The sequence below is a fragment of the Bos javanicus genome, chromosome 12 (genome assembly GCF_032452875.1).
Source record: "Bos javanicus breed banteng chromosome 12, ARS-OSU_banteng_1.0, whole genome shotgun sequence".
Taxonomy (NCBI): Eukaryota; Metazoa; Chordata; class Mammalia; order Artiodactyla; family Bovidae; genus Bos; species Bos javanicus.
The window spans coordinates 80,937,099-81,009,187 of NC_083879.1; positions in this window are offsets into that span (position 1 = coordinate 80,937,099).

Sequence of the window (72,089 nt, forward strand, 5' to 3'; positions counted from 1 at the left end):
GCTTTATTTTAAAACTATAATGTTTACTGAAGACTAATAAAGAATAGCATTATACATAATAAAGCATTTAAAATGAAATATATACATATATTACATACATAGGTATGTATATATGCATGCACGCAAATATATGCACATGTATACTCCAAACATAAAATAGAAATCTAAAAACATGAAAGAAACATACTTAGAACTTTAGAATAATGTTTATCTCTAAGCAGAGAGAGGAAGAATTTGCTAAGGAATGGATAAAGGCATTTTAGCTGTTTATTGTGATGTTTCACTTAAAAAAAAAAGATATATTAAGAACAAATTAAAAAAAAGAAAGTTGGTGAGTCACATTGCAGAATTCTGAAAATAATTTAGGAACGTATGTCAATAGAATGAAATCAGTTTATTATGGCAGACATACGCCACTTTTATTCATTATACATGGCATGGATGAGAATAAAGCTTAGAGGTGAAAATATCTTAATTATTCTTCCTTCAATGCCCTATATTCTTGCTCAATATTGATATTCTTGCCCAATATCAATCTCTGCCTAAGGAGAATTATGTGCTACCTGAACATACATCTGTTATTCTAGGTAATGGGATAATTCTGAAGAAAACACATCAAAGAATGACTTTAACATAAGAGAATGCTTGTTTTTTCAGTGGACCTGCCTTTCTTTAAAGGATGGAATGTTTGCTATATTTTCTCTATCTACATTTTGCTCTTCTCCTGGCAAAGAAACAACAACATATTTACTCTTATCCTGGCAAAGAGTTGAAAGTTACTTCTTTTACAAATTAGTGCACTACAAAAATCAAAAAATAAATCCAAAATTTTTAGTGTAAGGTTTTACTCTGAATATAAGGGTTTTGTGGAGCAAAAAGAAAAGATTCAAGAGCTCTCATCCACTGATGCTCACCTAGGTGAAGAGAGAAAGGGCAGAGAGACGCATTAAATCATATCCATCTCTTTCTCTAATAAACACGCCTGATGTGAATTTAGGTTCTTTCGTTTTCAAGGCGGCCGGTCACAAGTAGTCAAAATTAAGTATCAGAGAATTGTGTAGGGCATTTTCAATGAAAATCTGCAGCTGTGGGTCTTGCGTTCTCCTGGCAGTTTGCCTAAACCTAAGTTTGGAGACTGGTGCATGACACGTCATCCCCTACCCTTTCTTGACTGGAGCCTAAATCAGGAATGCTTTCTTTATAATAGCCAGAGGTGGTTATCAAGAAGGATGGCGGCGGTGTCTGCTGTCTGGGTTGGAAAGCTATAGATTAATGTGTTGTTTTAAAGTATGTAATGTGCCCATAGGCTGTAGCAATAAGGAAATAAATCATTTGGGGTGAAGAGGGGCGGGATTCAGGAATGCTGGTGTGGGGGAAACATGGTATGCAGGTTGCCAAGGAAACGAGAGTTCTGATTAGTCAGTAAAGTATAATAACCTGTCCCGCATAAATCTTCAGCATCTCAGAAGGGAGCTTTCAAGTGGGAAACAAAGCTGAATCACTAGTTCTCCTCAACCCTCAAGCTTCAGATCTAAATTAAGTTGTTTATGACACTCGAGAACTTCCTTCAAGTTATCATGATAGCATGCATCTTGCCCCCATAAGGCCAACCAAGTATGCAGATGGTTTGAAGTTTGAATTTGGAGTACAGTGAAAGAGCCCACCACTGAGCGCGAAATCAATGTAAAAAATGAAATTTTTAAAACAAAGTAAAACCATACTCCCATCAAATTAGTTTAGAAAAATACATGGTACTTTCAACTGTCAGAGTAGTTTTCAAATATGAACTTTTATAAGACATCAGGTTATGATTGGAGATTAAATGGCAGAAACATTGTGAGCAAGTTTGGTAAAACTATGATGTGCGTTGCAATAAATTTTGTTTCACTTGCTTTCAGTAAATAGATATAATTTATAGAAATATATTATTGATATCATGGGTATTTTCTAAGAAACCTGCTTAAAGAAGAAAAGAGGTCACTGAGATCTTTCAGTTAAACACACACACACACACACACACACACACACACATTGAGCATTTAGATGTAAAATTGAGAAAAACATGCAAAGCACTACTTTTAAAACCAGAAGCCAAGTTCTAGAAAGCATTGTCCGTAACATGATGGATCATGGCGTGGGGTAAAAACCTAGGAGGGTTTTCTCCAGTATAATCTCAACGGTGATCCTCAGTGTTCTGTCACAGAAGTTACACTTGCAAGCACTTCTTCCAATGAGCGTGGCTGTCAAGTTTCAGTGCTAATTTTTGGCGTGGTGTGGAGCTGCGTGACTCCACTCTGTGAAAGAGAGAAGATGGGCTTGTCTTATCTGCAACTAGGTTTGAACATGTCTTTCTCTGACATGTTTTTAGGAATGACTTTGTTGAAGCTCCCAGAAGGAGCCTTGGGGTAAATATCCTGTGTTATTGCTACTACCCATCTGGTGCTAAGGAAACGAGTCTGGATGTGATGAGGACATTTCTCCCCTTGAGATCAAACCAGGAATGAATTTATGACAGCTTGTGAAGCGAGCCAATACCTGCAGGAAATACAGGGTGATAAAAGAAAGCGAGAGAGGCGAGAGATGGATGTGCAGATTGGCTCAAGGTCAATCATGAAATCATACAAGATAATGAGGAGAAGTGAATGATACTCTGAGGTGTTCAAACCCAGGGGCCTAAACGAAAGGAGATTCAGGATTCAGGTACCACTTTCTTCTGTTCAGAGCATCCTCCGTTTTAGGAGATAAACTCAAGTAATAAGTTGCTGTCTGGGACTGGCGAATGCTGAACCGCAGAGCAGATGATGAGGATGGCTACATTCTAGGCTCCATGGCAATACTTTCATTTTTTTTCCCCTCAGTCTTTTGATTATTGTGGACTTGTGGAATCACTCACAATTTGTTTGGTATTTGGGAAATCAAATTCCCTTCTCTTACCTCTTGCTCCCTCCAGAATTAGTTTTTTGATCGCAAGCCTGTTCTGAAGGACCTTTCTTGGCATCCATTTCTTATTTAAAAAGGCAAGACATAGCTAGAATTGTTTTCAGTGGTGTATAGTAAAGACAATTAATTACCAAAAAACATTCAATGTCATTTCACTAAGAACTCAACAGCTTTTTTTCTATCTTGAGGCAGGATGTTTTCATGGTATGTGATTCCAGCCTATTCGTTCAATATTTTATATTTTCCTGAAATGTACATCTCTGTTAAATGTCTTGGAGAGCTTGGGAAATAATAAATTTACTTTAAATATTATCAGATGTATGAAAAATCAGATATAAATTAATTGGGAAAAGTTAATTTTAGTTCTAATTTGAAATATCACATGGTGTTCCTTTGAGCTAAAAGCAAACAAAGAATAAAGTGTCTGTGCAAAGAAAAGCAGAGAACTAGACTTCTTCTCAGTATCTATTCTCCCTCAGGATATAAATAGTTTCTGATCAATGTATGTTCATAAAAGCAAAGATCATGCATTCTATTTCTAGTTTTAAAAGTCATCAGAATTCAGAGCATAATATTGGGCTCCTAGAAGACATTTACTTAGGGAAAAAAATTAATCTATCTTGACTTTTGGTATCTGTTAAAATTGATACTAAAGCTAATTATGAAATGTGATGTTTTTCTAATATATTATAAACATTCAGATATAGCTGAATAGAAACTTCACCTAAATTGTGTACCAGCTTGCACAGTATTAATGCCTTCCCAGGTGGCTCAGTGGATAAAGAATCTGCCTGCAATGCAGGAGACTCAGGAGGCGTGAGTTTGATCCCTGGATTGGGAAGATCCCCTGGAGAAGGAAATTGTAACCATCCTCAGTATTCTTTCCTGGAGAATCCCATGGACAAAGGAGCCTGGTGGGCTACAGTACATGGGTCCCAAACAGTCGGGCACGACTGCCTAATGTGTTCACGCTTGCACAGTTTTAGCCTCAGCTTTAATATTAACAAATATAATGGGAGCTCCTTCAACCTTGTTTTCAAAGTCAGGATCTCTGTCATGACTGAATCAATGGACATGAGTCTGTGTAATCTCTGGGAGATAGTGAAGGACAGGGAAGCCTGGCGTGCTGTGGTCTATGGGACTGTAAAGAGTTGGATACAACTTAGCGACTGAACAAGGACAACAATCTCTGTGGTATCTGGAGGATGAACTCACAAACTGAGGGATCATACCGTGACAAGGGTGATATGGGCCCAGAACGCAGTACCCCAAATGTTGCACTTTTGTATTCTCATGTCTGCTATCTTGTCTCTTTTGTCCATATGGTTTTATACCTTTTTCTTTTTTGCTTTACAAGCCTTTTTACATTTCAGTGAGATGTAATGGCTGAGCAGAATTGAAATGTGTGTTTCATCTACCATGCTTCTTTCAAAACCCCTGCTTTTTGTAATGAAAATAATACACTTTTATTATGATTGCATCATTTATATCCTACCCAATCTGTTCTTTGCTCTTCTCTTTTGCTTATGATTATATAAAATATTTTGAGATGTGATGCTAATTTCTTTCCTTTTCATCATTGCTGCTAAGTCACTTCAGTCGTGTCCGACTCTGTGGGACCCCAGAGACGGCAGCCCACCAGGCTCCGCCATCCCTGGGATTCTCCAGGCAAGAACACTGGAGTGGGTTGCCATTTCCTTCTCCAATGCATGAAGTGAAAAGTGAAAGTGAAGTCGCTCAGTAGTGTCCCACTCTTAGCGACCCCTTGGGCTGAAGCCCACCAGACTTCTCCGTCCATGGGATTTTCCAGGAAAGAGTACTTTTCATCATTAATTTTTTTTATTTTCTTTATTGTTTTAGGACAGATTTGGCAGTTATATCAATATAATATTTCATAGCTCTTCAAAGGTATAATTCAAGTTTAGCTGAAATGTATTTTGGTATACCATGTAAGGTCAAAGTCTAATTTATTTTTTTAAGTAACTTGACCTGAAAGAGAATCACTTGCTTAATGTTCTACTGTAAATTATCAATGATGCTTCTATTATTAAATATTATATTTATATGTAATAAGGTCTGATTTTGACCTATTATCCTGATGATATATCATTCTAGGAGACCTTGCTATATTTTATGCTATAAAATACCAAATAAGAACTATTTTCTGTAAGGTTCATCTTCTTTATGAGAGGTACAAGTATCCAGAGCCTAATTTTTCATTTCTATTTGTTTTTAAAATTTTATCTATCACTTTGTGTCTTTGAGAGGGAGGTGGGAGGGGCATCAGGATGGGGAACACGTGTACACCCGTGGCAGATGCATGTTGATGTATGGCAAAACCAATACAATATTGTAAAGTAAAAAAAATTAATTAATTAGTTAAGAAAATAATAAAATAAAAGCAAAAAAAAGAGAAAAAAGAAAATTTGTTTAAATATTTTTTCAATTTCATATTAAAATTTTGCTGAAACTTTTCATTTATAGGGATTCCCTGGTGGCTCAGGTGGTAAAGAGTCTGCCTGCAATGCAGGAGACCCGGGTTCGAATTCTGGGTCGGGAAGATCCCCTGGAGAAGGGAATGGCAGCCCACTCCAGTATTCTTGCCTGGAGAAGCCCATGGAAGGAGGAGCCTGGTGGTCTACAGTCCTTAAGGTCGAATAGAGTGGGACACAACTCAGCAACTTCATTTTCATTTAAACATGAAAAAGAAATTGAGTAAGAACATCTTTGAAGACTGAGTTTCATTTCCATTCTCCCTATAGAAAGTGAATTACAAATACGTTATATAAAGAAGCAAAGAGTATGCAAACAAATTGAAAAAAAAATGTATACACGTGTTACTCAGTAAACTAATATATTATGCTAAAATTATTTGTGTGCAAATATTTTTATTTTTCCCATCACAGAAAAATAAATCTCTCTTTTCCATTTATTTTTTTTTTATTCTGAATTTCTCCTTGTTTTGAACTTTTTTGACACAGCACCTCTGCTCTTTCCTTTTCAGAGACATCACCTCATGTTCATAATAATTACATCGGCACTTTGGTTTTATAACCAGAGCATGAGGCTCAAGATCCTATGTTCCATTATTTTCCAAAATCCTGATACTCTAGGAAAATTCTTAGTAATTATGATTTTTTTCCAAAATGCTTAATAGTAAGTTTTTAAGAAATTATCTTGTTAAAAGAGGATGTTTTTGTATGGAGAGAAAAAACCATCAAATATTTAGAGTTTCTCAGTTAGACACTCAGATCTTCTTTACCATCTGTGATCAGCCTAATTCCTTTTGCTCTCTGAATGTGAGTCTACTGTAGTAAGGATCAAAGGAGATCAACTATGCAATAAAAAGAGAGAGAGAGAAAATAAAAAAGTAGACTAGGTAGTGTAACACATTAAGAGAATGTAAGCTTATTTTAGATTTTTAATAGTTTTCATAATTACATCAGAAACAAAAGAACATAAATTCCGATATTGAATACAATATGGGGTCAACCTGTAAAAGCTCATGAAAGTTGATGGAAAAACATTGTCAGGTATGGCAGGAATGGTGGCACTTTATTCTGTGTATTTTCTCAGTCACACAAATGTCTCTGCTTCTTCCTAGAGCAGACCATGAATTATGCTTCACTGTATGCAGGTCACATGGAAAAACTCTCAAGTGATCTCATGAGGTAACATCAGCGCCCCCTTTTTAAAATGAAGAAACTGAGGTGTTGAAATGTTAACTAGGTTTTGCCAATTTCTAGTTTTACAGAAGTGAAATAATATAGAAATCCAGGCATCTTTCCTTGGAGCCCACACTCCTAAGCACTGTTACCCAGCTTCCTCTTTGGCAATAAATGAAAGTGAAATGAGAATTGTGGATAAAATGAAGGAATACTATTGCATTCATTCAAGTACAACCTTGCAGGATGATGTTGGTCGGAATGAAAAAAAAAATAATAATTCACCTGAGGCACACTGCAAGGTTTAAATAATGCATTTTATTAGAGGGATGGAGAAAAAGATAAAAATAAATTCAAGTATTGAGATTGCCTGACTATAAAGATAGCAGTCATTGTCCCTGAGATCAGGGGCTTGGAATAAAAGCTCATGGATTTGACTTGTGCCCATGTTCATTGGCACTTGTAGTGAAAATTCAGACAAAGTTGGAGCTGATAAAAAGGTCAGACCTTGAGATAAAATCTCAAAGCCCTCTTGGTAAAGTTGGACAGCATTTCCTGTCCTGCTATTCCCTGTTTCTGTCTAAGGGGAGCTTCTTCAGTTTGGTTTACATGACTGAAGGCAGTGTGTCGTTGGACCTAGCCTTAAGAAATAGAAAGAAACAGTCATCTTAATGACCTTTAGTAACTGGCCCCAACTGAAGACCTTTGCATCAATGTATGTGTGCTTTATTGAGTATATAACTGATTAGCTGTGCATGTGTTTATCTGAGGGTGGCTCAACAGTAAAGAATCCACCTGCAATGTGGAAGACCTGGGTTTGATCCCTGGGTTGGAAACATCCTCTGGAGAAGGGACTAGCTACCCACTCCAGTATTCTGGCCTGGAGAATTCCATGGACAGAAGAGCCTGGCAGGCTACAGTCCATAGGACTGCAAACAGTCGGACATGACAGAGCGACTTTCACTTCATTGGTAGCTCAACAGCTAAAGACTCCCTGCAATGCAGGAGACCCCAGTTTGACTCCTGGGTGGGGAAGATTCCCTGGAGAAGGGATAGGATACCCACTCCAGTATTTATGGACTTCCCTGGTGGCTCAGACAGAAAAAGAATATGCCTGCAATTTGGGAGACCTGGGTTAGATCCCTGGGTCTGGAAGATCCACTGGAGGAGGCGTGAGAATTCCCATGGACAGAGGAGACTGGCGGGCTATAGTCCATGGGGTCGCAACGAGTCAGACATGACTAAGTCACTAAGTACAGAACAGCATAGCTGTTTGAAGAGGGAATGTTCTAAGAGTTTAATATCTGAGTAAACACCCATAGTAACTCATTTATACTTAGTTATGTTCTTGTCAACATGTTAGATCATTTTTGTACTGTGAGATTTTTAATTTAGAAGATATTTTAGGTTCTCTATTCTCTGGGGAAAGTACAAATATAGCATATTTGAAGGATGATCTTTAGCAAGCATGAGGTTATCATAGCAGTTACTGATGAGTCTTAGAATTTTAACTACTTTGTCCATTTGTATGAGTTGGGGAGTGAACACAGATTTCTGGATCCCACCCCTTAATAAAATGCCAGGAGTACTAGAGGGAGCATAGAGGGTAATTCTCATGCACCTTAGTTATCCTCTGCAATTCATGACCTTTGCTCAAAATAGCAAAATGGAAGAGAAATAAACTAAAAATGAAATGTGTGTATCTGTCAGATTGGAAAAATATAAAACCAGATGAAAAACATGTGGAAATGAAAAGACTAACAAACAAATCAACTATATTTATGTACGAGAATGCTCTGCAAAAATTAGGTGCCATGGACTAAATCTGTATATAACGACATGGAATCTCTATCCATCTGCCTGGAATCTATCTTGGCTGAGATGTACGTGCCACCTGGAAGTACCCTGCTGTGCTGGGCTGTGTGTGCCCCCTCAGTTGTGTCTGACCCTTTGTGGACTCAAAGAGTGGTAGACTCTTAGAGTCCACCAGGATTCTCCCTCCATGGACATTTCCAGGCAAGAATACTGGAGCCTGTTGCCATTTCCTGCTCCAGGGGATCTTCCCAACCCAGGGATCGAACCAGCATCTCTTGCATCTCCTGCATTGGCCGGCAGACTCTTTACCACTGAGCCATCTGGGAAGCCTCGGATTAACGTGAATAAACCTCAAAAACAAAATGCTGGCTGAAAGAAATAAGATTGGATTTATGCATAACACCAAGGATAGAAAAATGAACAGTCAAGAAATGTTTGGAAAAATATGCAAACTTTTAAAAAGGGGAATTTGTATTGAAAGGACTTATTTTAGATATATTAGGGAGTGTTTCTATGAGAGAGAAGACATAGACGAAAGTGGGAAATCAAGCAGAACAAGAGAGGATCTAGGTCTAGACTAGAAGCAATGACACACTATATCCCATGAACTGCATAGTGGAGGCCACTCAATGTTGCACCCTGAGGTCCTTGAAGAAATTGTCCTCTTCATTTGAGAAACATGAAAACCCTCTTTATTTGACACTGTTCTTTAGTTTACAAACCATTTCATATCCTTTATTTTATGTAAATTAATCAAAGGAAAATAGATTCAGATACCTAGGCTGAGTTTAAAAGAATGGTATGTAAATAGTTTGGTTCTCCTTAGACCACATTTCTGAAGGATTCTCACTTGGCCAGTAAAACACTTCTTGGGGAAATTTATTTATAATAAGTAGTCCCATGATGCAAACGCTTCAGAAGCCACAGATAATCATGAGAAGGGAGGTAACTTGTTCCTTCTCTGTTATAGTCTAGCTGGCTTTTCTTCTGCAAGTATACAGAGAGACAGGGATGCAGAGAAGGTTACCCAGCCTTTACTGAAATCCTCAAGTGTCCATCCCAAGGAGAGAAAAAAGTACAAATTTTATAGCCTTTATTTTCATCCTGGCTGGTGGGCAGCTGAAGTTGGCACTGTAGGCTTTCCTGGGCAGCTCTTACAGAAGTACCTTGAGATGACAGAGCTGTGCTGCCCGGTGAGGCGAGGGATGGGTGCCTTTGTTAACCTAGCCCTTCATGTCTTGTGAGACATGAATGAAAGCTGGGGACTATTTGAAGATCCAGGGAACACACACCTTAATCCACAATTAGAGACACAAGAGTTTCCTTTCTGTCCACCTTCTGCTTGTTCTTAATTATGGTATAAAAGATCCTGACTTTTAATTCCAGAGGTTTCCTTGAGACACTAAGACTTAAAATGATCCTTAGCTCTTTCTGGAATGTGGTACTTAATGACTAAGCAACATTTAAGGATCTGTGATGGAAAATTGTACTAGGTACTTATCTGTAGCTTCACTGATGTTGTTCTGTCCTCTTACAGGTAAATAAATAGACTGTTTATGGAGAGCATCTAGCTACTTTGCCTAAGCTCCACCCTTCAGGATGTGATTACAACAGCAATATGACTTATCTTAAAAGTAATGTAAGCATGGGGCTTTTCTTTTAGTCTAGAGCAAACAAAATTCAGGTAGGGTGGGTGGATAGGACATGAGTTTCCTTCCTAAACTAAGGACTTTGCTTTCTTGCACCTTCAAAGGGGAACGAATCCTGTTCCCAAGTCTTCTCACTCAGATCTTCTTGCCTCTCCCTCTTCATTCTACCCTCTCTTTTCCTCTTCCATCCCATTGAGCTCAACCGGCTCCATTATTTTCCCAAAGTGAAGTCTCTCATTCTTGTCCAACTCTTTGCCACCCCATGGACTACAGCCTACCAGGTTCCTCTGTCCATGGGATTTTCCAGGCAAGAGTACTGGAGTGGGTTGCCATTGCTTTCTCCAGAGGATCTTCTCAACCCAGGGATCGAACCCAGGTATTCCACATTGTAGGCAGAAGCTTTACCATCTGAGCCACCAGGGAAGTCCTTTTCTCAAAGGAAGTGGTTAAGTTCCAAGGAATCTTCAGTTGACCACTTTTTAATGTGTCTAGGAAGTCCTGGGGAAAATTGCCAATCAAGGTAAACATTTTATACTCTTTCATGACCCAGATAATCACAATGGTGTGATCACTCACCTAGAGCCAGACATCCTGGAATGTGAAGTCAAGTGGGCCTTAGAAAGCATCACTACGAACAAATCTAGTGGAGGTGATGGAATTACAGTTGAGCTATTTCAAATCCTGAAAGATGATGCTGTGAAAGTGCTGCACTCAATATGCCAGCAAATTTGGAAAACTCAGCAGTGGCCACAGGACTGGAAAAGGTCAGTTTTCATTCCAATCCCAAAGAAAGGCAATGCCAAAGAATGCTCAAATTACTGCACAATTGCACTCATCTCACATGCTAGTAAAGTAATGCTCAAAATTCTCCAAGCCAGGCTTCAGCAATACGTGAACCGTGAACTTCCTGATGTTCAAGCTGGTTTTAGAAAAGGCAGAGGAACCAGAGATCAAATTGCCAAATCCGTTGGATCATAGAAAAAGCAAGAGAGTTCCAGAAAAACATCTATTTCTGCTTTATTGACTATGCCAAAGCCTTTGACTGTGTGGATCACAGTAAACTGTGGAAAATTCTGAAAGAGATGGGAATAGCAGACCACCCATCTGCCTCTTGAGAAATCTGTATGCAGGTCAGGAAGCATAGAACTGGACATGGAACAACAGACTGGTTCCAAATAGAAAAAGGAGTACGTCAAGGCTGTATATTGTCACCCTGCTTATTTAACTTAAATGCAGAGTACATCATGAGAAAAGCTGGACTGGAAGAAACACAAGCTGGAATCAAGATTGCCTGGACAAATATCAATAACCTCAGATATGCAGATGACACCACCCTTATGGCAGAAAGTGAAGAGGAACTAAAAAGCCTCTTGATGAAAGTGAAAGTGGAGAGTGAAAAAGTGGGCTTAAAGCTCAACATTCAGAAAACAAAGATCATGGCATCCAGTCCCATCACTTCATGGGAAATAGATGGGGAAACAGTGGAAACAGTGTCAGACTTTATTTTTTGGGGCTCTGAAATCACTGCAGATGGTGTTTGCAGCCATGAAACTAAAAGACGCTTACTGCTTGGAAGGAACGTTATGACCAACCTAGATAGCATATTGAAAAGCAGAGACATTACTTTGCCAACAAAGGTCCGTCTAGTCAAGGCTATGGTTTTTCCAGTGGTCATGTATGGATGTGAAAGTTGCACTGTGAAGAAGGCTGAGCACTGAAGAATTGATGGTTTTGAACTGTGCTGTTGGAGAAGACTCTTGGGAGTGCCTTGGACTGCAGGGAGATCCAACCAGTCCATTCTGAAGGAGATCAGCCCTGGGATTTCTTCGGAAGGAATGATGCTAAAGCTGAAACTCCAGTACTTTGGCCACCTCATGCGAAGAGTTGACTCATTGGAAAAGACTCTGATGCTGGGAGGGATTGGGGGCAGGAGGAGAAGGGGACGACAGAGGATGAGATGGCTGGATGGCATCACTGACTCGATGAACGTGAGTCTGGGTGAACTCCAGGAGTTGGTGATGGACAGGGAGGCCTGGCGTGCTGCGATTCATGGGGATGCAAAGAGTCGGACACGACTGAGTGACTGAACTGAACTGAACTGAAACTATCTAAACTCAAGGAGAGCACACATGGTGGCTCATCACGATGAATCATGATGAAGCTCCTCCTTGTCCACCTCATCACCCCAATCTTATTTGCCTAAAGCTCACATGACTCTTATTTGCATTCCTCAATATCATTTTTTTGTGAGCTTAAAATCCAAGTCGTTTTATTCTTAGAGATTAGTTTCTTTCTACGTGTCTTGAGCTTATAATGAATCTTTCCTCCATGGTCAGTTGTCTCCCAATAAAGCATGTCAAGCCCAAACATCCTCTCCTAGTTTCTTCTGTCTCCTTGGTTTCTGGAGTGATTGTGTGATGTCATTTCACAGAGGCTCTTTGGATTGCTACAGATTTGGATTTGAAGAGACAGAAACCTTTTATTTCCATTTATTATTATTTTTTTTCACATCATCTAGAGCTTATGGCAACCCACTCCAGTGTTCTTGCCTGGAGAATCCCAGGGACAGGGGAGCCTGATGGGCTTCCATCCGTGGGGTCGTACAGAGTCAGACACGACTGAAGCGACTTTGCAGTAGCAGAGCTTCTTTTGGGCTTCCCTTACGGCTCAGCTGGTAAAGAATCCACCTGCAGTGTGGGATACCTGGGTTTGATCCCTGGGTTGGAAAGATCTCCTGGAAAAGGAACAGCTACCCACTCCAGTATTCCGGCCTGGAGAATTCCATGGACTACAGTCGGATCCAAAAGGGTTGGACGCAACTGAGCAACTTCACTCTCACTTCACAGAGCTTGTTTACCAAGTGGCTCCAATATTTCAAGCGCTATACCATGTGTTTGAGATTCAAGATGTCTAGAGCGCATGATTCAGGTATCTAATGAATTCCTGTAGTGTTTGATCCACATTTCATCTAACTTTGCTATTAAAGTTACATATTTTGATTACCAAAGTTCATTTTTATGCATGTTTACCAATGGGCAATTCATCATAATTTTTCTTCTGTAAGAAATCCGGATGTAGTATTTCTAAACACAAAGTCAATATATACATTGATTCTCTCAAAACTGCTTCCCAGATGAAAACAAGTATCTAATTGGCTAAAAGGGCAACTGACTAGAGAAGACAGAAGTATCAGGAAGATGGATCAGGAATTACAGTTAATGCTTCCTTCTCTGCTTTGTGGTTTTTCTATGTGAACTGGAGTTACCATCTTGCCAACTCCAAGTGCAAATTAATTTAGATGACAATTGACATTTAGGTTTGGAGAGGGAGAGGGAAAAATAATCAACGGTATGTGAACACTGAAACTATAAATAGTAACAAGTGGAAGTCCCAAACCTCAAATGCTTTGAAGCATGTTGTAAATTCTGCAAAAACATATGCAAAAGTATAACGGGCAAAATTATCATGGAAGGTTATTGTACAGGCTTTAAGCCACAGGGACTATGATGGGATTTTTTGTTGTTGTTATTACACCAACATGTCGATGTAATTCCTGGCATAGGAAAATATGCAAATGTTAAAGAAAGAAGAAAAAACATGCTTATTTTATTAGGCTTAATTATAAGGGAGAACAAAAAGCACTTGGAACTTTTTTTCTTTTTTTAATGAATTCATCTCATTCACCACAACCAAAAGCCCAGAACTCGCTTCTAGCTTAAAAATGCATTTTTCCCCCTAAGATCAGGGCACTGATTTGATGAATGTTCTCCAGTTAATCACCCATATAGGACTTCTTGAATGTTACTATGACATTGAGTGCTGTCTGTGTAACTTAATGTTATAAAACCTGGAAGGCATATTTATAGCCCAATCCAGATGGACCCAAACAAAGTACAATTATTCCTTCAAAAGTCGACCTTTGCATACAGATTAAAATGGATTGCTTCCAAGATTCAAATAGAGAAATGAACTCACTTCCCCAATCGTCGTGCGTTCATTATGGCCCTATTGGACTGGTTTTGGACTGTGCTAATTAGTGACATGTCTGTGTTAAAAGTTGGACTCGCAGTCTGCTTTGCAAAGTGGCAGCAGGAAGAGTTGTTATGAAACTAATTACAGCTATCAGAGATGCTGCTATTTTAAATAGATTGTGAATTAAGTGGCTTCACAGAAGCAAATGAAAATGATTTTACTATTGACAATGAACATTCCCATACAAGGACAGGAATATCTGTGTGCTGGGCCATTTCTACATTAAAAGCTAGGCTAGTCTCTTGGAAAATTGAAGAGGAAACTCTGATTTTGATTCCCACTGGAAGCTGGAATATAGAGAGGGATTTTATGAATGATTTTTCTCTTTTAAAATTTTAAAATTAAATATATATATATATATATATAAGCAAGCAAATTCACAATTATTAAACTCTGCTGTGCTGTTCTTAGTCACTCAGTCACTTCTGACTCTTTGTGACCCCATGGACTATACCCTGCCAGGCTCCTCTGTCCATGGGGATTCGCAGGCAAGAATACTGGAGTGAGTTGCCATGCCCTCCTCCAGGGGATATTCCCAACCCAGGGATTAAACCCAGGTCTCCGGCATTACAGGTGGATTCTTTTCTGTCTGAGCCACCAGGGAAGTCCATATATGTGTATGTATATATATATATATATATATATATATATATATGTATATATAAATAAAATATCTTAATCTTAAGGACTCCCTTGTCCTTATTTGGGGGTATTTACAGAATATATATTACAGACTAGAGTGGTGGTTATAGTCAACTGAAGGTGGGGATTGGGCAAAGAGAAGAAATCTTCTCTTTCTTTCTTCTAAAGATGAGCTCAGTCAAGACAAAGGGAAGGGAAAGAAATAGAAATGTGAGTGGAACCATTGACTGAAGCTGTCTGCCCTGACCAGGCAAGATTGTAACGAGTTACATGTGTCATCTTATTAACACAACAGGAAGTCCTGTTGAGGAACATAAAGCTAACACATTACCACCAACTGCAAGACTTTCAGAAAAGCTGAAAGGAGAGAGGAGGGCCAGCCCATAGGCCCTGTCAACCTCCCAGCATCTTTCTTGCTGGACTCTATTTTGGCTGAGCCATGTGTGCAGCACCAGGAAGGACCCTGAGTCAGAGTGACCGGCCAGAGACCATCTGGAAACTAACCATATCCCCATCAGTCCTCAGACTGCGACCCATGTGTCTGAGCAGTTCTCCTGGGTTCCCTTACCCTGTTTCTCTCTGCTTGGGTGCCACTTCTCAATAAAGTCTTTTTTTTTTTTTTTTTGCTTTGTCAGCATGTGTGCCTCCTCAGACAGCTCAAGTCCAAGTGTTAGACTGTTGTAGCCATGCTTTCCAGGAAATAAACTCACTCAGAAGGACAATGCAGATAGTGGAGTGCAGTTCATCACACCAGCGGGCCCAAGGCAGAGTCTCCTCTTAGCCAAGGACCCCGACCAGTTTTTGTAAAAACCTTATATACCCTAAGTGTACATGCCCAAACCCACCTCCCCAGATTCCCTGAAACTAGTCTGAACAAAGGAAAAGAAAGATACAATCAAAGTTAACCCATGATTAATATGCCTTAAGCCTAGGTAGTTAACAGTGGACAATTATCAATAGGCCTGTGGTCATACCCCAATAAGCATAATAGAATTTATGATTCTATTTGGTTTCACAGATAATTAGAGTATTCTTTTAGGTGATGGAGAGTCTAGGTACAAGCCCTGGGGCTCTTCCATCTGGGGGGGCTGGGTGGGGCCTGGTTTTCCAGTTGGTATGTCGTTTCCATAGATACTGGGCATATAGCTCAAAGTCCACAGTCTGGCCCAAGACGGAGTCCTGCTTTCAAGATGGAGCCTGTTCCGTCTGTTTCCTCCTTCAAGACAAGAACACACTTTCTGGCCCTCGAACAGGTCCTCCTTTGTGCAACAGAAAGACTTCAGTGTCGTTTTACTGGTTTCCTTGGTTGGCCAGACCTGCTGTTCTAACATCTCATCCTACGGTCTTCTGGAGCGCTGGGGTTGTTCTAACATACCCAGCAGAGGAGATGCTCATGCTCATGGCATTACTCTACGCTTACATCCTAAATGAATTCCACAAATATTTCTTGAGTTCTTGCTGTCAGAGGAAATCAGAAGTTTCTGGATGTGTGGAGGTAATTAAGAAGACCACATTTTCATAGGGCTCAGGAGCTGGAATTTAAAATATTGCATCCTTGTGGGGGTGGGGGGAATGAAACAACTGGTTATGTTTTAAGGGTGGCTACCATAGCTTTTTAAACATTGCCTTGCTGTGACTAATACACAAGCTAACTATTACAACAGTGCTTCTCATACTTTAATATGTACTTAAATTATTTCATACTGGGGGCTTCCCAGGTGGCTCAGTGGTAAAGAAGCCACCTGCCAAACAGAAGACAAAGCTTTGATCCTTGGATCCAGAAGATCTCCTGGAGAAAGAAAGGGCATCTCTCTCCAGTATTCTTGCCTGGGAAATCCCATGGACAGAGGAGCCTGGTGGACTATTATCCACGGGTTTGCAAAGAGTCAGACAGGACTTAGTTACTAAACAACAACAACAAGGTTAAAATACAATTATGAGTTAAGAAGTAGGTCTGGGATAGGACTTGGGATTCTAAATATTTCTAGCAATCTTCTGCTAGTCTGTGAAAGGTACTCGAGGAGTGAAACCAAGCAGGACCCCATGGGGCTCCTGCTCACAAAAGCCTGTGTCCCCTTCCCTGATTTCTGAAGGGCAGGTTCAAATGATCGCTAATCAGGGAAGGGAGAGATTGCAGAGACAAGGGAGGAGCAGTCAAGAAATACTAGTTTGCAGCCTTGAGGCAGAGTCCTGGTTCCCCCTCAAGAGAGACACAGAACACTATCCTTGAGTTCTTCCAAACTAACACTCTCACCAAAGGGAGGAATTGATGAAGCACTTCTTCTTCCAGAGAAGGTCACAGTTCACCCATCGTCACTGGAGGCCAGGGGATCTCTGGGTTGAAGGAATCCTTCTGATTATGAGCCTTACCAGCAACTGCATTCCCTTGACTATAAAACTCCTTAAGACCCCAGGTTGGAACACACCAGTTTTGAGGGCATTAATTCTCTTTGGACCCCTTTGTCTGGCAAAGCAATAAAGCAATCCTTTTCTATTTCACCCGAAACTCTTGTCTTTAATTTACTGTCAGGATATAGAGGCTGGATTCAAATTCAGTAGCACGTGCTTAGCAAACGCTGTGAATCATCTTTCTGAGATACCTTGAATGGTACCTGGGAACCTCAACGGAGGCTGAATGCTAGTTCCAGGACATCTATCACGCTCACTAAAGGAAGAGAATTCTGACAATGTGTTATTTCCAGATGTCTTATTTCTTCTTTAAAAAAACAATGAGATACAATAAGCATAATTGTACAGAAAGGCTAAGTGACATGCATATCATCAGAGGGTAAACCGACCGAAGTTTCAGGATTTGGCCCGATAACTAGAATGACCTTGAGATTTAATCGCAAGTCTTGACTTTCACCCTTTTAGGGGCTGTTAACTGAAGTGTGGATAAGTGAACCGACTCCCCCATCTCAGTGATGAATGTCCTTGAGGTCAGCTGAACATCCATCTGCCCCTGCAAGTCAGACATGTTTCCTTGTCTCTAAAGTAACTTGATGCGGATGCTTGTAAATCAGCGTATTGGCATTTGGCCTCATTTAGTGTGAGAAGAACTTAGAGGACTGCCTGATTCTGGTTTATTTTAACTTTCAATTTTCTTAATCCTCTCCCTTCCCCCTCCCCCATCTTCTTTCTGGGAACTCAGAGTTTGGCCTCCCAGAGTAGAGCCATTCTGAGGAATTCACGCCCACCCTTTTAGCATATGCATGAATCCCAGAAAATCTCAAGATTTGATTCTGTCCACAACGGAATGAGCATTAATTACATCAGTTACAGATCTGCCCCCTGCTGTTCAGGGAGTCCAAAGTCCAAGTTCTTGGGTGCGTTGAGCCATTAAAGGATTTTACAATATAGAACAAAAGGCATGGAAACTCAATTGCTAGAATAATTTAAGAGCTCTTCACACCACTTCAGCTAAATACCCCCATCCTCCACTGATAAGCTCTAGGGCAGTTAATTAAAACCTTCACCTTTGCAATCTTGGAGAGTATTGAACCCAGATGATTTCTTTCCCAAATGAATTAATTTTAAGGGACAGGGAAAAGAAGGAAACAGAAGTCATATTATTGCCCATTAAAAAAAAAAATCAGACATGCATTTTTTTAAGCCAAAAAGAAAATTTCAGAATAGATTTTTAATTTATAAGTGCAGAGCATACTCGTTAAGGGAAAAAAAAAAAAAAGATATCAGTGTTAAATTTTGAATGCTTACCCTCAATCCACCTGTAAAGTATATAACTTCCCCAAAACTTTTAGTCAGTAACAGCTTCTTTATTATTAGACCTTTTTATGGGTTTGAAATGTATTCTATATGCTTAGTGATCCTAAGTCAAACGTCTCTGATTGCCACTTTATGTAACTATGTGAAGTCTGAACCACCAGTAAATCAAAATTCAATCCCTTTTTATACAGGTCTGGACACTTCCATATTTCAACTTAGTTCACATCAATCACCTTTTTCAACATCTTGCCTCTCTATAATTTCTAATACATTTAGCCTTCAACCATATCCTGGCTCTTATTCCTAAAACTGACCCTCCCAACTCAGTTTCTTATCTCTGTTTTCATATTTGTGATTGTTTTATAAAGTGCCTAGTTTGCAAAGTTTCATTTAAAAAAATAAATAATAAAACCTCCTAGATGCAATATCAGAGCTATTTGTTTTCAGAATATCGCGTATTTTCCAATGTTTTCTTTGTTTTGTTTTCCTAGCACTCCTGTAAAACCAAGATATTATAATATGCAATTTACATTAAGCCATTCACACAGAGATGTTAAGAGATATGGCAAAGTTAATGCAAATCTGGATTTAAGCTCACAGAATTTATTAAATTTACATTTAGGAATGTACAATCTGTCACACAGGATACTAAGCCATTAAAATAAGACCCAGACTGCGTTTTGCAAAGAGCAGTCAACATTATCGCTTGGGAAGAACAGTGGAGCAAGATGAGCAACAAAAGGTGGATTGTAAACCATTCTGCTGAGAACCTGAGCATGCACTGGCAAGTGGAGAAGGCAGTTTGGAAAGTTTTGGGTAAGCACTGGAGTATTTGGAAATTAACTTATCAGTGCTTGCAAGCAAGGAGCCTCATTGCAGAGAAGAGCTTGAAGGCATCTACCCACACAATTCCCATTGTCATCCCTAAAACAAACACCTCAGAATCCCTTCAGTCTATTCAGCTCACACTGGGTGTGAGTGCAGTATGGGGTTCACCTATGAAACCAGACTTTTCACCTTTAATTATTAGAATCGGCATAAATTTCAAGATGCTAGTATGAAATCACTTATCCCGTAACATCCATACAAACTTCTCAGACGTGCACCTGTCAGAATTTACTTTGATGATACTGATAAAAGAGACAAAAGAATTTCTTGTGTTTCTTCTCTCAGACCTCGTGCAATATTAGCAGCTGTACACACTAAGGTAGTCATCTCTTGGAGGAGTGTTTTGTGTGCATGTGTTTCTTTCAGCCTCTGGCTGAAGTTTTGAGCATTTGAGACTAATGGTTCCTCTTTTTTCAAAGGACTCTGCTTTTTGAGGATTCGATTTTTTAATGGGCATGACAGAACCTCACCCCTAAAGTACTTTAAAAGACTAAAGGTAGGTCAATTCATACAGCAGTTTTATATTAGGACTTGAATTGTGGGGAAAGATAAAGTTGATACTTTTCTTATTGTCCCTACTCAGGGTGTAATCAACCAACTGACCCCAGGACTCACATCCCTGAGAAAGAAAGCGGGAATTGGCATACATTTTTAAAGTCATCCTATTCATTCCTCTTCTTGTTGTTATTATTATTTCATCTTTTGGCCACATCTTACTGCATGTGTGGAGAAGGCAATGGCATCCCACTCCAGTATGCCTGTGGGATCCTAGTTGCTGACTAGGGTTCAAGCCCATGCTCCCTGCATTGGAAGCATAGAGTCTTAACCACTGGACCATCAGGGAAGTCCCCTATTCATTTTTTAACTCAGTCATACGCTTATGTATACATGTGTCCTGTTATTCATTAATATACGGCTAGTTATTTTAATATTCATATTCTCTCATCACCTTCCATGTTCCAAGTACATGCAGAGTGAGGCACGTTTGACTAAGGTATTACTGCAAAGAACTACAGCCACCAGGAGGGGACATTCCGAGGGCCCAGAACATGGCCTTGCACAGCAGATGGGATTTTAACCGAATCCTGAGGCGTACCTGAGAAAGTGACAGGTAGGCAAGAGGGAGAAAGCATTGAAAGGCACCAGCACAGTTATAAATATGACGTTGTTGCTGTTCAGCCACTACGTTGTGTCTGACTCTTTGCGACCCCATGGGCTGCAACACGTCAGACTCCTCTGTCCTTCATTATTTCCCGAAGTTTGCTCAAATTTGTGTCCACTGAGTCAATGATGCTATCTGAACATCCCACCCTCTCCTGTCCCCTTCTGGTTTTGCCTTCCATCTTTCCGAGCATCAGGGTCTTTTCCAATGAGTCAAATATGATTATAAACATGATTAAACTACAAGTCCCAGTTTGAGAACTTGGAGATTACGTCTTGCGTCACTTTGGGAAGAAGTGCAGTGGGTCCAGGAGCTGGAAGTGGTGTCAGGAGAAATGGGGATCCTGGGAAGATCAACGTGAGTACCTCTTCATTATCTGCTTATTTCCCGCATTCACTTTCAATGCCTCGTTACCCCTGCTTTCTAGATAAGTGGGAAGTATAGGTGGTAGCTGACAAGAATGTTTGGCAGGGAGTGGGCAGCTCAGCTGCTCTGGGAAAGTTTGGGAGGTATCAGTGTGTGAGTGTTTATGTTCATATCACACTTAGGGCTTCAAAGACCTCTGTAAGTACAACTGAGGGCAGTAGTCATGTATAACCTAAGTGGTTCCGCATGAATGGACACTTCTCTGTATGGTGTCTTTCCCTTTGACTTTTTTTTTTTCTTTCTTCTTTTACTTAAAAAAAAAAAAGTTATTTATTTTCAATTGAAAGATAATTGCTTCACAATAGTGTGTTGGTTTCTGCCATACATCAGCATGAATCAGCCAGAGGTATTCATATGTCCCTTCCCTCTTAGACCTCCCTTCCACCTCCTAGCCCAACCCATCCCGGTAGGTTGTTACAGAGCCCCAGTTTGAGTTCCTGAGTCACACAGCTAATCCCCATTGGCTATCTATGTTACACATGGGAGTATATATGTTTCCAAGTTACCCTCTCCATTCGTTTCACCCTCTTTCCTCCCTGCCTACCACCCTGAAGGTGCCCAATCTTGTTCCTCTGACTTTAGGTCCTTCAAGCAAAATCCCTGAGCATGCTTCCTTTCACTGAAATTTCTACCAGGGTAGTTGGATCCACTGGATTTCCATTGGTATTGTTTTGTAATTTTATGACCATTTGCCCATATTTATTTTATCCTGAATAATGCATGGGAGCAACATTTCTAAAAACTTCATGTAGTCTGTTATATGATAAACTGGTGGTAAGATGTAGAAGCTGTCATTTAAAAATTTAAAAAATTTTGAAAGGGACAAAAAGTTCATTGGGTGCTCTGCTTAACACATCTTATCACATTAACTCATCTTTCATCGTTCTGGAGTGTTTCTAAACTCTGTGTAAATGCCGTACTTACTATATAGTATCACTATGCTATGCTATGCTACGTCACTTCAGTCCTGTCCAATTCTGTGTGACCCCATAGACGGCAGCCCACCAGGCTCCCCGTCCCTGGGATTCTCCAGGCAAGAACACTGGACGGGTTGCCATTTCCTTCTCCAGTGCGTGAAAGTGAAAAGTGAAAGTGAAGTTGCTCAGTCATGTCCGACTCTTCTCGACCCCATGGACTGCAGCCCACCAGGTTCCTCCGTCCATGGGATTTTCCAGGCAAGAGTACTGGAGTGGGGTGCCATTGCCTTCTCCGATAGTATCAGTATATCTGTATGCAAACAATGCTGATGCTGTTAAGACCATAGCCCGCTAGGCTCCTCTGTCCACAGGATTCTTCAGGCAAGAATACTGGAGTGGGTTGCCATTTCCTTCTCCAGGGGATCTTCCCGACCCAGGGATAGAACCTGCATCTCTTATGCCTCCTGCATTGGCAGGCAGGTTCTTTACCACTAGTGCCCCTGGGGAACCCTTATGTAAACAATGCCCATCTATAAAAACAGAAATATTGTGAAGTGGAGATTCAATTTATTTTTGTTTATGAACTTTAACCTATTTATACATTCATTTCAGTGATCCCGATGGCTATATAATTATGTGGTTTTCTCAATTTGCCTTTAGTTCTAATACCTTACAGGTTTCCTTATTAATTAATCAGTTCAATGAAATATTTGATATGGTTTTACTATATACTTGTAAAGATTTTATCCTGAAAATATGGTTTTGGTGGGGGGGAGGGCACACTGCATAGAGAGCTTTCAGGATCTTAATTCCCTGATGGGGATAGAACCTGGGCCCTCAGCAGTGACCATTCTGAGTCCTAAGCCCTGAACCACCAGGGAATTTTGTAAAAATATTCTTTAAATAAGGTGAGGAACACTGCTTCTGGACACATAATCATCTGCCACAGTTCACCAGGTAGACAATCCATTTTTTAAAAACTCTGTTCCTCTCTAATATTTCAATGGACTAACGGCCAGAAAAGGATTAAATGAGAAGGGTATTTTCCCCCTGTTTTCAATAAGTAATATGAAAACATATGGATTATTAATATATAAATACAAAATTATGTATTGTAATTGAAAGACCTATTAGCCAACATACACCCCACTCAGTGACATAATTAGTCATCTCAGTCCCTATCAAGCTGTGTTTCCATGTTTCTTTTCTGCACTTTCTTGTGTTTTTGAAGACAGTTGTTTTCAGCAAACTGGGGTAATGTCTCTGAGTGATAGTGGTGTTTTAATTGCAAACTTTTCAGAATAAATGAATTGACATGATTTTAGCAGATGCATTTCTGTCTTTAAAATAACTAGGGGTTTCCCTGGTGGCCCAGTGGCCAAGACTCTACACTCCCAGTGCAGCGGGCTGAGGTTCAATCCCTGGTTAGAGAACTAAGATTATGCATGCCACATCACGCAGGCAGAACAAAAGAAAATCAAACAAAAAATATTTTTAATTTATAACTACGTGTTTAGAGAAAAGAGGGAAGGAGGGAAGAGGAGAGGGAAGGGAAGAAGAAGGAGAAAGAATAACACCCAGTGGCCCAGTTAGTATATTTAATATATTTCTCTTCTGCTGGGGCTGTGGTAAACAAGACAAGATGAAATGCTAGAGGTATATGAAATGATAATTAAGAAAATGCTGTCTTAGATTTTCTTCAGCCTTTACATAGCTAGCATCTGAGCAACTTTTACCTTTCTCTTACTCATGAAAGAGAAACTATTTGTCATCAAGGTTTTTCCATTGTCTCTTCACTGCAACCACACCACTTCGCTGGACCATGCCCAAAATTCTGAGTCTTTTTGAGATTAGAGATCAAAACATTTTATTACTGAACCATGACCGTTTCTTGGCTTGAGGCAGCACTGGCTTCTACAACATCATTTTCCATCTAGATGAAAATAATTAAAATTTAACCCTCCAGCATCCGTTTCAAGACTGTAAAATAGTTTGACATGCACGCATGTTCAGTCATTTCTGACACTTCTGTGACCCTTTGGATTGTCCCTTGCCAGATTCCTCTGTCCATGGGATTTTCCAGTCTGGAATCCTGGAGTGGGTTGCCATTTCCATCTCCTGGGGATCTTCCTGACCTAGGGATTGAACTTGTGTCTCCTGTATTGGCAGGCAGATTCTTTATCCCTGAGCCACCTGGGCTCTCACCAATACACGTTTTTGTGATTTAGTTTTCTAGAATGGATTTCCTTAGCCTGATTATTTTCATGAGTCATTCTTACCCTTGTACCTCCTAAAGCATCTTCACTCACATTTGCTGCTGTAAAATTTACATAATTTTAGGATGTACTCTTCCTTATAAATAAGATTTTTTAAACATGTGAAACAGTTTTTAGCTCCTGAAGAAAAATAAAATAATGTCCCAAAGGTGACGATCCATTTGGGAGACACAAATACCAGACCAACAACCCAGATTCTACTGTGTTATTTATAAGTATCAGGTTAAACACATGGACAAATTTGATCAATATTTATGTATGAACTTAAGGGTTACAGCAAGTGAAATTTTAAGAAGTTTTTTACTATGAGGAGGAGTTAAAATTAAAATTTTTCAGTGAAAATGCCTAGTAGTTTTTTATTGCTTACTATACCCATTTATAACAAAAAGTATCAGAAAATCTAAAACATTGCTTTATACTTTGGTTTTCAGATATTTTAATCTTTTTTTCTCATTAACGATATTAACAATGCACTGCAGAAAGTCTGGAAAACATGAAAATACTTAGACTATTAAGATCACAAATAATCCAACTCTCTGGTTAAGATTATCATTAACATTGTGGCGTATGCTCTACAAGGATGTCTTGTGCTGCTGCTGCTGCTGCTGCTGCTAAGTCACTTCAGTCATGTCCGACTCTGTGCGACCCCATAGACGGCAGCCCACCAGACTCCGCCATCCCTGGGATTCTTCGGAAAATAACACTGGGGTGGGTTGCCATTACCTTCTACAATGGATGAAAGTGAAAAGTGAAAGGGAAGTCACTCAGTCGTGTCCGACTCTTAGCGACCCCATGGACTGCAGCCCACCAGGCTCCTCTGTCCATGGGATTTTCCAGGCAAGAGTACTGGAGTGGGGTGCCATTGCCTTCTGCAACAAGGATATCTTGTATACATATGTAAATTTTATATTTTTAACCTGCTTTTAATGTTACTGATGTTTCATAACCTTGCTTTCATAGAAATAAATCTGTGAAGGGTAATGTTTAATGGCTGCATAGACATCAGAGAGGTAATTTCATAGGTAATACCACTCATTATAAATGTGCACTTTCCTTAATAATTAATTATTACAAATAATATTTTACTGACATTCATGTCTGTCTATGCAGATATCGTCTGTGAAGGGAGTCTATCTGTTTTGTCATTATTTGACATCACAAAAGGGCTTCCCAGGTGGTGCTAGTCTTAAAGAGACTTGGGTTGGATCCCTGGTCTGGAAGATCCCCTGGAGGAGGGCATGGCAACTGCCTCCAGTATTCTTGCCCAGAGAATCTCACGGGCAGAGGAACCTAGTGAGCTATAGTCCACAGAGTTGCAAAGAGTTGGATATGACTGAAGAAATTTAGCATGTTTGCATACTACATCACAAATAGAATTGTTTCAGCAAAGTTATTAGTATGTTCCACTTTAAGTATTCTGGGCAATTGAAAAACAAAGATATTCATACTTTAAAATCTTTTGGTCCATAATGTCTAATTATCCTGCAAAATTATTGAAATGCTTCATGTACTCACCAACAGAGTAACAGGAGGCAAAGCACTGAAAAATAATTTCTCTTGGCTAACAATATTTATTAAGCACTCATTAGGAGAAGTCTAATCCCACTTGAAATATTTTCAAAATTATTTTCTGAAGAATATTTCAGAATATTAAGAAGAATATTTCTTCTTATTGTTACTAGGTAAAAGTATTCGTCATTCAAAATGGATAATGTCAAGGATAGATTTAAAATTTTCTCTTTCAAAAGTATGGAAATAATTTTTATGCTAAATTTTTAACCTATGTCTATCTCAAGTTACATTTGACCCGGGAACTATTTAAACATAATTAGAAGTTATGTTTAGCAATTACAAGAGGCAGAAGAGGAGGAGGAAGAACAACAAAAATCTTTTTGAATTCCCACCTCTGAGAAGTAAGGTGCTTTCCTTGTCATACTCCTCTCAACTGTTTCCATTTCTGCAAAAAAGGTACTCATTTATGGAAATAGAAATTGCTTATTCAGGGAAAATTGCAATTAAATGTCTAGCAAGTTAAGTAAACACATGCAGACTTAAGGATTATCAAGGATCATCTTGATAAGCAGCAGCTGATAACAGAGTGAGTAAGGCATCAGTGCTGCTCTGCTTCACAAACACTGGGAACCCACAGACGCTGTTGCCTACAAGTTGTCATGTGAGATAATAATAAACATCGTGAAAAAATACTGCCATGAGGCTAAGACTGGAAGACTTGACTCTTATAGTCATGTCCATTGTATTTATATTTCTATTTTAGGATGTTCTTCTTTGTGCTTGTGTGTGAGGGTGTATATCATTAATTAATATTAATTAATGATTACTTAATTAAGGACTATTAATAACAACGCCACGGATATTGTACGTGGACCCTCTGGGTTTGAGGGTTTCACCATCAAAAGATTCTACCTCCTATCCAGTGAGTTTTAATATCACCTCTTAATGACACTTAACCACAAAAGCAATCATAAATTGTAACTGTTTGCATGTAAAATAGTGCTGGGAACATTTTTAAGTAATAGAACTCCTAGAGAGAAGTGGGTTATTGACAACATTTCTATTAGCATTTGGAAAATACCCAAATTACTAAACCAGACAGTAGCCATAGATGAGCAGATATGGACAGAAGAGCATCTCTTTTCCTTTTCCTCAATATCACTGTTGATTGTCGTCTGTATAACTGTTTCCACCCCATCAAAGGTGGGGGTGGGGTACACGATAAGGTTGTGTTCATGACCTTTTAATTAAAGTATCAGACACTGGAAATGGAAATGGCAACCCCATCCGGTACTCTTGCCAAGAGAATTCTATGAACAGAGGAGCCGGGCAGGCTGCAGTCCATGGAATCATAGAGTTGGATGCGACTGAGCGACTTTAAATTTTACTTTCAGACATTGAGACTTTCTAACCACCTTTTTTTTTCTTTTTTTTTGGTCTCCTGAAACATGTAAGTAGAAATTTCTTTTCTGGAGTTTCTAGATATGGCTAGCTCTAAAAGAGAAAAGGGAGTCGAATAATCCACATAAAAAAAGAAAAATCAAGAAAAATAGCCATTGCTGAACTTGAAAAAAATGAATCTGCTGACGTGTGACAAAAAAGAAGTGGAAAACCCTATGACCCTGGCAACAACTGCTTAAATTCTTTCCCCCATGTTTCTCCAAGATTCACAGATTTTTAGCTTTTGAAAAGAGTTAAGGCAATTTGCTAAAACAAATAATTAGTGAATACCTGCTGCTGCTGCTGCTGCTAAGTCACGTCAGTCGTGTCCAACTCTGTGGGACCCCATAGCCGGCAGCCCACCAGACTCCCCCGTCCCTGGGATTCTCCAGGCAAGAACACTGGAGTGGGGTGCCATTTCTTTCTCCAATGCATGGAAGCGAAAAGTGAAAGTGAAGTCGCTCAGTCGTGTCCGACCCTCAGCGATCCCATGGACTGCAGCCTTCCAGGCTCCTCTGTCCATGGGATTTACACTACAGAAGATAAATGTTGAGTGAACAGTATCAGATGTCCTTCAATATTCTCAGCAGTGGGGTTCCATCTGTATTTCTGTGTACTCAGAAACCAGGTGAGGGACACTAAGTGCTCATTGAATTTGTAGTTAAGGTGCTGGGAAAATAATCAGGATCTGCATAGCCTGTCTTCTGGGGCAACACTTGTTAACCAAACACACTGCCTTTAAGAATGTAATATTGGATCCAAACAGCATGAAAAGAAACAAATGAATGGGTAATTCATTGCAACATTTTCTCTATAGCTTTTCTTAGAATTGCCTTAATATACATCCCAGTTCAGTTTCACTGAACTAACAAGAGGCACTCTGGGTGCCCTGGTTTTCCAATACTTCTGTCCAAAAATACCAAAATTGTAATGATAAAGTGCAAAATAAATGCAATAGACGCAGTGAAAAATGACTGAGACTCAGATCCCAAGTCATAATTTACTCAAAGGGACCTGCTGATGTCATAAGCGGGCAAAGTAAAGCCTGAGTTACATTTAGCAGGATTTTAAGAGTCAACTATCACAATTCATCCAGCCTGCAGGTATCAATTGTCTTTTCTGCATCTATCCATCTTGAAAATTGGTAACTAAGGAGAAAAAAATTGCTAGGTAACAACAACAACGAGGCACTACAAAACAGACTATTCTTTTGAAGGTTCTTCTCCTTTGTGAGTGATAAGCAAGAAGTGCTGCACTGTGTTCTTCTAAACGAAAATCAAAGCTATATAAGAACAATTTAAAAAGGATCAAGGAAAGTACTTAAGAAAAACATATGCTGGTTTTGGAATCAATTCACATACCATGTGTGTTTTTTATCAGATAGTTTTCTTGACATGATAAGAAGTTTTATCTTTCATTGTTATTTCTCTAAACTGAAGAAATGTTATTAAATATTGGAGGATTTTTTTTTTCCCCTAGGCTCTTGTACCATGGCGTGTACAACACAGAAGAATCACCAATTAAGTGGGCTCCGTGTTTCAGACCAGAATGTAGACTCCTGCTAGGAATTCCATCAGTGAGAAAGTTCCTCTGCTCTGGACCTCTGCCCACTCCTAGTTTCAACCTACCCCTAGCCATCACCTCACTACCATATTTGCTTATTTTGCTGTTGTTTAATCTTTTGGCCATGCCAAGAGGCATGCAGGATCTTAGTTCCCCCACCAGGGATCGAACTCACAGCCCCTTCTGTGGAAGCACAGAGGCTTAACCACTGGACCACCACCAAAGTCCCTCCTTTGTTTTTCTACATTTATTGTCTTCGGGCTTCCCTGGTGCGTTTGGAATTTAAGAAGCTGTCTCTGTGCCTCTGCCCCTTCTGCTCCACGCCCCCACCCCACCTCCACCAGCCACCCCCTCACCCCTCCAGCCACCACCCCCCACCCCTGCACCCCCACCAGACACACAATTCCATCTCAGAAACAGAGCAGAATTGACCATTGCAAGCTAAGTTGTTCTAAGGGAAGCAAGATCTCTGGGGTATTTCCCCTTACAAGATCATGAGTTACCTTTCTCTCTCTTAGCCATTAGTACTGACAGTGGCATTAACAGCAAAACCCCTCCTGTCAAGAATGTAATTTCTAGCTCATTCCCTTATTTTGTTTCCTAATCCATAAGCCATCCAAGATAAGGCTTTCCAAATATCAGATCAGATCAGTCGCTCAGTCATGTCCGACTCTTTCTGACCCCATGAATCGCAGCACGCCAGGCCTCCCTGTCCATCACCAACTCCCAGAGTTCACCCAGACTCACGTTCATCGAGTCAGTGATGCCTTCCAGCCATCTCATCCTCTGTCGTCCCCTTCTCCTCTTGCCCCCAATCCCTCCCAGCATCAGAGTCTTTTCCAATGAGTCAACCCTTCGCGTGAGCTGGCCAAAGTACTGGAGTTGCAGCTTTAGCATCATTCCTTCCAAAGAAATCCCAGGGCTGATCTCCTTCAGAATGGACTGGTTGGATCTCCTTGCAGTCCAAGGGACTCTCAAGAGTCTTCTCCAACACCACAGTTCAAAAGCATCAATTCTTTGGCGCTCAGCCTTCTTCACAGTCCAACTCTCACATTCATACATGACCACAGGAAAAACCATAGCCTTGACTAGACAGACCTTTGTTGGCAAAGTAATGTCTGCTTTTGAATATACTATCTAGGTTGGTCATAACTTTCCTTCCAAGGAGTAAGTGTCTTTTAATTTGATGGCTGCAGTCACCATCTGTAGTGATTTTGGAGCCCAGAAAAATAAAGTCTGACACTGTTTCCCCATCTATTTCCCATGAAGTGATGGGACCGGATGCCATGATCTTCGTTTTCTGAATGTTGAGCTTTAAGCCAACTTTTTCCCTCTCCACTTTCACTTTCATCAAGAGGCTTTTTAGTTACTCTTCAGTTTCTGCCATAAAGCTGGTGTCATCTGCATATCTGACATGATTGATATTTCTCCCAGCAATCTTGATTCCAGCTTGTGCTTCTTCCAATCCAGTGTTTCTCATGATGTACTCTGCATATAAATTAAATAAGCAGGGTGACAGTATACAGCCTTGACGAACTCCTTTTCCTATTTGGAACCAGTCTGTTGTTCCATGTCCAGTTCTAACTGTTGCTTCCTGACCTGCATACAAATTTCTCAGGAGGCAGATCAGGTGGTCTGGTATTCCCATCTCTTTCAGAATTTTCCACAGTTTACTGTGATCCACACAGTCCAAAGGCTTTGGCATAGTCAATAAAGCAGAAATAGATGCTTTTCTGGAACTCTCTTGCTTTTTCCATGATCCAGCGGATGTTGCCAATTTGATCTCTGGCTCCTCTGCCTTTTCTAAAACCATCTTGAACATCAGGAAGTTCATGGTTCATGGATTGCTGAAGCCTGGCTTGGAGAATTTTGAGCATTACTTTACTAGTGTGTGAGATGAGTGCAATTGTGCGGTAGTTTGAGCATTCTTTGGCATTGCCTTTCTTTGGGATTGGAATGAAAACTGACCTTTTCCAGTCCTGTGGCCACTGCTGAGTTTCCCAAATTTGCTGGCATATTGAGTGCAGCACTTTCATAGCATCATTTTTCAGGATTTGGATTGGCTTAACTGGAATTCCATCACCTCCACTAGCTTTGTTCATAGTGATGCTTTCTAAGGCCCACTTGACTTCACAATCGAGGATGTCTGGCTCTAGGTCAGTGATCACACCATTGTAATTATCTGGGTCATGAAGATCTTTTTTGTACAGTTCTTCTGTGTATTCTTGACATCTCTTCTTAATATCTTCTGCTTCTGTTAGGTCTATACCATTTCTGTCCTTTATCGAGCCCATCTTTGCATGAAATGTTCCTTTGGTATCTCTGATTTTCTTGAAGAGATCCCTAGTCTTTCCCATTCTGTTGTTTTCCTCTATTTCTTTGCATTGATCACTGAAGAAGGCTTTCTTATCTCTTCTTGCTATTCTTTGGAACTCTGCATTCAGATGTTTATATCTTTCCTTTTCTCCTTTGCTTTTCGCTTCTCTTCTTTTCACAGCTATTTGTAAGGCCTCCCCAGACAGCCATTTTGCTTTTTTGCATTTCTTTTCCATGGGAATGGTCTTGATCCCTGTCTCCTGTACAATGTCATGAACCTCATTCCATATTTCATCAGGCACTCTGTCTATCAGATCTAGGCCCTTAAATCTATTTCTCACTTCTACTGTATAATCATAAGGGATTTGATTTAGGTCATACCTGAATGGCCTAGTGGTTTTCCCTACTTTCTTCAATTTAAGTCTGGATTTGGTAATAAGGAGTTCATGGTCTGGGCCACAGTCAGCTCCTGGTCTTGTTTTTGCTGACTGTATAGAGCTTCTCCATCTTTGGTGCAAAGAATATAATCAATCTGATTTCGGTGTTGACCATCTGGTGATGTCCATGTATAGAGTCTTCTCTTGTGTTGTTGGAAGAGGGTGTTTGTTATGACCAGTGCCTTTTCTTGGCAAAACTCTATTAGTCTTTGCCCTGCTTCATTCCTTATTCCAAGGCCAAATTTGCCTGTTACTCCAGGTGTTTCTTGACTTCCTACTTTTGCATTCCAGTCCCCTATAATGAAAAGGACATCTTTTTTGGGTGTTAGTTCTAAAAGGTCTTGTAGGTCTTCCTAGAACTGTTCAACTTCAGCTTCTTCAGCGTTGCTGGTTGGGGCATAGACTTGGATTACTGTGGTATTGAATGGTTTGCCTTGGAAACGAACAGAGATCATTCTGTCATTTTTGAGACTGCATCCAAGTACTGCATTTCGGACTCTTCTGTTGACCATGACGGCCACTCCATTTCTTCTGAGGGATTCCTGCCCGCAGTAGTAGATAGAATGGTCATCTGAATTAAATTCACCCATTCCAGTCCATTTCAGTTCGCTGATTCCTAGAATGTCAACATTCACTCTTGCCATCTCTTGTTTGACCACTTCCAATTTAAAACCTCAAATAGTTTTTCTTGTTGCCGAACAAATGTGGAGGTCTTTCCACTCCAGTATTTTCACAAAAAGGATGCCCCGTGGCAACTATGCTTCACCCATTGCCTTGTTTTCTTTCTGTTCATTCTGTGCGTCTCCGTACATTCTAGAAAGAATTCAACAAATTATAGCATTTCCCTTAGCATAAGCCAAGACTCTCAGTGTTAGAGTCTTCCTGGTTTTTTTCTTATTTTTTTCTATTTTTTATTTATTTACCTGGTTGTGTGGGGTCTTAGTTGAGGTACATAGAATCTTTGATCTTCACTGCAGTGTGCAGAATTTTTTAGTTGTGGCCTGTGGGATCTAGTTCCCTGACCAGGAATTGAACCCAGGCCCCCTGCATTGGGAATGCAAAATCTTAGTAACTGGACTACCAGGGAAGTCCCTGGGTTCTTGATAATAATGAAAGTTTCTCTATACACATTCAGACTACTGAATTATGTTCACTAGTGAGTGTCTTAGAAGCAACATTTTAAATGAATACCCAAATTTCATCCTTTGGAATGATATATTTGAGACAAAATAATGAGTATATCAAGATCCATGGTTTACTGTTGCTAACACAGTAGATCTTAAAAGTCCTTACCACAAGAAAAAAAAAAAAACTTGTAACCATAGGGGGTGATAGATGTCAACTGAATTTACTGGGGTAATAATTTCATGATATATACACATTACAAATCATTACGTGTACAGCTAAAACTAATACAGCATTATATGTCAATTATATCTTTTTTTCTAAGTGCCTATACCCACAGTTATTTCTGATGGACATGACCAATAGCTATTTCACAGGACAAACGGTTCAGATCAAAGACCAGAAATCAAAGTTGAGCCATTACAGGCCAGTCAATGCAGAAAGCAAATGTTTGCTGTGTCAGCATAACCATCCTTCCAGGAGGGGAATTTTTTTAGAATTGGAGATGTCCTAGATGACTTTTTCTTTAAACCCAGTTGAAATCATAGTTTAAAAAGAAAAGAAGTCCTTGGCTGTACTGACTTTTTTTTCTGCAGTCATTCCTGACTCAGTGTAATGAACTAGCTTGCTTTTCTCTTGTGGTCATTATTTGTATACAGTTGTGTGTTTGTGGGGGGTGGCATAGGGAAGAATCTGTTAAAGGGTTGCATTAGCAGATTAATCACTTATCATAATAAACGTCAAAAAAGTGACATTATCCCCGTCATTGTATGCTCCTCTATAGATGCCCTTGTTGTTGCTAAGTTGTGTCCGACTCTTCTGTGATCCCATGGACTGTAGCCCACTAAGATCCTGGGTCCAGGGGATTTCCCAGGCAAGAATACTGGAATGGGTTGCCATTTCCTTCCTGGGGAATCTTCCCAACCCAGGGATTGGGCCCATGTTTCTGTGTCTCCTGCATTGCAAACAGGTTCTTTACTGCTGAGCCACCAGGGAAGCCTGTGAAGTTTACAGTATTTAAATACATCATTATTTAGGAAATATAGTATTTTGAATAAAAAATAAATAAAAATAAAACATGAAAACTACATCGTATTTTAGGCTCGATAATTAGTATAATAATATATCAACAATTTAAGACTATGTGATTTTGCCATGTGTTTACTAAGGCATGATTTAAGGCTTCCCTGGTGGCTCAGAGGATAAAGCATCAGCCTGCAATGCAGGAGACCTGGGTTCGACCCCTGGGTTGGGAAGATCCCCTGGAGAAAGAAATGGCAACCCACTCCAGTATTCTTGCCTGGAGAATCCCATGGACAGAGGAGCCTGGTGGGCTACAGTCCATGGGGTCACAAAGAGTTGGACATGACTGAGCGACTTCACTTTACTTTACTAAGGTATGATTTATAAAATGAATTTGTCACTGGAACTAATAAGCCATTGCTTCTTATTTAGAGCCTTGTATTCAAAGCAATCACTAAAATACCTTTAATTTATAATTTAAGTCAATTCCCTTCCTAATTAAAAAAAATAACTGTACATATAAAATTTATGATGTATTATCCAAAAATTTAAACTCACCAAACAGTTATTAATGCTGAAAAGTATCCCCCTACTCTTTGAAAAAGTTAACTTAAAATTTTGAACTCCAGTAGAGTATTATAACATACAAGTTTAGGATCGTCTGACTTATCTTAGTGATTATTTCCTTCCATATTAGGATAGGAGTATAGAGAGTGGAAGCTGAACAATGAGGATTGTGGTGAATATTATCCAATATTATTCTATTGTGGCAAATAGAATCCCATTAAAAAAGGGGAGTCATGCTTGAGGTCCAGGAAAAATATTCAAGACATGATATAGTCTGCTCAGATAAACTGCTTCGTCACTGAAGCTACTCAGTTTATAGAATCTATTCAATAGACCAGGTAGATTTATCACTTTAGTGATAAATAATGTTATATCCACTGTTAGTTGTAATGATGTCAACAAACTTTACTGTGCTGCCAGTGGCTTGCTGCTGCTGCTGCTAAGTCGCTTCAGTCATGTCCGACTGTGTGCGACCCCGTAGATGGCAGCCCACCAGGCTCCTCTGTCCCTGGGAGTGGCTTAGCACTAGCATAATTCAACTTTAGGATTTATATGTATCTATATACAGGTGTAACTTTTGCCCCTTTCATCTTTTAAGGCTTCAGTGTATATTAATAATACACCGCCTTGTGTCATTCCACAGACAATTCTAACTCAGCACCACAAACTATTTGTCCCTTTCGGGACAGTTCAGTTCAGTCGCTCAGTTGTGTCCAACTATTTGCGACCCCATGGACTGCAGCACATGAGGCCTCCTTGTCCATCACCAACTCCTGGAGTTTACCCAAACTCATGTCCATCGAGGCAGTGATACCATCCAACCATCTCATCCTCTGTCCTCCCCTTCTCTTCCTGCCTTCAATCTTTCCCAGCATCAGGGTCTTTTCCAATGAGTCAGTTCCTCGAATCAGGTGGCCAAAGAATTGAAGTTTCAGCTTCAACATCAGTCCTACCAATGAACACTCAGGACTGATTTCCCCTAGGATCGACTGGTTGGATCTCCTTGCAGTCCAAGGGACTCTCAAGAGTCTTCTCCAACACCACAGTTCAAAAGCATCAATTCTTCGGCGCTCAGCTTTCTTCACAGTCCAACTCTCACATCCATACATGACCACTGGAAAAACCATAGCCTTGACTAGACGGATCTTTGTTGGCAATGTAATGTCTCTGCTTTTTAATACGCTGTCTAGGTTGGTCATAACTTTCCTTCCAAGGAGTAAGCTTCTTTTAATTTCATGGCTACAACTACCATCTGCAGTGATTTTGGAGCCCAGAAAAATAAAGCCAGCCACTGTTTCCACTGTTTCCCCATCTATTTGCCATGAAGTTATGGGACCGGATGCCATGATCTTAGTTTTCTGAATGTTGAGCTTTAAGCCAACTTTTTCACTCTCCTCTTTCAATCAAGAGGATCTTTAGTTCTTCTTAACTTTCTGCCATCAGGCTGGTGTCATCTGCATATCTGAGGTTATTGATATTTCTCCCGGCAATCTTGATTCCAGCTTGTGCTTCCTCCAGCACAGTGTTTCTCATGATGTACTCTGCATATAAGTTAAATAAGCAGGATGACAGTGTACAGCCTTGACGTACTCCTTTTCCAATTTGGATGAAACCAGTCTGTTGTTCCCTGTCCAGTTCTAACTGTTACTTCCTGAGCTGCATACAGGTTTCTCAAGAGGCAGGTCAAGTGGTCTGGTATTCCCATCTCTTTCAGAATTTTCCACAGTTTGCTGTGGTCCACACAGTCAAAGGCTTTGGCATAGTCAATAAAGCAGAAATGTATGTTTTTCTGGAACTCTCTTGCTTTTTCCATGATCCAGCGGATGTTGGCAATTTGATCTCTGGTTCCTCTGCCTTTTCTAAAACCAGCTTGAACATCTGGAAGTTCACAGTTCACATATTGCTGAAGCCTGGCTTGGAGAATTTTGAGCATTACTTTACTAGCATGTGAGATGAGTGCAATTGTGTGGTAGTTTGAGCATTCTTTGGCATTGCCTTTCTTTGGGATTGGAATGAAAACTGACCTTTTCCAGTCCTGTGGCCACTGCTGAGTTTCCCAAATTTGCTGGCATATTGAGTGCAGCACTTTCACAGCATCATTTTTTAGGATTTGAAATAGCTCATCTGGAACCAAGGGGCAGCAAAGATGCTGGGTCAGTGGCAATTCCAAACCAACTTTATGTGCCAACTGATGGACTCTCAAGATTTGTTTCCTAAACTGCCATGAGACCATACATGAAGCTTTTCAGTCTTGGCCACTTCCTATGTAAACTGAAAGATGGTGTCTGACTTGATGATCTCAAGAGGACATTGCCAGCTCCATGGGAGTGTTTTGAAATGATAAAGACCCCATGTTAACTTCAAGATTCTGCTGTTGCCATCTTTAATTTTCAGTTTTTGAGCTCTGCATTTCGGTTTTTACTGGGCCTTTTAAATTATGTAGCCAGTCTGGATAAGACATCATAAAAAGCAAACAAAACAATATCGCATTCAACCATACTGAACCCCTCAAATAGAATTTCTTGTATTGTCCTCATAAAAGCACTTAGGAAAACACTTAAACACAAGAAATAGGCAAATTATTCATCATTAAACCATATTTCAAGATCTAGCTAAAGAAAATCACCTGCATTTTAAAGTTGTTTATGATTCCTCCATTGAAGGTTGTTAGCAGTAAGCACTTTAGTTTTGAAAAACAGAATCATAATAGCAGGTTTTAGCAGAAAACGTTTTTTGTTTTTCTTTTTTTCCAACCCATTTTCCATGTGACAATTAAGCCCTAATCTGCTAAGGCTTCCGTAGTATGTAATGGATGAAATTCCCTCCTAAGAGTGTAGCATGGTACTGTAATGAGCCTCTTTGGGAGAGCTGAAAAGATAATCACTCAAATCATGTCTGCCTCCGATAGCTCAGTTGAGGCACCAAGTCAAGGTAGTGGTTGATGTCTCTAGAGCCAGAAGTGGAGAAGGAAATGGCAACCCACTCCAGTGTTCTTGCCTGGAGAATCCCAGGGACGGGGGAGCCTGGTGGGCTGCCATCTATGAGGTCGCATAGAGTCAGACACAACTGAAGCCACTTAGCAGAAGCAGCAGCAGAGCCAGAAGCAGCCTCTTAAATAGAAGACAAGATGCCTCTACATTGCCCCATTGCTACTTCAGGCATAGCAGCTCCATCATGGAAGCTAAGTGCCAGGCAGCTGAGCCGTGTGCACCGTAGCTGCTCCCCATCACCTCGGATGGACTGTGGAGCCAATGTGGTGGCTACTTCCCAGCATTTCCCTCTAAAGACCTGGAGTCCTGTGCTGGTCTCTCTTACTGGTACGGGCTAGGTACCATGCACAATACTGCTTTGAGGGAAGAGAGGAGATGGAGTTTATGACTTCTTCATTAAGAAGACAAGAGTCATAAAATAGGAAACACTGGCCTGACATAATTATGAAAAAAGCCCAGGAAAGAGAAGATCACTTTTTAATCTAGGGGTTCTTCCCTGGGCATACTTGTTTCTCAGGGACGACTTGGCAATACCTGAAGGATGTTGTGATTGCCATCAGTAGGCAAATGGGAAAAGGGAGGGGATGTGGTACTACTGACTAGAGTATGGTGGCCAGAGATGCTGCTAAGCACCTTATAATGCATCACTGAGTGTCCACAATGAAGTATCCAGCCCCAAACATCAATAGTGGGTTTCTTGAGAAATCCTGTCTGAATCTGTCTTTCTCCGTAATTACCAGGGGTCTCTCACTTCGTAATGACTAGAGATGAAGCCCAAGAATCCGTATCGTTCGAAGTGCTTCGGGTGCTACTGAAGTACCTAGGTTTTATTATCTTTAAGCTCTTGACAGTAGGGCACATGTATCATTTTCAATCTTTTTAAAACATTCTGTGTATTTATTTATATTTATGATTGGCTGGGCCGGGTCTTCCTTGCTGCACATGCTTTTCTCTAGTTGTGGCGAGCAGGGGCTACTCTCTAGCTCTGGTGCTCAGGCGTCTCACTGTGGTGACTCCTCTTCCTGCAGAGCACAGGCTCTAGAGTACAGGCTCAGTAGCTGTGGTGCACGGGCTTAGTCGATCATCCGCGTGTGGGATCTTCCTGGATCAGGGATCAGACCCGTGTCTTCTGCATTGGCAAGTGGATTCTTTGCCCCAGAGCCCCCAGGGAACCTCCTATTTTTCAATCTAAATAAGTTTTAAGACTTATCTCTGGTAAGCTGCAAATTCTGAAGCTGATTAATATTTGTTCTTTGTTCATTTTTAAGATATCTGGTTCTTTTCACTAAAAGATATTTGTCATTCTTGGGTTGTATTATTTTATTCATAATCTATCTGGTGTATTAATCGTACCTCCTGTTCTAGGTTGTCTGGTTTGGTTGTTGTAGCATATATTCTATAGCTATCTTAATTTTTTTCACTTGTATTTTTTTGAGTAGCTATGGCCATTCTTGGTTTGGGGCATCTATAAAGGTGATCAAAGCCCAGAATCTAAGTATAAATTCTGGCCAGATTGGAGGTGAGAGAGCTTCTGCAGTGAGTTGGCTGTTCACATCAGGTGGCCAAAGTATTGGAGTTTTGGCTCATAAGGACTCCTTCATAGAGCTGCATGATAGATTTTGAGACTCACCCATGTCCCTTCTCATGCTTGTACCTACTCCCAAGAGAACTCAAGCACCTACTCTGGGTTTCTCACGTCCTCCAGAACTGGAGTCTTTACTTAACCCCTCCCATCACCTGCTTTTCTACAACCTTGGTCTCCCTTTGTGGTCTTGCCTGTTATTTCAAGAAAACTCTTTCAAATAAGCGTAATTAAGTGTTTTTCTTTGTAAATGCTGTTCTTCTCTGGAGATGTGATAATTACACATGATAATTACATTCGAAGTTTTTTGAGCCAATTATCCTAAGGCGTTCTATTGTTTTACATAAAATGACAAAAACTTCATACACAAAGATTTTTTGGTAATGTTCCTTGGAAAAGCACTGCAGTTGGTATGAACTTCTCAGAGTGCCACGGTGGTTCACTTTTACATGCCAGCATCTAAACCAGGTTCTAGGATGTGAGACAAGATGTATGTTACAATCATGTCCATTTTATTGAAAATCTGGGAAATGAAGGGGAATGGTTCTTGGTACAGGATAGAATTGGGTTTAAGTCCCCGTTGAAGAACTGAACCAGATGTTTGTTCTTGCTAAACTTATTAAATTGCTATAAGATAAAAGGGTAATATTGATTGTAAAAATAGAATGCATTAATATACTTAAAGTTCTTAGCAAGTACAGTGCTTGGTGTTTAATAAATTCTCATCATCTGGTAGCTGTTACTTCTGTAATAATGAGTATTAATTTTATCTAGATGTGTATCACATCTAAATAAATGTATATCACATTTACAAATCTGATTCTCCATACGCTGCATGAACCCCTGAGCTGGCTTATATGATTCTGGGATCATCTAATCAATCCTGAATACTACTGCCAACTCCCTCTTTCTTAAAACAACTTTGATCACTTCGGGTTCCTATTCAAAGGCTTTGATGGTGTCATTCCTTATTACAACTAAACACAATTCCTCTGCTCAGCTTTCCTGACTCACCATGACTTGGCTTCATCCTACACATCAGCACTAGTCAAGATTCTTTGGTTACAAAATACAGAAAAACACTTGAGAAATTCCAACGAAGGGTGGTAGGAGTAACTATTTTCATAATGCAATATGAACACAAGATCTAAACCACCACGCTCAATGAGGACATTGCTGGGAAGCAGCAGAGAACAAACCTCCTCTTGTGTTCCAGAAGGAACATGCCCTCTACACTCTGTGCTTGAGAAATCCTTCTGTTAGAGAAGGGCATTGCTCAGCCACCGGCTTCAAGTCAGTTTCCAACAACAAGCTAGAAGCCCCTGCGTCCTTTTAGACAGGTCAGGTGGACTTGGCCTTGGGCTGCACTTCTGGTCCAGTCGGCTGGAGAAGTGAAAGAGCTGGGGAGGTGGCAGGTGGGGGCCACTATGCTTTTCAGGCAATGGTTGCTAATAGAACCTCTACAAATGTTGGTAAGTTTCCAGAATACACTGTATTACTCAGTAGAATCTTCCACCATAATCAAGAACCAGACATGCTCCAACCTTCCTCACTGTATTTGTCCTTGATACTCCAGCTTTAGCAAACAAGTTACATCTTCCTCTTCTCCTTTGTTTCTGCAAGGTTGTAAGGGTCTTATGAAGTGGCAAACTGAGTGTAGATGTATACGTAGTAAGTGGGAAGGTAAGTGAATGAATAATACTACCAGAATCATGCCACTTTCCATTCATTTTTAAAACTTTGTATTTTATATTGGAGTATAGTTGATGTGAATAGCTGACTCATTGGAAAAGATTCTGATGCTGAGAAAGATTGAAGGCAAAAGGAGAAGCGGGTGGCAAAGGATGAAGATGTTTAAATAGGGTCACCCACTCAATGGACATGAATTGGAGCAATCTCCAGGAGATAGTGGAGGACAGAGGAGCCTGAGGTGCTGCAGTTCACGGGGTCACAAAGAGTCAGACATGACTTAGTGACTGAAGGACAATGAAAGAGTTGATTACTGAGACTGTGATGGTCAGGTGGACAGCAACAGGACTCAGCCATACATATACACGTATGTGTTCTTTTTCAAGTTCTTCCATTTTCATTTCTGTGCTTCCACAGATTTTTCTGTCTGCTTTACAAAATTTGGCACAAAACGATGTGGCTTATGAAAATGAGGTTCTTTAAGCCGTTCTGTCCTGGACTCCCTGTTGTTTGATGTGTGTTAATTTGCTCTTCTTTGGGCATTACATACCTTAGGGCAGAGATCATGTTTAAACTTCTATTACATCTCCTTGAAATCTATCATAGAACAAAGATATAATACATATTTGCTGGTCAAATCCAAACCAAACTAATTTAGAAAAAAATTTGTTTTTCATTTTACACAGAAATAGTGATATGAAAATCATTGGTGAAATCATATTTTTTAAAAATTATTCTCACTGCTCATAATACAGAAACATTACTCACTGCTCACAAAATAACTACAATTCAACAGTATTGTTAGTTTTTTTGTTGTTTGTTTTTCCTTTAAAAATTTTCTAGTAATTCCCTTGCCATCCAGGGGTTAGGGCCCCACACTTCCCACTGCAGGGGGCAAGGGTTCAATCCCTGGTCAGAGAACTAAGATCCCACAAGCCATGTCACGTGGCCAAAAAGAAAAAACAAAAAATCTTAATAAAATGACACAGGAGAATGGAAGTTTACAGGGGTAATACAATTACCCTGACGATAACTTCAATGTTAGTGAAGGCACAAAATGTGAAATTAGGAAGTGATTGAGCTCCTTTTGATATATCAATATTAGGATATTTGATAATATTTGTCATAGTCTTAAATGACAGCTGTTAATGAAGAAAGAACTCAAGTTACTCATTTACAAATATCTTAACAGTGATAGAAGACGGGCTTTTGAGGTAAGCATTTATCCATCTATAACGACAGCAGCTCTGTTTGTGGTTTTTGTTTTTAGCCACACAGCTAGTGTCCTAATCCGGGGTCAAATCCAATTTCTTGGGCAAAAGCATTGGATTCTAACCACTGGACCGCCAGGGAAGTCTTCAACAATATATTTATTAAGCATTTACTATTTGTTAGGCATCACATTAATCAGTATATTAATAGACTAGCCATAGCTATGTAAAGGTTTGAAGGGAAGTGGAAGTGTTAGTTGCTCAGTCATGCCCAACATTCTGTGATCCCATGGACTAGCCTGCTAGACTCCTCTGTCCATGGGATTCTCCAGGCAGGGATACTAGAGAGGGTTGCCATTTCCTTCTCCAGGGAATCTTCTCAAACCAGGGACTGAATCCAGGACTCCTGCATTGCAGGCAGATTCTTTACCATTTGAACCACCAGGAAAGCCCCTACTATAAAGTTTTACTAATGTTTTACTCTATGAAACTGAGGCTGAAGTAGTTTCGGTAATTTTATAAAGGAAACAGGCAAATCAGTGTGAATTTGCAACTTAAAGGTGTTCTGACTCCATGATCTGTGTTAGCTTCAAGCAAAGCAGACAACTGAGGATTCATGATGAAACCAAATAGGTTTTTTTTTTTTTTGTAAAACATAGCTGATTTTGAGTACATTTATCTTTCAGAGCATGAAAGTGAAAATAAAATTATTATGTTGAACCCTTGCTAATTTTGTATATAATTTATGGAGAAGATAATAAAGCAAGAATCATTATTTCTTTGACGAATATCAAATGTGGGAAGAAGCTATTTTAAAATTAAATTCTCCCCTCCTTCTTCTTTTATTGTTCAAAATTTTTATTGAACTTAATGGTTCATAAGACCAGAGATTCTGGATGTTTAAGGCACTTATTATATAATTTTCCTGTAGTTTCTGAGGAATTTTTCATGCAAAAATATGTTTTGAATTTTAACTTTAAATAATTGCAGTGTGCCACATCAAAAATGAGTCATAGCCCGTGCTGAGCTCTGTGAAGCGAAGACTCGCCTGCATTGGAAGAAAGCTATATGGTATTATGATATTATGCTGTCTTCCTTTCCTTTTAATAACTTATGAAGTTAAAAAGTCTACTTTGGCAAGCTGAAAATATCCCTTAATTCATCCCATTTACCTCTGGCCAGTAAGGTATTTCCAGTTTGACTTTTTTTGCTTAATTTAAATTTTTTCTCTCTCTACTTGAAGTGGAAAAGGGGAAGGAAGGTCTACGGCTGCAGGGAGGACATGAAAATAGGAGAATAAAGAGGAAAATAGGAGGCTATAGCTGTCCTCCTATTCTCAACTTTGTGGGATCCCAAACTTTGTTGAGCATGTCTATGTAGATATTACTAAATACCTAAAAGAACTTAAATGTTTTCCTATGTACTCTGTTTAAAATCAACAAGGAATGGATATTCAAAGGTGCAGATGCATGGGAGAACATGTAAACTAGATAGTAATAGTACTTCTCAAATATTAACGTGCACAGAACTCACCTAGGTATTGTCACAAAACATAGTCTGATTCAGTATGTCTAGCATGAAGACCAGCATTCTGCATTTCCAGCAAGTGTCCAGGTGATAACAGGTGATACAAGGTCCTCGCTTTAGAAACATTAGAAGGAATTGCCTGATGTTTGCTATTTTGAGATTGTGAGAGCCAAACATAGCTATAAGAATCAAAATATGCATTCATTCGGACAAAGAAAGTGCCCTCTTCCCATAATACCAAGATTGATACTTTTGTTTTGACAACCAACTAGGTCAAAGATAAGAAGAAGAAACCACTCTTTACAAGTGTATTTAAAAATCACTATTTTTTTTCTCTAAGACAATGTTTTAAAATCCAGGTACCTTGCTACACCCCTATCATGTTCAACTAGCAACTAAGCATCTACAAAGTCAAATGCATCCCTGAACGAGGCAGGCGACATGGAAGTGTGAGGCTTATGCAGGAAGCCAAGTCCTACACGATTTGTATTGTCTAATAGATGGAAGTCTCAGAGAACTGCAGATGTGGCATGCCCTTGCCTTGTCTTTGAGTCTGGGCACCACCTTAACTTGATTCTAAGAAAATAAGGCAACGACGGGAAGAGAGATCTCTCCTGGTTATATTACTTGCATGACAAAGATGAGGGCATTCTGCAGCTATAACGAAGGTCCTTCGTCAGTGGTTAATCAGACGGAGATTATCCTAGGTGGCTCTGACTTAATCAGGTGAGTGTTTCAAAAGTGGGCAAGGGGTCAGAAGCCAAAGAAGTGAGACCCACTCTCCTTTCAGCCTCAAAAAATCACACTGCATGGTCTAGAGAGAGCTACAGGGAAGAGCATGGTGGAGTCTCCAGAAGCTGAGGATTGTAGTCCCACAGCCACAAGAAACTCATTTCTGCCAACAGTGAGGAAGAGGACCCAAGCCTCAGAGGAGACTGAAGCCACAAATGACACCTTGATTGCAGCCTCCTGAAGCCAGAGGCTGTGAACCAGCTGAACCACACCCAGACACTGACATGCAGAAATGAGATAATAAATGTTTGCTGTTATAACCTCTCAGTTTGTGGTAACTTGTTATTCAGCAATAGAAAATGAACATAAAAACCATAATAAGTTTAAGTTGCATTTTTGAAGCCAAATATGAGCCATAGGAACTGTCAAGGAAATGCACACATACGCATGTGTCTGTAGACATGGCCTGAGCCTGCTCTCTGTAACACTTCTCAAGACCTCGGACTTTGCGATCAACAGGTATGGATTGTTCATAGGTAGGTCATGGATTAGCTATGGTTTATGTCTTGTAAAACTGTAGTTTTCTCAGCTGCCAAATGGAGACCAATCTATCCTTCAGGCTTGTGACGAGTTAAGTGTGTGGGGCAGAGCCCGGCGTGCTCAGGATGAGAAGGCTTGTCCTGGATTATGCACCACTGCTGGCCAGCAGAGGAGACAGACTGGGGATCAGAGTGGTCCTGGTAATGCCTCCAACTCCCCTGTCCCTCCTTCTCCATCAGCTGCTTCACCAGCATCTTCTGGTGTAAATATATCATGGAAGTGAAGTGAAGTGAAAGTTGCTCAGTCGTGTCTGACTCTTTGCCACCCCACGGACTATACAGTCCATGGAATTCTCCAGGCCAGAATACTGGAGCAGGTAGCCTCTCCCTTCTCCAGGGAATCTTCTCAACCCAGGGATTGAACCCAGATCTCCCGCCTTGCAGGCGGATTCTTTACCAGCTGAGCCACCAGGGAAGCCCAAGAATACTGGAGTGGGTAGTCTATCCCTTCTCCAGCAGATCTTGCCAACCCAGGAATCGAACCGGGGTCTCCTGCATTGCAGGTGGATTCTTTACCAACTGAGCTATCAGGGAAGCCCAAATATATCATGTATTCAGGGATATATCACCTCAGTTCATGACTTGATGCTCACCATCCCTGCTTAGACTGCAAGAGGTCAGGGTCATGTCTTGCACCTTCGGTTCTAATCGCCAAAGAGTTGTAGTCCCTGGGGAAATCTTCTCCAGGCACTTTATCCTCTCCTCACCTCTTCATCTTCCCACCCCAACTCACTTTCTCTTCATTCTATTTACTCTCTTTTTTCTCTCCCTGCCTCTACATATATACATATATATAATTTTTCGAACTGTGTGCTTTTTTGGCCATGTGGCATGTGGGATCTTAGTTCCAGAGATGGAACACACGCCCCTTGCATTGGAAGCACAGTCTTACGGACTGTCAGGGAAATCCTTAGAACATGTGCTTGCCCTTATATTGTGATCAATAAAGGTGGTTTTCCTTTCTTAATTCATTGCTCATGGGTAGTAGTGAGAATTACATAATATACATGATGGCTAATTATTACATAGAAAACTCAAATTTTGTTTTCTAGTTTTAACTTTCTGTCTAAATGATATATGCTGCTGCTGCTGCTGCTAAGTCGCTTTAGTCTTGTCCGACTCTTTGCGACCCCAGAGACCGCAGCCCACCAGGCTCCCCGTCCCTGGGATTCTCCAGACAAGAACACTGGACTGGGTTGCCATTTCCTTCTCCAATGCATGAAAGTAAAAAGTGAAAGTGAAGTTGCTCAGTCCTGTCTGACTCCTAGCGACCCCATGGACTGCAACCCACCAGGCTCCAACGCCCATGGGATTTTCCAGACAAGAGTACTGGAGTGGGGTGCCATTGCCTTCTCCAATGATATATGCTAACTGTCGGAATTAAGAGATGGTCATTAAGGTTTTGTTTTGACAAGGTGCTATAAAGGATCCCTTTTTGGACAGAGACACTTGCTTGGCCATATCTGCCATCAAGATCAAAGTTCATTTTTGATCTTTGAAAGCACATTAATTTTTCCTCCCAGACTGCGTTTATTTATGTAGCTGAAAAGTCTAAAACTTGCTTGAAATTAAGAAATGGTTTGTGTCTATACAATTATTCTTGTCTTCTTAGAAATATCTTTCATATATATGACTAGATTAATACAAGCCTGGAAAGGCAAGTCTTTAGAATCCTACATTATACATTTCTCAGAGTTATAAGGGTTATGGGGCTTCTCTGGTGGCTCAGTGGTAAAGAATCCACCTGCATTTCAGGAGACACAGGAAACTCAAGTTCGATTCCTGGGTTGGGCAGATCCCCTGGAGAAGGAAATGGAAACCCACCCCAGTATTCTTGCTTAGGAAATCCCATGGGCAGAGGAGTCTGGTGAGCTGCCGTCCATAGGGTTGTAAAGAGTAGGGCATGACTGAGGCAACTGAACACATAAGGGTAATATTATTATCACAACTTTCCCAAATTATTTCCAAGAGATCTTCAGCCTTTCCATTACCATCAACATGGACCAGTAGCTTTTTCGCTGTTTTGTTAATACACAAAGTTAGATATTCATTCTTTAACAAACTTTGCTCGAGCAGCTGTATGTGTTAGACACTATTCCAGGCACTAGAGACACGGCACAGCGTAAACCGGTGCCTGGATCCACGGGAATAAGCCAAGGCTACGGAGAGGACTCTCATTATAGGAAATGATTTAAAGAACAAGATGCAAGGTATAAATGGAGACTTCTTTATTACCAGGTGGAGAAGCCAGCATACTAAAGAAAACGATGGATCAGTATTTTGTGTGTGTACCACTTAAATTTTAAATGTGCTGTGCTTTGCTTAGTCGCTCAGGCATGTCCAACTCTTTGCGGCCCCATGGACTGTAGCCCACCAGGCTCCTCTGTCCATGGGCATTTTCCAGGCCAAGAATATTGGAGTGGGTTGCTATGCCCTCCTCCAGGGGATCTTCCCAACCCAGGGATTGAACCCAGGTCTCCTGCATGGCAGGAAGATTCTTTACCATCTGAGCCACCAGGCAAGTTTTAAATATTTAGCAATAAACATTCCTAAACATTTTGTACAACTTTGAGACACACATACAATTATATTGTTACTAATAAGTAAAAAGTTCCAGTTTAAATTCACCAACTATCTGAGGCAAAGCATCACCCCCCCCCACCGGAATAAATTATTTCAAAATGATAGCATGTGATTTTCTGTGTGCCTTAATGGATTTTCTCCAAAAAACTGTCAAGCTAAAGCAACCGTCAGTAGGGTCTTGCGGTTTTCAGGAGAGATCAAAGGAGGCTTTCATAATGCATAAAACATGTATGTTTATAATATATCATAAACATCCAAACGGTTGTGACTACAACACATTCAGTTCCTTAATAAGGCTATATAGTAGACTTTAAGTTAAACCATTTGCTTTAGTTTTCACTTTTGATTTGAAACATTCTCACTCAGATTTTGCCGAGCTGAACATTGTTTTTAATCTAAGCGGATCCCTGGATTTGTTTCATCCTAATGCCCTTTTCATACCATATTCTGACCTACAGCAAACCCTCACTGAATGCCTGAGTACTAAAGAGATTGAAAGATTCTCAATCAATTGACAGGATGCCATCAGCTTCATGGTAATTTTCAATTCTTATGCATGAATCTCATGGCAGACCATAAATATATTTATTAGAAAGATGCAATATACCTTTTTTTTTTCAAAGTAAAATACATGAATAAATGTAAAGCAGATGAGGTCTTGTAGTCAGGAAATTAATGTTCTTTTGTTCTATCGAAACCACACACACAATCCTGACAGAAATTTCTTATGAATTACTAATGGGGGTTTAATCCTGACAAGGCTTTATTTGTTCAAGAGTCAGATCCTAGGTCTGGTTGCTCAAAAAGCCAATTATCAGAAAATATCCTCTGTGGCTGCTATCATTAGGAGACAGACACTGATGACGGTTTAACTTGGTTTCAGAGGAGCTCTCTGGCCACAGCTGCTTGCCAGGCAGGCCGGGGACCACTGGAAACGCCCGCTTGCTTATTGACCCTGTGGTAATTGAGGTTATGAAAAGGCTCTTGTTCTCAGACCTCCTGAATGAACGCGTCTCCCAGAGGGACCCGGCAGGACCTTTTGAGAAGGGCAGACCCCCTACACTACTGAACTGCTCAGAACCTCAACCCTGGGCTGGGCGAGGTCAGGTCAAGAAACAAATGTTAAAGATAGGACCTAGGGAATGCCGAAGAACAACACGTCGGCCCGGAGTCGTCGGCTCTTTGCAGTTTTACACGCCCTCTCTCATCTACTCTGCACCAAAAATAAGCACAGGAACTGAAATCTGTTAGCGCTTTAACCCGGAAGTCACGTGGAAACCTTCCCTTGCTGACTTTTGGCCACCCCGAAGTGAAAAGCAAAGGGGGTGTTTACTGGGGTGGATTCCACCCGTGCAACGAACTGAACCATCTGCTAGGAGTGCCGGTATTCTGAAGGCTGAGGCAGGCATGAGATCCACATGCCAAACTAGCCCTTTCTCAACAGCAGCGGTCATTACTCTCAGACAAGAATTAACATGGAAGTGGTCAAGGAAAATAAGGATAATTAACCCAATCAAACAAATTGAACCACTTTTAGAAAAGCATCTCCCATCAATTAGTTGTGCTATTACCTGTGATTGAAGCAATAAAACATTTTTTTTTTAATTAGTAACAACGATTACAGGAAGGGAGAATTATTGATAGTGCAATGGGTTTTAAAGGTCAAGAGTCAATAAATATCAATATGTTTGGTGTTTGTTGTTGCTGTTTCGGTTGCTGAGTTGTGTCTGACTCTTTTGCAACCCCGTAGACTGTAGCCCACCAGGCTCCTCTGTCCCTGGGATTTCCCAGGCAAGAATCCTGAAGTGTGTTGCCACTTCCTTCTCCAGGGCATCTTACAGGATCAGGGATGGAACCTGAGTCTCCTGCACTGGCAGGCACATCTTTACCACTGAGCCACCAGGGAAGCCGCATTTGGCCTTAAGTATATAAATGGGGGTTTCCATGATGGCTCAGCAGTAAAGAATCCACATGCAATGCTAGAGACATGGGTGCGATTCCTGGATGGGGAAGATTCTCCTGGAGAAAGAAGTGGCAACCCACTCAAGTATTCTTGCCTGGGAAATCTCATGGACAGAGGAGCCTGGCAGGCTACAGTCCATGGGGTTGCAAAAGAGTCAGACGTGACTTATCGACTAAACCACCATCACCAACCACCTGTATATAAATGATACATATCTAGAGTATGGACAATATTTTTATTTATTTTTATGCAAGTGAATAGTAAAAAGTTTGTAACCATTATCTGGCAGGTAATTGCTTTATTTTTTAAATTAAAATGTAATTATGTGTCTGAACAGTGAAAAAGAGAGAAATAATTCCTTTAATAATTCATTGAATATATATGGGGCTTCTACCTTTTTCTTGGCAGTCTGGTAAGGGCTAAAGATACTGTGATTAGGGAAGAACAGAAAAAGTCAGTGTCATTATGGTACAGTACAGCCAAGCACTATGAATTTTCTAATTGAACTTAAACATAATGAAATATTAAAAATTACTTTGCAGTCTTTCATGAGATAAGTTGATATCAACAATAAATAATTTGTATATAATAAGAGAAGTAGCAGACTGTTTTCCAATTCCCTCTTGAAAGAGTTTTTAATCTCTTTGAAAAATTCCCCAACCTAACTGTGGGATTTTTTTTTTTTAAGTAAAAGTTTTAGTCATCACACAAATTTTTAGATTCTCAATGTCTCTTGACACTTCTGAGGTTAAGGAACACATATATTAACTCAGTCACTTTGATCACTTTTATATGTGGCTCACTCAAAAAACTGAATACAATCCAAGAAGGCAAAAATACCATCCCAGACAGTTCTTACAGTTTGAAAATAAGTAAATGTTTATGTGGGTGAGTAGGTGGAGAGGGTAGGTTATGGGCAGGTAGGTAGATAACACTGAACATGTTGTAATATTGCTTAGAAAAATGTAAGATAGTGTAAATCACTATCTTACACTGTGACTTTTAAATAACATGATCAATACATTTGGACATTTAAAATATTTTACTTGTTTTAATCTTAAAAGTTAAATCAAATTTCATACCTAATAATGTACTGAGAATACTAAACATTGTACAGAAACTGTGAAGGGATTCCAAACAGTTAATCTAAATTATCATTATTTTTACTGTCTCTCATTCTTGTTTTGTGAAGGTTGAGCATTCTTTGGCATTGCCTTTCTTAGGGATTGGAATGAAAACTGACCTTTTCCAGTCCTGTGGCCGCTGCTGAGTTTTCCAAATTTGCTGGCATATTGAGTGCAGCACTTTCACAGCATCATCTTCCAGGATTTGAAATAGCTCAACTGGAATTCCATCGCCTCCACTAGCTTTGTTCATAGTGATGCTTAAACCCTTAGGAATAATGTATTTCACACAATGTTACCCATGGATTACAGGTTTGGATGGAGGTGTTAAAACTGGCAACTTGATGTTCTTTGTTACTTTTCCTCAAGATTTCCTTGGCAATTTGGGGTCTTTTATAGTTCCATACTCATTGGAAGGACTGATGCTGAAGCTGAAACTCCAATACTTTGGCCACCTGATGTGGAGAACCGACTCATTAGAAAAGACCCTGATGCTGGAAAAGATTGAAAGCAGGAGGAGAAGGGGACGGATGGCATCACCAACTCAATGGGCATGAGTTTGAGTCAGCTCTGGGAGTTGGTGATGGACAGGGAAGCCTGCTGTGCTGCAGCCCATTTGGTCACAAAGAGTCGGACATGACTGAGTGACTGAACTGAACTAATGGTTCCATACGAATTGGGGATTACTTGTTTTAGTTTTGTGAAAAATGTCATGGGTATTTTGTTAAGGATTGTTTTAAATCTGTAGATTGCTCTGTGTATGATGGCCATTTTAACAACATTAATTCCTTCCATGCAAAAGCACAGGCTATATTTCTGTTTCTTGGTATAATCTTCAATTTCCTTCATCAATTTTTTATAGTCTATACTCCTTAAGTCATCTCCTTAAGTCTATTCCTAGATATTTTTTTTTTTGGTACAATTTCAAATCAATTGTTTCCTTGCTTTCTTTTTCTGATAGTTAAAGTGTATTGAAAAGCAACAGATTTCCATATATGAATCTTAGTGCAAATTTACTGAATTCACATATTAGTTTTAATAGCTTTTTGGTGGAGACTTCTGGAATTTCTAAACATAGTATCATATCATCTGCAAATCATGACATTTTTACTTTCCCCATACAATTTGGATGCCTTTATTTTCTCTTTTTGATTGCTGTGGCTAAAACCTCTAATATTATGTCAAATAGAAGTATTAAGCATGAACCTTGTCTTCTTTCTGATTTTAGAGCCAAGGCTGTCAGCTTTTCACCATTGAGTATGATGTTAGCTGTGGGTTTGTCATAAATGGTGTTTATTATGTTGAAATCTGTTACTTCTATACCAACTTTGATGAAGGGTTTTAGCATGAATGTATGTTAAATTTTGTCAAATGAGATAATCATGTGATTTCTATGTCTTGTTACTTGTAGGGTGTATCACACTGGTTAATTTGCAGAAACTGAATCATCCTCATATCCCTGGAATAAATTAAAATCCCACTTGATCATGATGTATAATCCTTTTTATATATTATTGGATTTGTATCACTAATGTTTTGTTGAGGATATTTGTATTTATGTTTTTTAGAAACATTGGCCAATACATTTTTTAAGTGTTTTTGTCTGGTTTTGGTATTATGGCTATGGTGACCTCACAGAATGAATTTAGGGTGGTTGCGTCCTCTTCAATAATTATAGAGTAGTTTGAGAATGGTAGGTGACAGCTCCACTTTCCACGTTTGATAGAATTCCCCTGCAAAATCCTCTAGTCCTGCACTTTCATTTGCTGGGAAGTTTTTTTTCTGTTTTCTGTTTTTACAAATTAAATTACATGTCCATTCCTTCCTGATTCAGTATTGGGAGGTTATATGTTTCTTAAAATCTGTCCATTTCCTCTAGGTTGTCCAATTTCCTGACTGTTGGACAGCAACAGTGTACAGGCTGTATATAGGCTGTCCATGTAACTGTTCATAGAATTCTCTTAGGATCTCTTTGTATCTCTGTAATATCAGTTGTTATTTCTCCCCTTTCGTTTCTTATTTTACTTGTGCTCCCTAGTTTTTCTTTTTTCTTGATGAACCTGGCTAAAGTTTAATCAGCTTTGTTTCTCTACGTAAGACAGCTCTTGGTTTCATTGAGTTTCCTTATTGCTTCTTTTTTTTGGATCTCTATTATATGTATTTCCTCTTCATCCTTTGTCTGCTCTTCTTTTTCGAATTCCTTTCATAGCCCTCTCATTCCTTCTAAGTGTGTGCTCTCCCTGCGTCAGCCCAGAGGGGAGCCCTGCTGGAGCAGGAAGGGCGGGTGCAGGCCCCGCTGTGGGCCTGCGCTCAGGCTGCAGAGGTCCCTCTGCGCTCAGAGACCGGACTGCTTCTGATGTTCTGCCTGGGTCAGTGCCCTGCCTCCAGCTCAGACGCCACTCTGGGTCTCAGCTGCCACTGTCGCCCTCCGCCACAGAGGCCCTTATTCCCGCGTGTACCTGCATCGTGAAGCAAGGCTGGGGTGGGGCTTGGCTCGGGCTGGGGTGTCTGCCTGGGCAACCGCGGGGAGGGGCTAAGTGTCGGGCGCAGTTCTAACCTAGTCTCCCCCCTACTTCTGCGTAAACAAGGATGGGCACACTCATCTGGGGAATCTAAGCTTCTCACAGTCCTCCTGTTGATCCTACCTGTCCTCTAACCAACCAAGGGGATTTGTTTCCGGTGTGGGACCTCAAGGCTGAGGTGCCCAAGACAGGCCTTAAACTGCTCACTTCCTGGGGGGGTGGGTCTCCATTCGTGCCTCTCCCTCCTTTTCCAGGTGTCTTTCCACCGCGCAGGTACTGACTTGATCTCTTTTCTTCCCTTCCCCTCTGATTCCATGTGGGGTTTCTCTTAGAGACTTGGTGAAACAAGTCTTTCTGCCAATCTACAGTGAGTTTTCAGTGGGGTTGTAAGATTTGGACATGAGTTAGTGACTAAACAACAATATCAACAATTGGGAAAAAATGCTTTTTTCCCTCACTCAATGTCAAATACAGTTCAGCTGTCTTTCTAAAATACAGTTTAAACGAAATATTTTAACTAAAATTATAGAGTGCTGCCTATTAACTAAGCACCTTGTTATACTCTAAATAAAGAAAAGGGGACAGAAGAAAATACGGATAAATAATCACTTATTTTTATAATGCTTCTTTCTTTTGTTTCATTTTTTTTCTATTTCAAATGCTTCATAAAGACTTGTTTTTAATAAAAAGAAAAACAAGTATGTGTGTGTGTGTATATATATATATATATATATATATGTTTATCTATGTACATCACTCCAGTATTCTTGCCTGGAGAATCCCTATGGACAGAGGAGCCTGGCAGGCTACAGTCCATGGGGTTGAAAAGAGTTGGACAAGACTGAGTAACTAAGCACCCATGTAATATAATATATATATATATATATGCATATATATTTATAACATTTATTAAAAAATCAAAGAGAGAGAGAAAGGAAAAAAGAGGAAGTGAAGTGAGAATGAGAGACACAGAATTGCTGGCAACTTTTAGATCATCTTCAGAAATACTGCAAGCATATTATCTTCATCTTTGCTAAACAGAGAAAATAAAAAAGCACTCTTCCCTGCTTATCTTCTCTTGCTTGATATCAGTTTATTTTTAAAAGGCCTTGCAGGAAATTATGAATGAAAAGATAAAACAGTGGCTTTCAACTGTTTCAGTAAAACATGCACACTGCCAGCCTTTTTGTCACCAATAATTCTCCCATAAACGTGGGGCTCTCCTCTCATTATGCAGACTGCCATGCTTTATTGAACCACATAATTTCAACTAATTAAAATAAGCAGTATGTACTCTCCTCCCCAAGTTCTTTTTTCCTGTAGCTGGACAAACGCCAGCAATTATATTTAGAGTACCCTAAGTGGACTCCGCATTAAACATGCATTTTGATGCTCCTTTGAACAACCAAATATAACTCCTGCTGCTCTTTCAAATATTAATATTCATTTTATTTATAAGATCTAAAAAATTGGATACTTTAAGAAAACCAAAATGAATTAGCTTCATAGAGATGTTTGCTAGGCCAGCAAAGTGGATGTAAGTGAGTGGGGGTTGGTCAGGTTTGCGGAGTGACTCTCAGCGAAGACCTCATAAGTCATTAGTTCCTAAATGGTTTGATTTATTTAAACTAATACAAGTTTTATTTAGGCAGCCTGTCAGATACGTGAACATTTTTCCTCTCTTTTTTTTTTCTTCTCTACACATAAAAAGGCTGGGTCTTTCACCTTACCAGTTTCTGTTCTAGAATCACATAGCAGCTACCTAAGATAATTTTGAAAGAGATCCTCTAATTTAATTCAACAGAGGTTGTGGTAGACACACAGCTGAAATTAAACTCAACTACATCAAGTCTAACTTAAGATACATGTTAAGAAATTGCAACCAAATGAAGGGAGCTGCTTTCTGTGCTTGAAATCAAGGCTATTTTATGTGTTCCTTAAGTAGAAAAAGACAGAGATAGGTAGCCTAACACCCACTAAGAATTCTGTCACCTTGTCTGTGACCTGAAGTGCATCTGGTTTTGCATAAGGTCTTAGTTTTCAGATTCACAGGTACACTGGTGATGGGGAATCACCTGTTATATGAGAGTTTTTGCAGCCATGGGTTAATTTCATATTAAAATGAACCATTGGTGTGAAGTCAACTTTTAATTTACCATATCAACACCTTTTTTATTCCACTTGCTCACTTCTATTCACAGTTCTTACCTTGCAACTGAATTTCATTTTCAGATGGGTTTAAAATCACACCGAATCCCATTTGCACAGATGGATAGGCAGACAGAGAAAGTAGGCAGCTTATGAATGCCAGAAGGCTGAACTGAGACACAGCCATCACCCTCAGTGAGACGATGGGGCAAAGGTCGGCTACAGACATAGGTTCCTTACCTGGGGATCAGGGCACTTCCCTCCCCTTTGGAGTGCTGGGTTAGGGGGACTGTTCACTTTGATTCTTCCCTATGAGCTTAATGCTGATTGACAATTTTACCCGAAACATAATTTCTGCAGGGCTTCCCTGGTGGCTCAGATGGTTTAAAAAAAAAAAAAAAGTCTACCTACAATGTAAGAGACCCGGGTTTGATCAATGGGTCAGGAAAATCCCTTGGGGAAGGAAATGGCAACCCACTCCAGGATTCTTGCCTGGAAAATCCCATGGCCAGAGGAGCCTGATGGGCTATACAGTCCATGGAGTCACAGAGTCAAACACAACTGAGCAACTAACCCATTTAAATTCTGCAGTGAGACCTACTCAAACCTTTCTCTGACCTTTAAAATGTTTTATATAAACCTTTTCAAATCAACATGTTGTAACAATCTGACCCTTTTATTTGCTTTTCTTCCCTGTCAATTCTTTCCTACTAAATGCTGCTTAGGACGCAGAAAACATTTCCCAAAGCTCTACTGTTCACGGTAAGACTACGTTCTTTAAGTCTGTATGTATTTTATGTGGACCAGTTTTTTTTAAGTTTTTTATTGGAGTTGTTACAATGTTGTTTCTGTTTTATGTTTTGATTTTCTGGCCTCTAGGCATATGGGATGTTAGCTCCCTGACCAGGGATTGAACCCGCAGTCCCTGCGTTGGAAGACAAAGTCTTAACCACTGCTTCACCAAGAAGGTCCCTGTATATATTTTAATTACAACAAAATAGAAGAATGTTTGGCATGGCAGAAGCAATTGTGGAAAGCCTTGATGAAGGAACCCAGTATACAAAGACTGTCAGTTTTTACAACAGAAATAAACCCACTCTCACCCTCTTTTTTTTTTTTTTTACGTGGGATAACATGCTTACTGTTTTCACACTCTAATGCAAAGCTGTCTTTAATGGCACTTTTGAATCATCCCCAAAGTATTAGCTATTCAGACACTTTCTGTTGTGGCTGCTTCTGAAACTGCCAAGGGCAGGATGCTGAGATTGTTTCCTGCTTCATCTGTTCCATAAAACAGCAAGAAACATGTTTCCTCACTGACAAAAATCACTTGAATTTATGACAGGTCGTTTGCACTACAACTTATCTCTTTTTAACAATGATAAAGCTCATTTGGTCAAGGCTAGGTAATGTTTTTTAAACGTGTATCTATAATTTTATTTGGTTTTCCATCTTAAACCTGACTTAACGTAGTTTTTGTTTCTTTTATAATTCCTTCATGCTGCTGAGCAGAGCTGGGCTTCCCAAGTAGCTGAGTGGTAAAGAGCCTGCCTGCAATGCAGGAGCCCCAGCTTTGATCCTTGAGTCCTGAGTCAGGAAGATCCCCTGGAGAAGGGAATGGCAACCCACCCCAGTATTCTTGCCTGGAGAATCCCATGGACACAGGAGCCTGGCGGGCTACAGTCCACAGGGCCACACGGAGTCAGACACGACTGAATCATTTTAGCACACATGCAAGCATACACATATCTATTTCCTGGAGTTTGCTCAAACTCATGTCCGTTGAGTCAATGAAGCTATCCATATATATACATGTTTATTACTTCCTTCATCAAAGAAAAGGCATGCTCTTTAAAGTCCCTTTTTAAATTTTGTATTGCATTCCAGTAATTATAAATCTTGTGTAAATTATTTATCAAAATTTGACATGAAATCAAGTTACGTTTTGTTGGGCAAAAAGGAAACTAATCTTCTGAGAACACATGGTGGGGAAAAATAGAGGTTATGCTACTACAGCTGTGTACAGCATATACTCTCTTTGGGGTGTGCATTTCTGGAGAAAAAATGCATTATCTGGCGATATTAACTCTAGCAGTTTCTGTTTTTCCCTTATCTCCACAAAAGCCTCAATCTAGATTTTGCACTCTAGTATTTGTCTAAGATCCCAGACAGAAGTTGCCCGTAGTGTGAGAATAGGTGGGGAAACAGTGGAAACAGTGTCAGACTTTATTTTTGGGGCTCCGAAATCACTGCAGATGGTGACTGCAGCCATGAACTTAAAAGATGCTTACTCTTTGGAAGGAAAGTTATGACCAACCTAGATAGCACATTCAAAAGCAGAGACATTACTTTGCCAACAAAAGTCCATCTAGTCAAGGCTATGGTTTTTCCAGTGGTCATGTATGGATGTGAGATTTGGACTGTGAAGAAAGCTGAGCGCCAGAGAATTGATGCTTTGGAACTGTGGTGTTGGAGAAGACTCTTGAGAGTCCCTTGGACTGCAAGGAGATCCAACCAGTCCATTCTAAAGGAGATCAGCCCTGGATGTTCTTTGGAAGGAATGATGCTAAAGCTGAAACTCCAGTACTTTGGCCACCTCATGTGAAGAGTTGACTCATTGGAAAAGACTGTGATGCTGGGAGGGATTGGGGGCAGGAGGAGAAGGGGATGACAGAGGATGAGATGGCTGGATGGCATCACTGACTCAATGGACGTGAGTCTGAGTGAACTCCGGGAGTTGGTGATGGACAGGGAGGCCTGGCGTGCTGTAATTCATGGGGTCGCAAAGAGTCGGACACGACTGAGCGACTGAACTGAACAGAGAATTACAGCTTATGAATAAGTACCCTGGGTTTGCTTTTGTTCATAACGATCGCTTTGTCACAGTAAACATGACTAAAGTGAACATAGTGACCAGTCGTATACTGACTTTACACAACTGAACATTTCTCAAAGCAACTTGAGGACTGAGTGAGGAAAAGAAAAATGCTACTTTTCCTGCTAAAAACTGAAGAACATGCATATTAACATTCTGTGTTAAATTGTGTAAAATTGCCACTTTTTATGTTAAAAACAGCAAACTATTGACATTTTCAAGGGGCTCAAAATAAAGCAAATATGATTAATGTGTAGTTTCCCTGAAGGAGTTATTTTGCATCTCCTGCCTTGGCAGACGGGTTCTTTACCACTAGGGCCACCTGAGAGCCCACTATCTTAAGGAGAGCCTCCTTATTAAAATAGATCTCAAATTCACACACATTAGCCTTTTAACCTCCTGCTCCAACACCACATCAGAGTTCTGTTGAGCCAATGTTTTTCCTTCAGGAATCAGTAAGTTCACGTCTGTCTTATGAGTGTGTTGCTTAGTCATTTTAGAAAACTGTCGTTTGACCAGCGTGCCTGTTGTTCTAATTCTAGCCAGAATGGTTGAATTTCAGAAGCAAGAAGATGTGGTCTAAATAAATAAATTATAGTTTCTGCTAAAAGGAAAATTAAAAACAGAACAGATAAACTATTCAAGACCACTGAATGAGTAAGAGATTTCAAAGACAAGAGAAATTTCTTCAACCCTTAAATTCATTGGATAGGAATAAAGGAGGAAAAAAAAATCTGGTGACAAGTTCAGCAGGAGAATTTTGCCCATCATTATCAGATGATAATGAGAGCCTTAACGTTAGACCTACTATGTGCTAGCCGTTTTAATGATTTACAAGCATTAACCCACTGATCTTCACAGCTACCCTGCAGGACAGGCTCTGTAATTATTCCCACTTTGTGCCTGCATGCATGCTCAGTTGCTTCAGTTGTTCAGACTCTTTGTGACCCCATGGACTGTGGCCTGCCAGACTTCTCTGTCCAGGGGATTCTCCAGGCAAGAACACTGGAGTGGGTTGCCATCTCCTCCTTCAGGGGATCTTCCTAACCCAGAGATTGAACTTGAGTTTCCTGCATTGCCTACATTACAGGAAGATTCTTAACCACTGAACCACTGGAGAAGCCCTATTGCCACTTTACAGATAGGCATAAAGAGGTCACTTAGCCTGCCCAAGATTTCTTGGCTACTATGGGATGGGTGTTGTTGCTGTTGTTTAGCCACTAAGCTGTATATGATTCTTTGGCAATCACATGGACTGTAGTCCACCAGCCTCCTCTGTCCATGGGATTTCCCAGGCAAGAATACTGGAGTGGGTTGTCATTTCTTGGAGCTTGATTTACTAATAATTAGGCATTCTGTATCTCAAGTGCGGTTGGTGCTGTGGTTTCCCTGCAATACCATGAATATCCATTGACGGTTAGCTTCAGTCGTAAAGAACTATTTGTTCTTCTCTGGCGAGCATCAATGACTTCAAGCCCCCATTTCTTCAACATACCATTTCTACATTTATCCATTGGGAACTTAACTACCATCTTTCAAGCCTGAATCAAGCGTTACCTCTTTTAGAAGACTTTCCTAGCTCTTGGCATAGACATACAGAATGGACAGTCTCCTCCTTGGGCTATTATTGTGCCTGTACACATATTCAACTTAGTAATTTCTTAAAAAATGTCTTCCCATACAATAATAAACTTCTTGTATTTTCTATCTGGTACATGCATAAATGAAAGTTGAATAGAAATAACCATCAGTTTCTCTAGGTGATTCTTTACTCAGCAAATCTGAGAACTTATGAGAAAAAAGCCTCCAGGTACACTGCAGTGTGAGAAAGCGGTGGGCATTTCCATCCCTGAGGATGACGCTGCCGCACCGGCCCCTCCCGGAAGTCTCTGAGTGTGAGCGCTCCTGCTTCTTCCATCCCTCCTAACTCTTTTCTTCCACGCTTCTGTCCTTGCTCTTGCAATTTAATTCTGAAACATGTTTCCGAACTGATGTCTTATTTGTTTTATCTGTCTCAGTCCAGATTCTGAACTTTTTGCTAAAGAATCTGGCCTGATGATTCTGATTGTTCCTTTTATCAGCCAGTTTGGACCGATGGTCTTCCTGTCAATGGACTTTGATCTCAATTGATTTTGTCAAAGTGCCATAGCAGAAGGAGCCTGGGAATTAACCATTGACAGAGATTAGCAATGCAAATATAAAGGTCATATCAAACTTTCCTTTGAGCAGAATAAATAAGACAATAAACTCATTAGAAAGGCCTTGTGAAAAATTCAAGTTTTGAGAACTTTGACATGGAAAGGTTTAAATATGTGGTAGAACTAATTCCTTTATTCTGCTGGGAGACATGTTAAAGAAAATATTCAAATATTCAAAGACATTCTAAATGGTTATTGTGATCAATTTAGCATTCTTTCCAGCATCTTTAGCTCAGATATCCTACAGATATGGAATAATTTTGCATGACACAGGAAAATTCCTATATGCCATAATCTTAATCCAAAAATTTTGGGCTAACAGATGTTGGGAAAATGATTCAGTATAGAGGCATTTAGTTTTATGTTCTATTCTACCCTGACACTCAGAGCAGTTGTTAACATTTTTCAGTGTCAATTTCCTAATCCATAATTTCCTAATCAATAGCTATATATATACATATATATGTATATGTATATATATGAAAGTGTTAGTCACTCAGTTATGTTCAACTCTTTGTGACCCCATGGACTGTAGCACACCAGGCTCCTCTGTCCATGGAATTCTCCAGGTAAGAATACTGAAGTTGGTAGCCATTCCCTTCTAGAGGAGATCTTCCCAACCCAGGGGCTGAACCCAGGCCTCCTGTGTTGCAGGCAGATTCTTTACCATCGTTCAGTTCAGTTCAGTTTCTCAGTCGTGTTCAACTCTTTGCAACCCCATGAACCGCAGCACGCCAGGCCTCCCTGTCCATCACCAACTCCTGAAGTCCACCCAAACCCATGTCCATCGAGTCGGTGATGCCATCCAACCATCTCATCCTCTGTCCTCCCCTTCTCCTCATGCCCCCAGTCCCTCCCAGCATCAGGGTCTTTTCAAATGAGTCAGCCCCGCATCAGGTGGCCAAAGTATTGGAGTTTCAGCTTCAACATCAGTCCCTCCAATGAACACCCAGGACTGATCTCCTTTAGGATGGACTGGTTGGATCTCTTTGCAGTCCAAGGGACTCTCAACAGTCTTCTCCAACACCACAGTTCAAAAGCATCAATTTGTCTGCACTCAGCTTTCTTTATAGTCCAGCTCTCACATCCATACATGACTACTGGAAAAACCATAGCTTTGACTAGACAGACTTCCGTTGGCAAAGTAATGTCTCTGCTTTTTAATATGCTGTCTAGGTTGGTCATATCTTTCCTTCCAAGGAGCAAGTGTCTTTTAATTTCATGGCTGTAATCACCATCTGCAGTGATTTTGGAGCCCAGAAAAATAAAGTCAGCCACTGTTTCCACTGTTTCCCCATGTACTTGCCATGAAGTGATGGGACCAGATGCCATGATTTTAGTTTTCTGAATGTTGAGCTTTAAGCCAACTTTTTCACTCTCTTCTTTCACTTTCATCAAGAGACTCTTTAGTTCTTCTTCACTTTCTGCCATAAGGGTGGTGTCATCTGCATACCTGACCTTATTGATATTTCTCCTGGCAATCTTAATTCCAGCTTGTGCTTCTTCCAGCCCAGTGTTTCTCATGATGTGCTCTGCATATAAGTTAAGTAAGCAGGATAACAATATACAGCCTTGACGTACTCCTTTTCCTATTTGGAACCAGTCTGTTGTTCCATGTCCACTTCTAACTGTTGCTTCCTGACCTGCATACAGGTTTCTCTAGAGGCAGGTCAGGTGGTCTGGCATTCCCATCTCTTTCAGAATTTTCCACAGTTTATTGTGATCCACACAGTCAAAGGCTTTGCCGTAGTCAATAAAGCAGAAATAGATGTTTTTCTGGAACTCTCTTGGTTTTTTGATGACCCAGTGGATGTTGGCAATTTGACCTCTGATTCCTCTGCCTTTTCTAAAACCAGCTTGAACAACTGGAAGTTCATGGTTCACATATTGCTGAAGCGTGGCTTGGAGAATTTTGAGTATTACTTTACTAGCATGTGAAATGAGTGCAATTGTGCGGTAGTTTGAGCATTCTTTGGCATTGCCTTTCTTTGGGATTGGAACGAAAACTGACTTTTTATAGTCCTGTGGCCACTGCTGAGTTTTCCAAATTTGCTGGCATATTGAGTGCAGCACTTTCACAGCATCATCGTCCAGGATTTGAAATAGCTCAACTGGAATTCCATTACCTCCACTAGCTTTGTTTGTTGTGATGCTTCCTAAGGCCCACTTGACTTCACATTCCAGGATGTCTGCCTCTAGGTGAGTGGGAGTGATCACACCTTCATGATTATCCAGGTAGTGAAGCTCTTTTTTGTACAGTTCTTCTGTGTATTCTTGCCACCTCTTCTTAATATCTTCTGCTTCTGTTAGGTCCATATCATTTCTGTCCTTTATTGAGCCCATCTTTGGATGAAATGTTCCCTTGATATCTGTAATTTTCTTGAAGAGATCTCTATCATATATATATATGTATATGTATATATATATATATCTTATGTATATGTGTGTGTGTATTCATGGGGGTGCATGTCTCATTCCCAGTATATGCCACTTTTAAAAAATATTTACAATGACAAGGAGATAAATTACTTCCTCATTGTAAACATTAAAAAAATTGCAAATACTTGCATTAAGATAATTCTCGAAGCATCCCCTGTATTAATACATGATATAACTTAAAGAAACATGGAAATGCTTGCTTCTACAACACTCTGATGAGAGTCAGGATTTATCTCCTTGCACAGATTGTTCTGTGCAAATGAACTGTTGAATCTAAATTCATTGGCCACTCTTTCAAATTGTATACAACCTTTTCTTCTCTACCTGGCATGTATCAGCAAAACTGATACTTCTTCACCAAAATTTTTATCCAGAGGAAATTCCCTGGTGGTCAAGTGGTTACTATTCTATCTTCCAATGCAGGGGGTATGGGTTCTATCCTTGGTTGGGCAACTTAATTCCCACATGCCTCAGGGCCAAAAGCCAAAACTTGAAACAGAAGCAATACTGTAACAAATTCTATAAAGACTTTAAAAATGATCCACATAATTTTTTTTTTCTTTCAAAATTAACTGTCAAGAAAGCCACGAGAAATAAAAGTAAGCTTCCCTGGTGACTCAGACAGTAAAGAGTCCACTTGCCGATGCAGGAAACGTGGGTTCAATCCCTGGGTCAGGAAGATCCCCTTGGAGAAGGGAATGGCAACCCACTCTAGTATTCTTGCTTGGAGAATCCCATGGACAGAGGAGCCTGGTGGGCTACAGTCCATTGGGTCACAAAGAGTTAGACATGACTGAGCAACTAACACTTCCACTTTTCAGGCTTTTATTAAGCAACCTGTGAAGACATGGTCTATTTTACAATAAAAATAAAACCTTCTAATCTTGGAAGTATAGTTTACAAAAAATTCTATAGCATGACAATATTTCTATAGATAATTAGGATAATGAAACCCACTAAATACTTAGTCTTTTGTGTTTTAAATCTTATCTATGTTACAGCCATACTGTAGGAGTCAGTATCCTTTATGAAGATTCTGGTATGACTTTCAGAAAGATTGTGAGTCACACAGTATCCAGATATTAATTTTAAATTTATTATTCAAGTCTATTGCTTACTCTTTTGTCTTATGTAATTTAAAATGACAGACTTTTAAACCAGTTTTACTTCCATAAATACAGAAGCAAAAATATCAAAGTACAAATTCCTTGAATCTACCTGCTACAATCCAAAAAACCTATTGAAGGAGTTTAGGAAAAGAAGGCAATTCAGTAGCTTCATGGGCTTCCAGGGAGGTTCAGAGGGTAAAGAATCCGCCTGCCAATGCAAAAGACTTAAAAGATGTGGCTTGAATCCCTGAGTGGGGAAGATCCCCTGGAGGAGGAAATGGCAACCCACTCCAGTATTCTTGCCTGGGAAATCCCATGGACAGAGGCTATAGTCCATGGGGTTGCACAGTAGCTGGACATGACTGAAGTGACTCAGCACGCACACACAGTAAATTCACGAAGTACACACAGTTAACACATTTTTTTCCCTTTTTTTTTGTGTGGAGGAAATGAAAGAAGAACTCATTAAAACCCATACACGTTTATTTTAAAAAATATGACTTCTGCTGCTTAGCAGCAGTTTCAACTCAAGAGATCTCTGTGTCAAAGTCCCCCTCCTCCATAATATTATAGTTGCGGTCTCTAACTTAGAGAGGTAAGCTAAGTCATCTGTATGAGTCCTCTGGACATATAGGTGGCATTCAGGTCCTGTTTAGGATTTTTTAGCATCAATTAGAAGAAAGACAATACCTCGGAGAGTATTTGGCCAGTTGGCTTATTTTGACATGGCTAAAATTGTATTCTGAAATTTTATAGCCTTACAAGCACCATGTCGTTTTCATTAGATTACAGTTCCTATATATGTATATTTTATCCTCATTCAAACTCAACTTGCTAAATGCTGAGATGTTTGTTCAACCACATAGTTGGGTGCACTGTATTTAATGGAAAATATACAAATGAATTTGTAAGGTAATTTATTTTATAAATACATATTTATAGCCATGTGTATCTATCTACAATGGAAAATGTATACATTCTCCGGTAGCTCAGCTGGTGAAGAATCCACCTGCAATGCAGGAGACCCTAGTTCGATTCCTAGGTTGGGAAGATCCCCTGGAAAAGGGCTGCTGCTGCTGCTAAGTCGCTTCAGTCGTGTCCGACTCTGTGCGACCCCATAGACGGCAGCCCACCAGGCTCCCCTGTCCCTGGGATTCTCCAGGCAAGAACACTGGAGTGGGTTGCCATTTCCTTCTCCAATGCATGAGGATGAAAAGTGAAAGTGAAGTCGCTCACTCCTGTCCGACTCTGAGCGATCCCATGGACTGCAGCCTACAGGGCTCCTCCATCCATGGAATTTTCCAGGCAAGAGTACTGGAGTGGGGTGCCATCACCTTCTCCAGGAAAAAGGATAGCCTACCCATTCCAGTATTCTTGGGCTTCCCTGGCGGTTCAGACAATGAAGAATCCTCCTACAGTGTGGGAGACCTGGTTCAATCCATGGGTTGGGAAGATCCCCTGGAGGAGGGCATGGCAACCCACTCCAGTATTCTTGCCTGGAGAATCCTTGTGAACAGAGGAGCCTGGTGGACTACAGTCCATGGGATTGCAAAGAGTCAGACACAACTGAGTGACTAAGCATGGCACGGCACTTCCTAGCTAGTGAAGACCTTCAACACATGTTCACCTTGCTGTGTCTTGAAATTCCCTTATCTGTTAACTAGATAATGAATGGCAAGCTTGAAGTTTTATTGTGACATTTAAATGAGATTGTATACTTAAAGAGACTAGTACGCTGCATGAAAAATATTAGGCAAGAAATAGATCATAGTTCTCTGACTTGCTTCTTCTTTCATTTTAAAAGTTATTTCCACACTACTCTCTGAAATAGGACTCATAGCTTGGTATCTTGAATGCCAAACTTTTTTCTCAGCTTTCAGTCTCCTCGGTGTGTTTTCAGTTTGTTTTTGATTTGACAACCGCTGACCACTCATTCCCTTCTAATAGTTTTTCCTACAGATCAAAATATGATTCAATATTGCACAACATAGAGTGTAGTCTTTTCGGGTAGATCATCTTGCTTGTGGTATACCAGCTGAGTGATATAAGATGTGTTGTTTAAGCTTCCAGAACCTCATTTTTTTTTATTCTAGAAAGTGGGAATAATGATTTCCATCAGACAGGTTTGTAGAGCAAATTAGACAAAGATCCTGGTACGTCAGCACAACATATGTGTTTAATTTAATTTTTTGTAATAGGTAAAATAATGAAATTGGTGATAAAATCTGCCATTCACTGATGCCTTCTTTCTGCCCATATTCTCAGATTAGTATTTTTTTAATGATCTGAATAAAATGTACTTTATGAAGATTGAATATCTGATTTATCAGACAGACTTTGACAAGCTTTTTAAATATTAGCTAACAATGAGAATATAAGGTCTGAAGTTCCTTTGATAGGTCTTTAACCTCAAATTCTCTTCACTGGAGTGTTTCACTGATTAAAAAGAAGAAGAAAGAGCATCTCACTGGATGAAGAATTCATTCTGTTTCTCTGTGAGCTAAGAGATGAAGATACTGTCGGCATGAATTTTAATTTACTGGTGAATAGAGAGTACCTAGGATGAGTGCTGGATCCCATAAGTCCATCGTGGTGGCCTCTTGTGAGACCTGGGGCCCAGTCGGTGCAGTTCCTCTGTGATTCTGTTCTGTATCCTCCCGCCCCCATTTCCTTACTAAACCAGCAGAGCATGTGCTATCCAGGTGGCAGTGAAGTAATGGAAAAACTTTCAGAAAATGTCTAGAGAAAGCTCCATGGAGAACCCAGAGGGTAATTAAAATATTTAGAACCTGGTTATGGCTCAGTGGTTGGAGAAGGAAATGGCAGCCCACTCCAGTGTTCTTGCCTGGAGAATCCCAGGGATTGGGGAGCCTCGTGGGCTGCTGTCTGTGGGGTCACACAGAGTCGGACACGACTGAAGCGACTTAGCAGCAGCAGCAGCAGTGGCTCAGTGGTAAAGAATCTGCCTGCCAATGCAGGAGATGCAGGAGGCAGGGGTTCAATCCCTGGATGAGGAAGACCCCCTGGAGTAATGACAAATCACTCCAGTATTCTTACCTGGGAAATTCCATGGACAGAGGAGCCTGGAGGGCTACAGTTCATGGGTCTCAAAGAGTGGGACACGACTGGGTGACTGAGCACAGACACATGCACATATCCTAGATAAAATGCAGTTCTTTCCAAGTGATAGCACTTACAGGAAGTCAGCAGCAGCCAGGGCATAAGACTGATGAAAGAAACACTGACCTGGGGAGGATGTAAAGCTGGAAGGCAGGGTATAAGACTGTTTTACTTAACAGTTTCTATGCATCTTAATCTTTCCTGGTGTATATTTTTGGCATGACTTTGAACTATAGTATTCTTATAGTTCATTGGAGCGGTATCCATTTAGGAAGACTTTATGCATTTTGAGAGGAAAAGAGAAGACTTAGCGAATGTTCTTTGTCAATTGCAGAAAAGGGTCAACTTAAAGAACTGAAGCAGGATATGATGCTGCCTTTTAGAAGTTTTTCCACCTGCAGAGCATCTCCTACTGATAGAGATGATTCAGCAACTTTAATCTGGGTATAAAAAAGCATTCATAAAATAAATAAAGATAATGTTTTCTCACTGAAAACTTTGTCATTAAAAACAACGACGACAAAACTCTTGTTTTGCAAAGAGCTGTTTCTACCAACTATATGTGTACATATATGCAGATGTATATATATGTATGTGTGTATAGTATTTAGATGTAGATGGATAGATATGTGTGTGCTCAATTGCTAGAGTCATGTCCAACTCTTTGTGGCCCATAGATTGTAGCCCACCGGGCTCCTCTGTCTATGGGATTTTCCAGGTAAGAATACTGGAGTGAGTCACCATTTCCAATTCTAGGGGATCTTTCAGACCCAAGGATAGCACTCCTGCTTCTCTTTTCTCCTGCATTGGCAGGCAGATTCTTTACCACTGTGCCACCTGGGAGGATAGATAGATATTGAGTTGGTTGAAAAATTTGTTTCAAATTTTGGTAAGATGTTATGGAAAAATCCAAATGAATTTTACAGCCAACTCTTACAGATAGTGTTAATCTCACTCGGAGGTGTTCAGCTTTTGAGACCCCATGGACTGTAGCCCACCAAGCTCTTTATTCCATGGGATTCTCTAGGCAAGAATACTGGAGTGGGTTGCCATTCCTTTCTCCAGAAAATGTATATAATTTCTGTGTTGTTTTATTTTGTTTTGAAAACAGCACCCCAAAGTTTTCTAGGTCAGTACGTTTTTAACATCAAATGAAAGGTAAGATATTTCTAGAAGTATAGGGAAAGGAAAAATTCCAAACTGGAATATTCCATTTAGACCAGACCCAAGTTGGAAGGTTGGGTTGCTAAGATGGGTGTTGCGATATATCCTGGGGACAGCATCCTGCTGCCAATTAGGGAGCAGTTTCCCTGCAGTGCCAGGCCGTTCCTACACCCACGGCTGCCGTCATGTGGCACAGTCTGGCCTCAGTCCTGTGAAGGTGCTCCAACAACAACACATTGACAAAGACTCTGTGGACAGACATCACACATGCTTCCTTGGATGATACGCATTGTATTCCCACCCTGGAGCTCGTTCAGGGAGAGGAGGCTGGAAGAAAAGGAGGTGGCCATGGCATCCCAGCCGTGCTTCCAGCTCAGCCTGTGTACAAAGAGTCTATGTCGAGCAGGGAAGTCTGAAGAAGAGAGTCCCACCCAGATGACTGCAGTGATGCTCTTGGAATCCCTCTCCACTGTGCCATTAATCCCACAGGAAACATACTGTGAATTTACATGCTGTACTACAGCTTAGGCACAAAAGTATTTTAGCATGCTTTGAAGACTTGATATTCTCATGGCACCTGGCACTTACACAACCTTTCAGCAAAATATAAAGCAATAAGATCCTGGGTTTAAACAAACAAAAGGACTTTCTGGGTTTAAATAAATGAAATGACTTCTCTTTAAAAATCCAGATTTTCATACCTTATTGACGTTTGAGAAAAGGGACCGAAAGATTGACCAGTTTTCAGGAAAAGACACCCATCCCCCAAATACGATCTTCTGAGATGATTTCTTAATTTTTTATGAGAAATATATTTACCAAACATGTAAGATATGTTTTTCAAAAGCTCATTTACACATGGCAATGCACAGAAATCAATCCCAATCTCCCGACTCATCCCACCCTCACCGCCACCTTTGTGTCAAGATGTTTGCCTATCCCTGCTTCTCTATTCATGCCCTGCAAATCGGATGCAAGGCTACTGGGAAGCTGCACAAGGAGCTCAGCTTGGTGCTGTGTGATGGCCTAGAGTGGGATGGAGGTGGTTTGGAGGGAGGTCCAAGAGTGAGGGGACGTGTATACACACAGCCGATTCACTTTGTCGTGCTGCAGAAACTAGCATAACATTGTACAGTAACTATGCCCCAAATTTAAAAGAAAAAGCTCATTTAGATATATGCATTCCTGTATATATGAATATATATGTATTCATATGTATACACGTACACATATTTGTGTTTATAGAATGTTTGTCCTCTAGCATTAAATATCAATGACAAAATTTGAAAAATGGTTTTAAAAGCAAAATAAGAAAAAAGAAAGTTATCTCTTTAACAGGCTTTGTGTACTTCTGAAAGAATACATTGGTACTTTACAATAATTGATGTTAATACTAAATAGGGTGTTGCAAGTTTGCAACTGCCTGTTTGGCTAAGATGAATCTCAACATTACACCCAGTAGTAATGTTGATTAAGCAAAAACTGCAGATATATTTTCAGATAGAAAATGCACGTGATTTCTGATAGCTTTGCATAGACCTTTTCTGTAACAATTGGCCTGCTGGCAAATCTAACAAGTCTAAATCTGCAAAACAATTCAGAGTAATGGAAACATGTATTGGCATTTACCTGGGCACCCTTGAACACTGTACGAGTGCAAGTGCAAATCAGTTTTGTAGCAGCAAAACAATTCAGAGTAATGGAAACATGTATTGGCATTTACCTGGGCACCCTTGAACACTGTATGAGTGCAAGTGCAAATCAGTTTTGTAGCACTTATTATGCAATAATCAATAAGAATCTTCCCAACAAATGTATGTTCTTACTAACTATTAACAAGAAATGTTGTTTGCTTCATGAACTCAGGCAACGTTTGGCTTTATAAAGCATTGAGATAGTTAGAAGCAAAAGCAGGAAAAAAACAAACAACTGTGATCCACTGTATATAGCATGCAGAACTTTTAGTTATGCCTTAAGATCTACCATGATATTCCTCAGTGTGTAACAACAGGAAAAAGGGAAAACGTTTTTCTGAAGGCCCCCTTTCCCATACAAGACTCTGAGTTTTCTGTCTCACTTAATAAGTGGCCAGGCATGTCCACACCCAAATGAAGATAGCTTTACGAAATGGTGCTCCCATGAACCTCTTCCAAAAGAAAACACCTCAGTTAAGCCCCAGTGTGGCAGGCAGAGTGTTTTGCAATGTCTCTGCTTGAATCCCTACCTGCACAGCTGCGCTCACCTGTATCTCTCTTACAACATCTGGTGATTTCTGTGCAAAGCCTTCGGCATTGGTGGGCAGGTTTATGGGGAGGGTGTTCTGAAGTAACCACACAAAGGGATCCCTGGCTGATTTATTTCAACCCCTCCTCTGATTCTCCTTCAGCAAGTATAAATTTATGCTAGAATAACTTCATGCAAATAAAATTCGTTCTTCATTGGGAGAGTTTTATATGTAGAAGGAATGGAGGAAAAGGAGAGTTTGAATGGACATCCCCTCCAGGTTTAAAAAAAAAAAAAATCTTGAATTAAAGGTTGTTCAGCAATGCACATGAAAAAAGGTCTTTTATATGCACATATATGTTCATCTATACTAAAATCTCACTGAAAAAAAAGTGAGAGAGAAATTGTAAATATACCAGTGAGTGTAACTATTCCACGAGGTTTATATTGTATGATACTGGTCAACAACATTTCCAAGCATCATTTCCTTTCATCTTAAGGAATAATATAATTCTTGACAACAATCTTTCTCCTTATCCCTTATTCCTTTACCCCATCTTAGTCTATGGAACCAACCAGCTGGAATTAATGCGCAAACAAAAACGAGACCACAGTGCTGTGTGTCCCCGTGCAGATTCTAGTGACTCCATTCACATAATCCGCCCGGTAGATGCTGCCTCATTATGAATATAAATGCAGTTGTCGAAGAATGAAAGTTACACATTAGTGGAATAATTTTCATTGGTATACATTCGCCAAGATTATGATATTTGAAACCACAATAATCACCTTCACTGCCTTCTTGTCCTCATAAAGCGAGAAAAGTGGGTAAAGAAAAAGACGTTTTGTTTCCTTAGACAGTTGAGCTCTTTCCTCATACAGTTTGGAAGGTTGGGAATGTTTTGTAGCAATATTCAAGTACTGTGACATCATGCAGACACTGCAACATTTTACACACAGACACACAAGATCCATATGTTTTTTTGTATAGGACGTGCCATATATCATACCCTTTCCAGAGAAATCCACACTGGGAACACCCCAGTTAAGAATTAAATGATATAGAATTGAACCCCAATTTTTTTCAGCCCATTTCTTATTGCTCAAAAGGTTAACTATTTAGAGGAACACAAATCAGGCTTGTGTAATAGCTTGTTCTTATTGCTCCTCTTTTAACAAAAGCATGTTCAGAAACAGGAAAAGGGGGAAAAAACTTTAATGAAGAAAATCTGTGCTGAGAAAAGACCAGAGAGCCAATGAAAAGCCTCACTTAATTGACAAGCAGCTGCCTTAGCTTTGAAAGCATTTGTTCAAGATTATTTTTTTTTTTTTTTGGCTCTCCGAGTAAGCTGGAGAGGAGCTCTACAGACTCATATTTTCTGTGGTAAATCAAGGTGCAGAGACATTAACCATGAGAACGATTTTAAATCATCCATTTCATGAATTAAATATGGGAAAAAATACCCCATTGTTGAAAAGGTTCCAAAAAAAGAAAACAGAGTCTGCAGCTTCGTTTGAATTGAAAAGGAAGTTCTGGAATTGACCTTGTAATTTGCTTTTCTGAATGTGGAGTTTATGCTACTCTCTCATTTGAGATATTAACCCCCCTTGCTTCCAAAGACAAGCCTTGAAGCTCTTAGAATTTAAATTCACGAAAGTAATGGAACCATGAAAGTTTCTTAAAGATTGTTGCTAAGACAAAAAACTAAAAAGCTGAATTGTTATAAAAATTATATATTTTTGTTCAACCACAAAGTTATCATTGTTTTTGTTAAACACTTGGGATTTAAGATACAGAAATTTTCTTATTTTAATCTCAATCACATATTCTTCTTAAGGACATATATTTCTCAATTTTTTCAGAAAGTTGTTCATTAAAGCAAAATTTAATCATAATGTTTCAGAAATAGCAAGTGTAATTCTTTGGAAAATGATATTAAAATTCATTGGTTCTCACTTACAACTTTTTCCATAATATTGTCTAGCAGTATATTGTAAAAATGATAGATGACACTTCTTGGCTCTTAAAGGCATCAGCTAATAAATGTAGGAAAAATATTTTTTATGTGGTGTTTGCATATACATAGATATAGAAACTATATAATATAGATAACATATATTTACATGTGATAAATTAAAAGGAAAGCTCAATTTTTTACTTTTTGGTGCA